Here is a 72,089-nt window from a genome sequence, read left to right as displayed (position 1 = left end):
AATTAAATAGTTGTTGATGAGGAGACTTGAACCTATGACCTAAGGATTTAATTAAATACTTAACCACTTGGCCATTTTATTCTTTGTGTTCAATTTAATAGAAAATATTTAAAACATGGGATTTGACCTTTTTTAAGGTTTTAAACAAATTTGCACTACATAGAAAATAATGAGTAGGAAAAAATTTGAACACTGGTAATCAAGGATAGCTTCACCATTACTCAATCACTAAAAATCAGGTGTGACCACTTTTAGTTCATTAACTCAATTTCTACTATCCCATTTTTTGGGATGTCACAACGCCCCCCTCAAAAAGAATTTTATCATTGAAAGTCTTATTGTCAAGCCAATTCACTTATCCAAAAAATTCATAACTCATCTTTCTAAATATCCATCACACTTTCGTTGCACAATCTCTGATTCCAATGTAGTTTTAATACTTCACCTTAAATCTCAAATAGATTTCCTATTTACTTATACAAATTATCTTAAGGGACTATTTATAAAAAATATTACTAATGGTTTCCTTATTCCTAGATTCTCAATTTCACATATACACTATTAACATTAAACATTTTGGTAATATCAATTCTCAATCAATGCAAGGCACAATTAGAATGGATCTTAAAGGTACATTTGATGACATCAGCTGTATCACTATCCTCTTTACACCTTGCTGCATAAACTAATGAGGTTTGTCTAGCATTAGTGCGATTTGCACCCTTACCGACTGCTCTCTACCTAGTATTACTAGCTTTGTTATTACCATGTCCCTTTTGATTCTGATTTTATTAGGGTTGTGGTGCTCTTATCTGATCCCTCATATGCGGAAAATTCTTAATTTGATACTCCATGGATTCACATTTTAGACATGCTCTCATTTTCCTCCAACAATCTCCTTTATGGGATTTCCTACAGTCAGCACAATCAAGAATCTGGTATCTATTACCCGCAGTTGTTGGATATTGTCGAGTTCTATCATCATGGGCCATCTTTGCTGGACGCGGATTAAAATTACCAGACCCAAAGTCCCTCTTCACTGGAATCTTGGTCTTGTCCCTTTTGTCTCGTTTAGCCACATTCACCTCTTTTAGAATCTTCACCTTCATAACTAAGGTCTGAAAGACTCTCTCTTGTAGCATAACAACTTGTTCCTTGAGATCATACCATAGCCCATTCTTGAATCTCACGCACTTATCCTATTCTAGAGCTACCATCCTTTGTGCAAATCGGCTCAACCTCAGGAACTCAGCCTCATAGTCGGATACAGTTCAGTCTTCTTGCTTTAATTTGATAAACTTTAGTCTTCAGGCTTCAACATAACTCGAGCCCACATACTTCTTTCGAAAGGTATTTTGGAAATAGTCCCAAGTTCTCCTATCGATCTGAGTACCCTTCATAATGGATTGCCACTAGCAATAGGCCTCATCGCTCAGAAGAGACATTGTACCTTTAAGTTTTTATTATGAGGGAAAACCATAGGGGTTGTCCCAACAACTCCTCTAAACACTTCGACTCCATTAGATCGAAGTGATCTGGTGTAATTTAGTGTATTAGATTAAACTAGTTTTTGCACTTTAAGAGCTTGAACATAAGCATTTTAGTTATGTTTTAATTACTTTTTAGCAAGTCTACTAAGTGTAATAACACGTGTTATTCGAGTCTTTTATTAACCTTAGGGGTTGGAAGAGGCCTAAGAGTGGGCCGAGTGTGCAGAAGACCATTAGAAGGCATAATAACTCAATATTGGTTACTAGGTTGCAACATGAAGTATTAGATGTCGCAACATAGGGAGAAAAACTTAAGAATTCCAAGACTAAATTCGATGTCATGATGCAACTTGAGAATGTTGGGACATACCCTTAAAGATACCCTGAAGTTGAACATACTGCCCTTGATGTGGAGACACAGGACTTGGTGTGTTGCGACATTGCCTTTATACAGGAAATTAATACAAGCCAGAGGCTTTTTGGTCTGCACAATCTAAATTTAAAGCTTGGGAACGTCAGGTGAGTTAGGGTTAAGAATGACGACAATCCTAAGTCTATAAATAGGCTCAGCTAAGACATGTTTTAGGGACCTTTTCTTTTTTATAATTTTCTCTGTAGTTTTAGAATTTAGTTTTTCTGTTCTTTTAGGGTTTAGACTTTATTTCCATTCGTGTTATTTACTTTTGGGAAGAAATCAGATTTTGAAACTTTTCTCAAACTCTATGAGGATTCTTCGCTTTAATTCAATACAATCAGGCTTATTATAAACTATATTCTTAAAATCATTCTTTATGTTCACTTTTTTATTCAAGTTCATATTGTTTATTAGATCCATGAGGAACTAATCCTCTTGTAGGGGATTAGCGAGTAGAGATATGAATAATTAATTGTTCTGTAGGGATTTCTTAACAGATCAGCTATTCAGGACAAGAAGAATCTATGCCCTAGGCCTGACACCCTAGGAAGTCATCAAGGTGGGAATTAACCCAAATTGGCATGGCCTATCCGGGAACACCTTAACCCTGAACCAGCTGGATTGTAGGGTCAGAAGATAAGTAGTCCTTGCCAACTCAGTATTTCATTGGACGTATAGAAAGATCCTGTTGGGGTACTAACTAGTTGATTGAATAAGAAAACTCGAAACAATAGCTGATTAAGATTACTGAAGCGAGCTAATGACCCATACCCATATTTGATATATATATATTTCTTTATTTGATTTCTTGCCTTTAGTTTGTTTAATTTCCTTTTAGGTTTTTAGGATAGTTTATTAAACTTTCCTTTTTTGATCTTTCATACTATAATCTGATTAGAATATTAATTAGATCTATTTATGTTTAAGTGAAGATTAAATTAGTGCTCTCCTCTATTGGGTACGATCCTCAGAGTACTCACCTACTTCATTGTAAACTATATAACAACCTGACCTGTACACTTGTAGATACCATTTTCTTTTATCTTTTGTGCAGGATTTCAACTTTGGACGTTAGTCCTTTCGGAGGTGGTCCCAAAGCCTCTCAGCAATAGATTTGTGACCTCCAGTATTAGATTGGCCTCCAGCAACTTGCTGTAAAACCCTCAACAGTGCTTGAGATATTGCACCTTCAATGGGTTCAGGATTTGCCTCCTTATTAATAAATTTCTCGGGTGCATCACTTACATTATCCATAACAGGATCATTATCATTGAAACTAAGGTCCAATGTAGGCGCTTGGACAGTAGAGGACTTTTTTAGAGCCTCACGACGACGTACACTATGAGTTTGTACTCCTCAATTATCCATAATATTTGTTGATAAATTTTTATGAATTTTATTTAACAATTTTAGAAATAAGTTTTATATTATCACTTGAGTGTTTTAAATTAGAGTCTCACCATCTAAAAGTATATTATCTTAAATCTAAGTTTTCATAATCTAAAGTTTCAAGTTTAAAGAGTACTTATCTTGGATCAACTTTGGGAGTCTCGAATTTTCAGAGGTTTAATTTTAAATTTAATAACAAAAAGACCTTTCTAAAACTCTTTAAAATATGCATGTAGACCCATTTAAAACACACAGTCTGAGTTTTGAATCGGACTCTGATACCATTAATTGTAACTTCCCAAACCCAGTCTAGACATTATGGCGGAATAGTTGGTTCAAATGTTGGTTCGAGTCTTCAACCATGTTCCCTTTAAATTGCAGTGTGTTTTTTTATCATTTGTATTGTGGTTGCTTTTAGCTAAAAATTATTTGCATTGATTGTTACCCGTTCTATGCTTCTTCGCACCGCGTCTAATGTAGGTAGGGTGTACTCGCATAATGTCCGCTAAGCTATTGGGACCTTTTCTGAATTATGTCCTTGTTGTTCTTAGGGTTGTTCGAACAACGAATTTTTCTGGGGCAAATTTATTACCGTAGGTGAATCGTTGTCCATTACTTGACAGTTGCACCTGAGTATTTACTCTGGATCTAGGTAAGGTTTAACCGGAGTGTTGGCGCTTCAGGTCATAAACGACCTGAAAGGAAAATAAAAATAAAAATAAACAAACAAAATTTAAAATCGTATCTATAGGTTCTAAAGTTATTACTTATATTATTAATTGTAAAAAAAACTATTGCCGAAACCTCTTTGGCAACGATGCCAACAACTTACTACCTATAAACGAGTTATTGCTTATAGAATAAATATAACACCAAAACATCAAAATTAAGAACGACATTGTCTGCAAGTGCACAGGTCAAATTGTGATATAGTTGTATAATGAAATACTGGGAATGTTCTGAGGATCGTACCCAATGGAGGATGGAATAAATAACGAAAATATTTTTTTTACAACAATAAGTCTAAGTAGTAATAATTAATTCCTATAGTACGGTAGATCATAAAATAAATTTAGAAGAATAAAATAAATAAATAAATAATGGAAAATAAACAAATGAATTAAACCGATAAACCAATATGAAAGATTAACTCGCATCAGGGTTTGCAACTAACTTCGAATTGGGGGTCTAGAGTGGATTAGTCACTGACCAAACAATTATTACCTCCTAGTTTCTAATTAATTTAATCGATTGGTTGATTCTCGCTTATCTCTCGACTTCACTTTCTCAACTAGGAAAAATTACGATTTACTATGTTTGACTTATCTTCTGATCTCGTCTTTCCTATGATAACTTATTAGGGTTGTCAAGCCTAATAGTTTAAGAAAAAATAATTTATACCAACTAATCCATCTCGAAAAATCCCAAATCCTTTATTAATCACATTCCCATCCACTCGTTAATCTCCCCTATGAGATTTAGCCACTCATGTTATTCATAATCTAAACTTGTATTGAATAAATCATGTAAGAAACAAAATCAATTCATAGAACAAAACATATGTCAATAATTGTGGATTGAGTATCGAATGGGAAATAGAGTAGCAAATCTCTCGATGGGAGTAATGAAATAAAACAAATGCAAAGGAAAATATAAACTGAATACTTTATTTAAATAAGAAAATACTTGAAATCAACACTAATTCAAGAAAAAAATAAGAAAGTATTTAAAAAGTCAGAAAATAAAGAAAATAAACTAAAACTAATTCTAAACTATGAGAGTTTTTGAAGGTGTCTAGGATAACTTGACTACATTCAAACCCTAATGTCTTATTTATAGAGGTGTTGACAGCCCAAATTAGGTCTTCGGCACGTCCTAAGTCCTCGTATAAGTTTGATTACACAGAAAAAAAACCCTTGAAATACTTGGGTATCACAGTGTCATACTACACCCCGTGCATGGCTCGACACAGTACTCAAATACTGCCTTGTGTCATTTCTTTGATGTTTTGACGTCCCGGGAAACTAGTGCACCACTCGACCTTTGCTTCCACGTCAATCGGGCCTTTATATTTCTATCCTACACACTTAATTAAACAAATTTGCACAATCTAAGGCCTGTGTCGGCCTATTGAGCCACAACACCTACAAAATGTGTTATTTTTATTTACTTTCTATCCTAAGGCCTAAATACTAAAAACATAAATTAAAATCCTACATTGCTTAGGAAACAAGCTCCTTAATTGTGAAATTGACTCAAATTAACTACTATATTGGATGACAGGTCATTTAGACCTATTACTGTAGAAATAATTTTAAATTTAATCCATCCTCCATTGGGTACAATCCTTAGAATGGTTACTGGTGTTCCATTGTAACACAAAACTATATTACAATTTGACCTTTTCGCTTGCAGATAGCGCACCTTAAATGATTTTTACTCTAAATGTTCGCACGTTTGGAGGCGGTCAAGTTGTTGGTACCGTTGCCGGGAAGGTTTTGGCATTAAATTCAATTTATTTTCAGCAACTAGTAGGATAAATAGGAAAATTAAAAATTATAGATACGATTTTTACTTTCTTTTAATTTTTTTTTGTTATTAATTTTAAAATTTTTGGCTAATTTTCATTCTCTATTTCTAATTCCAGTTTATGAACCGAAGTGGAAGCACTTCAATCAAGCCACATCCTGATTCAGAGTAATTCATAAGACGATGACAACAATCCTTGGTAAAACTTGGTTCGATACCAGTTGGTTAAAACCTAACATTGTTAAACCAGTTATTACCAAACCTCAGTTTGAAATTAATCTCGATTGCTAACTTGGGTGACCACGAACTTGCAATTTGGTGATGATACCAACATAGACCTGGTGGCATTTCTGAGACGATTTGAACAGATTTGCAGCACAGTTGGGTTTGTTGGAATTTTAGATGAGGCAATCAAATTACTTTTGATTCCTTTTTCACTTGGAGGACAAATTAGAGATGGTTAGAGGCATTACCACTAGAGACTCACACTCTTAGAAATTTTTGTACAATTATTCTTGGATAGGTTCATACCAAAGCCTTCTACATTAAAGACTCGATTCAAACTACTCGAATTCAAGCAAGAACCAATCGAAACATTGGGGAAAACTTGGGATAGATTCAACTTAATCCTTTGGAAAATACATAGAGGTGGCATCGATCTGGCCGTTCAATTACAACAATTTTATGGAGGCCTGGATTAATATAGCAAATGATAATTTGATGTTATAGCTGGGAGAAGTATTTGGATAGAGACAACCCATGAGATAGTTGTTCTCCTACAAAAAGCAAGCAACAACGATCACGCCTGAGGATTGATTAGAGAACCAAAAATGATGGCTGAGCTAATGAATGTCACTGAACAAGAATTAATGGCTGATGAGGATAATTCCAAAAAAAGAGTGAGGAATTTTCAAGCGATGGTGATTCTTACAATTTTTATTTGGATGAAATAAAAAAGGAAGAAGTTCCAAAAGACTCAATGGGAGATCAATTGGAATTTATTTATCAATTAGACTGGAAAAAGTAGGGTGATAAATCCTTAAGTCAACCAAGTACCTTACTCTCGAAGAAAATTAGTGAATGAACCAAGTGCTTGTCCAATTCTAGTGTATCTACCATAGTATTCTCCACCTCTATTTGATCTTACAGTTTTAATTTATTTCTTACATTTTCTTTCTACCTCAACTTTAAATATTTTAACAGCATTCAACACTTCATCTTTGTTGTGAAGCAAGTAGAGATACATGCATCGCACTAATCATTTATAAAGGTGATAAAATATTTATGACCATGTAGACTCATATCAGGACAACAAATATCAGTGTGTATGATTTCTAATAATTCAGATTAATATTTTCAAGAACAAAAGCTCTTAAAACGATAGTGTATATAATAAAAAAGTTCCAACCAATGTAGTTTCTAAAATACCACCTGAAAGGTTGAAAATCGAGTTTTCGACATACGCGTGTTTGGGGATGCCTTTCTAATGTAAGAGTTTATAATCCATAAGAAAAGAAACTCGACCCAAGGATTATAAATGGGTACTTAATTGGATATGTTGAAAGATCCCAAGAGTATAGATTGTTCTATCCATCTCATAGCACTAGAATTACGGAATCAAAAAATGAAAGTTTTTTTAAAATAACTTGATTAGTGGGAAAGATCCATCTCATAATTTAATTTCTAAGTTGAATCATTTTGATAATCAAACTCTTACTATAAGTGAAAGATTGGTCATTACTCACACCACTCTTCAAATAAAAATAAGTGTTAGACAACAATTGTTGAGCTTCCACAAGTTGTTGATGGCAATCCAATAAATTAAGTTATTCAACCATTATCGAAAACTATTGAAAAACCAATTGTAGAACATGCTCCTTAAGAGAATATTGATACAACATTACAAAGATTGACTAGGACTAAGAAAGCAACAATACTTGTGGACTATATTGTGTATCTACAAGAAGCTGGCCATGAAATTGGAGTAGAAATTGATCTTGAAACATTTCCACAAGCCATGAGTTGTAGAAAATCTAAGTTGTGGTGTAATGACATGAAAGAATAGATGAATTATATGGCATTTAATAACATATGAGATCTTGTTGAATTGCTTAAAGGAGCAAAGAAAATTGGATGTCAATAACTTTTTAAAACTAAAAAAGACTTGTCAGGCAATATTGAAAGATATAAAGCAAGACTCGTTGCTTAAGGGTTCACTCAAAAGGAGAGAATAGACTACACAAAAACCTTTTTCTCCCATGTCTAAGAAAGATTCTTTTCATATTGTTTTGGTATTAGTTAGCCATTTTGACTTTTAATTGCATCAAATAAATGTGAAAATGACATTTCTTAATGGAGACCTTAAGGAGGAGGTTTATATAAAACAACCAGAAAGACTCTCGATGATGAGTAATTGGTATGCAAGCTTAAGAAATCCATACATAGATTGAAACAAGCCTCTCACTAGTGGTATTTAAAATTTCAAGATGTTATTTCTTTATTTGTTTTGTGGAAAACATCATGGACCAATGCATATATCAAAAGGTCAATGGGAGTAAAATTTATTTCCTTGTTTTGTATGTGGATGATATTTTACTTGCTACCAATAATAAGGGTTTGCTATATGAAGTGAAATAATTTCTCTCAAAGAATTTTGATAAAGATCTGGGCATCTTATGTTATTAGCATTATGATCTATAAAGACAAAATTCAAAATGTTTTGGGTTTATCTCAAGAAACCTATATCAATAAGGTTTTATAGAGATTTGAAATGAAGGACTATTCACCTAGTGTAGCACCCATTGTAAAGGGTGACAAGTTCAACTTGAACCATTGTTTGAAAAATTAGCTTGAAAGGGAACAAATGAAAAATATTTCATATGATTCTTTAGTTGGAAGCCTAATGTATGCTCAAGTTTGTACTAGACCTGACATTGCATTTGTTGTTAGAATGTTGGCAAGATATTAGAGTAATCTAGGTTTAGACCACTAGAGAGTTGCATAGAAAGTGATGAGGTACCTTAAAGGGACCAAGGATTTCTTGTTTATGTATAGACGAACTAACAACTTGAAGGCAGTTGGTTATTCAAACTCGGATTTTGCTAGATGTGTTGATTTAATAAGTTTGAGTAAACCAATTTTTCATATTATTAAATTAATCAATTTAAATAAATTAATGGTCACTTGAATTCCCAAATAGTCATTGATGTAGTGAAAAATAAATACTTATTAATATTAAGTCCTCAGTTTAAATAGTAACAATTACTAAAACATGAAATGATGTCTCGAATCGAATTACGAGTAAAAAATTAAGAAAATTAATTAAAAATTTATACTATTATTTATGTTTCTGATTAAGTTGGTGATCACCAACTCATTAGGAAAATTATGGAAATATATTTTCGTAATTAAAATAAGTCATATTATTTGATGATATTTTAGTCTTGTTATTTAAGAAAAAATAAAAAATATACATACGATAAAATTTGAACTCGGATTAATTACATTAATAAAATTTTTAATTTACCATTCAACTAAAAATTACTTTAATATTTTTATACATTTTAATTTCATTTATTATATATTATTTTAAAGTAAACATATATATTTTGTATTTGTAATTTTTATACATTTACGCGTATAATAAAATTTTTTATTTTGAAAACTTTCTTAAAAAATTTGATTTATGGGAAAAGCGGGGTTTGGCAGTTGTTGATATGAAAATGGGGCCTTTGATAAAACATTTCACGTGCTAAAGCGCGTCCAAAGTCAACAGTCAGCAATACCATCCAACCACTTCAATACAAATCTATCTCTATATTTGCAATTATTTCTTTGGAAAATCCTGTCAAATGTTTCCTCACACTACAATGATAAAAAAAAAAAATCTTCCTCAAAAGTTATTGTTGCAATCGCAAGTGCGATAATAAATATCAGATGTAATACTACGATATATTATATTTTTAAAGAATAGAATTTAAACTCCAATTTTAAAAATTACATAGAGAGGAATAAATATAAAATTTGAAAAAAAAACATTTTTTATAAACAATAAAACATGCATAGAAAATAAAGAAAAAGGATAACATGATTTAGATGAAGAATAACTTTTTTTGTAGATTATGATTTTATTTGTTTTTATTGTATAGAAGGTAAAAGTTTATTAAGTATTACAAATGCTTTTTAATAAATATATAGTTTTTAATAAAAAAATCTTAATATATTAATTGGTATGTGTGTTGGGCTGTTTTTTCTCATACGGTATTTGTGTTATTTATTTATTCAACGTTGTATTTATATTTGATAGAAACTATATGTTTTGGTATCTATAAATAATTATACTAATTTTAAATTTTTAATTCGAGTTTTAAAATTAATTTGATGAAGAGTCATAATTTATTAATAATATTAACACAATAATCAAATTAAATACCAAATTATATATAAAGGTAAAAATCAATATGATGTAAATGTTTTATACGATATTTATTTATAGAATATAAGAGTGGAAACTGTTTTATTTTAAGAATAGTTGAAAATTATGGGTAGGCAGGGTCTGATTTTTTCTTTGTGGGAAGGAAAATTTTTTTCAAACAAACGTCAAAATCATCATCCTCCATTAATGAATAGGCTGAACACCGGTCATTTTGATTACATTCATTTTGAAATTTTAGTTGAATCAAATATCTTACACATTTTCAAATTTCAAATTATGAGTATAAATAAATCTGTTATTACTAATATTGAATGTTATCTTCCTACTTTCTCTCAAAACTTCATCCACGGTGAGTAAAATATATTTTTCAATAATTTTGTTTTGAGTTATCTTTTATCTTTATAATTTTTAGGATAAATTACAATTAATATTGTTGAATTATTAGTAAGTTTATATTTTGGTCACTTAACTTCAAAAAATTACAAAATGATCACTAAAATATTCAAAAGTTTTCAAGAAAGTTGTTTGGATTTTGGTTTGGAGATTTGTGATTTTCAAAATTATTTCTAAAAAAAAAATTGAATTGTAGAAGAAAAAGAGAATGTGAGCTTTTGATTAGTTCAAGCGATACGAACAAACAAGACGTCATATAACAACGATTTTAACAACCAAGTGACATGAAAACTTTTGAATAGTTTAGTGACTATTTTGTAACTTTTTGAAGTTGAGTGACCAAAACATAAATTTACTAATAGTTTAATAACATTAGGTGTAGTTTATAAGGAGATGGAGTCAAAGGGCCAAGCCAAGAATGTTAGATTGGAGGGATTAAAATTAAAAAAAATATGTTCAAAGGTTTTACATTGAATTATTAACTTCTTGGAGGAGTCAAAAATGAAAAAGAAATTATTTAATAAAAAAGCTAAAAGAACTTAAATTGAATTATTAATTTTGGGAGGGGTTAAAATTAAAATTTTGCCATCTACCAAGGTGGAGGCAAAACTTTTGCCTATCTCTTATGACTATGCCTTTGAGATAAAGTTCCTTTAAATATTGAATTCGAGATTAATGTTAAAGGAAGATTTGATTCTTTGCAAGTTAGAGATTCCAACAAACTTAGAAAAATGCGAAAATCCATACTCCAAATTTGATAATTCAATATAGTAATAGGGATAAATCTCAAAACTACACATCAACTTTGGTCCAATGTGCAATACTATTGTTATACCCCTCAATTACTTGGACAAGTGTTAGTAAGGCATGAGGCATTGACATCCCTTTTGACTCTACTTGATACAGTACCCTACTTGACCACCCATCCAGAACAGAGACGATGCCCTTTTGTTATCAAGCCTATACGCTAGGTAAGAACACTCATCGAGTAATCAAGTGTGAACACTTCGCCGATATGATAAGGAGTTTGTTCAGGAATAACTACCTTGTAATAATTGGAGGCATAACAAATTACATCCCAAGATATACATTCGTGAATATCCTTTACGTAATTGGTGGGATTAAATATTTATCCTGCCATGTCATGTTAGTGGATAAAATGACCTCTCCTATAAATGCCCTTCTAACGATGAGGAATGACCAATTTTTGATACCTTAAAGTTACTTTGAGCAATTACTCTCTCAAACAGTTGACATGTCCTATTGTTCTTGTTCTAGCTCCCCCTCTCTTTAGGTGAATCAACCTTTGTTGCACCACCACTACCTCCCCCTATCTCCTCCCCTATTGAACTTGACATTAATAATTGGTGAGGTAAATGTGGATTGAAAAATGTCTCAGATTCTCAACCCCTCTAACCTCACTAACTCCTATAATCCTGCCAATTCTTCTCAAAGGAATGGCAATGATCTTGCAAATATTGAGCTTCCTTCAAACTAAAAAATTTCTCCCCAACAATCAAACAATGAACAACCTAATTGTTAGCTTTCCTGAGGCCTTCACACAACTCATAGCCTCCTTCAACATCCATTTATCCACTCCTTTGCTTGATCCTACTATTGTTACAGTTGTTCCACCAACTACCCAGACTAGGGGTGTACAAAATTCTAGTAAAACCTAAAAAATTCGGTTAACTGATCGAATTCGGTTAATCGGTCAGTTAATCGAATTAATTTGGTCGAAGGTCGGTTAATAATTTTTTGGGTTTTTAGTTAACGGTTAATTTGGTTCGAAACCGGTCGGTTAACCAAAAAATTAATAAATAAAATTATAATATATAAATAGCCCACTATCCATCAAGACTCAATTCAATATAAACCCAATATAAACTCAATCCAATATATATAAACCCAAGTACCCAACCCAACCCAATCTAAAAACTTCAAATAATTTAATAAATAAAATTAAAATCCTAAAACTAAAAGTCACAATAGAAATAAGAAATCCCTAAGTAAGACCCTAACACTCAAAATTCAAAATCCCTAATTTGAAATCTCACAAAATCTCTTTATTGTCACTGCCAATCATCTTCGTGAACCATCCAGCATCTACCATGTCACCATCACCAGCAAGTTGAGGCAGGCTTTTCCTCTCATGCTTGTAGTTGTTGTCAAGTTTGTAGGTCTTTGCTTCTTAGTAGTGTCCATCTTTCTCATCCATATCTACTTAGTGGCCATTGTCGAGAGATGAAGTTTGGCAAGGAATTTGCTTCTTAAGTGGTGCCTAAATGTAGGGGATGAGAAAGATGGAATATATAGTAATTTGGGGTAAAAATGGGTGACATTAGAACACGATAGAAAAATTGATTCAAACACGATTTCCAAGTCCAATTAAGTGGCATGAATGATAAGAGGTGAAATTAGAACACATTCACATAGGCTAAATATGGATATCATTAATGAGCCTGCTTAAGAAGAATAAATCTCCTAGGTTACTCTGTTATTTTGACCCAATAAAAAGATTTGCTTTACATATGCTTTTTGTTATGTTATATCAAATTGGTGTTACAGTTTCAATTTAATTATCAAATTATAAAATGTAAAATCTTTTTATAATATCTAGTTCAAACACATACCTAGATCTATTAATATCTTAGCACTTAATTGAGCCACTGATTGCCTAAAAAATGAAAGGGAGAGTTACTTGAGTGGAAGTGTGCCGATGGTTGTTGATGATGGATTATGGGGACGGAAAAGGAGGGAATTGACAATAGAAAATGAAATAGGGTTTGGGGAGAAGAAAAAAAGTAAATGGAATGGTTTATGGAAGGTTGCTGGTTTTAGGAACTGATATCGGCAAGTTTCGTGTAATATCCCTAAACTGGGTCTAGTAGTTTCGGGTATATTTTTTGGGTTTCGAGTGAGAAACTAGGAATTTATAGGGTTTCTAGTAATTTTTAATTTGATTTAGGAGGTTAATTTCATCTAAAATCGATTAAACAATAATCCAAAAAAATAAAAATATTTTTGGGAATTAATTTTAAAGTAATTAGAAGGTGGAACTTAAATTTTGAGATGAAAGCCACAAATCAATGGATGTTCCAACTTAAAATGGATATATTAGAAGGTTTTTGGTATTATTTATTAAGATTAAACATGATTTGTGAGGTAATTTGAAGAAATTCTAATTTCATCATCTTCTTGAATTAATTTTCTAGATTTTTGTGAAATTGATTTAAATGTGAAATTGATGATTAGTATATGTGTATTTGGTCTAGTATTGAAGTTTGGAAGTGATTAGGAGGGCTAGAGAGGTTGATTTTGTAAGGAATTGAGTTTTCGACTTGATGTTAAAAATCCAGCAAGGTATCTTTGTGAAATAATTTCGGTTAGAGTAGTTAATTGAAATTTGTGTTTAAAATAGCTTTTGAAAGGTGGTAAATAAGACCAAGAATTTAAAAATTCCAGCTTTTACCTCTGTTGAAGGTCAGAATCTTGAAGAGGACCGAGATAACCGGAATCGAAGCTCGAAATTGCCTAGTTGTTCACTTGTTGTGATGGAATAAAATTGTGTGGTGAGTATTTCTAAGGGTAATTTGGTAATTTAAACCTCAATTATGTTTAATTAGTAGTTTAATTAATAATTTCAATTAATTAATTATGGTTGAATGACTAATTTTACAAGATTGGTATTATATACGCAAAAATTAAATTTGTGTTGGAAAAAAAATGGTAAGTAAGCTTTTGGGTGGTGTTGTGCTTTTTAATTAGATTAATCTTATGAATAATTCAAAGCATTTGGACTGAAATTTTTTATCATGTTATGTTGAAGTTACAATTGGTAATTGATTATGGGAAATTGGAAAATAAATTGCTTGATTTAATTGGATTTTAAATGCCATATTACATGTTACACATAAGCATCTTGTCACATTAAATTGAGCACACAATGATTTATTTATATGCTATTTTTTATTGAATATATTGGCAACATGCATGGTGGATCCATTGGATATAGTTGGCATGCCATAGGATTTGTGGGTACTCACCATTATTTGTGACATTGTGAGCATATGGCTTTAGGTGGATTGATTTGTTGGAGTAGATAAGGGAGTGTTGAGCATGAGTCTCCATTCAATGGGTTATTTGAGGTGTTATAAAAGAGCGTGTGCCTTGACCCGCTCAACTCTGTGGATTGTATTTGATATTTGTGGGAGTTCAGAGATTCATTTATTCGATGTATGATCACCTAATTAAGTCGTGAGAAGTGCATGCCAGTATATTTTTGTGTGATTATTGCTATATCAGTTGATGATTGAAAGTCATGAATAATTGATTTTTGTATTAAAAATGTTTATGAAAATTAAATTGACATGTTTAATTATTTTGGCTGACAATTGGTGAATGATTGGTTGTGAATTAAGTATGAATTGGATGTTAATTTACTTATTTTTTTATTAACATTCACTGAGCTTTTTAAAGTTCACACCCTCACATTCGTGCAGATAATCATCGGGATTGAGGAGATGAAGAGTCGAGCAAGAGAGTTCCAAGAGATCTAGGCTTGGTAGAATTTATTATGCATTTTAGAGACTGTAGTCGGGCATTGTGGAACTCCCAGGAATTAGATTGATTTTGGTTGTAAATGGACTTTGGACATTGGACATTTATTGTAACAGTCGTTTTCAGTGAAATTGAAACAGTGGTTTTGGGACCGCAAAATCGAAGTCAAAAAATTATTTTATTATTATTTTATTGCCTACGGCATGATAGTATTACCGTAGAAAAATTTCATTAAGAAATTTTACCGTTTACATGCTCAATTTGATAAAAAGGACTAAATCGCGTAAAGTGTAAAAGTTGAGTTCTAGTAGATAAAAGTATTAAATAGCTATAGAACCTTAAAGTATGAGTCCTTATATGGCAATTAGACCATTAATGTTGATAATGGATGTACATGGCTTGACATTTGTGTAATTTTTAAAGTTTTTAAAGGTTAATTAAGTAATTAAGTAATTAATGATAAAAACAAATGAAATAAAACAAACTATCATCTTCCATTATCATCATCAACAAAATTTAGAAGAAAAAAAAGAAGCCATTGGAGACTTAGGTTCGGCCAACCTTAATTTGCCAATAGGTAAGTGATTTTTGTCTCATTTTTAATGATTTCTATGTTTTCAGGATTGTTGTAGCTTAATCTAGCTACCTGGGGACTAAACTGTTAAACTGTTAGGGTGTTGCCATTTTTGAATATACATGAGTTTTGATGTTTGATGATAGAAAATGGATGATTGCTGTTAGATAAACAATTTTTGTAAAGAGATTTTTGATGAAATTATCAATTAGGGATTAAACTGAAAAATAGAAAATTATACATGGTGAATTTGTGAAACAAATGAAATTTAGGGCATGTTAGGGACCTAATTGATATACTTCCATAGTGGATTGTGATGGAATTTCATGAATTTCCATTTTTATGAGGTAGGGACTAAATTGCAAAGAAATTAAAAGTTTATGGGCAAGCTAGTAATTTTTCCAAAATATAATTTTGGGCTACATTGAATGAATTTATATTAAATTTAAATTTATCCATATAGATCAAGATATACCTCGTACGGCTTTAGGTCGGGGCAAAGAGAAAGTCTCGGATTAGTCGCCTTAGTATCTACGTATACTTGTCGAGGTAAGTTCGTGTAATTAAATCAAGTTTATGTGTTTTTAATTGAATTATGCATGTGTTTTCAAATGTCATACATATATATCGATTGCATATCCAATGACATACAACAATTATCGAGTCCCGTTTGAACCTTAGGAATTCGTAAGATACAAATGACATGTCATTAGGGTTTACATGATTCGGGTACTGGACCTGAAAGTCCTACCGATGGCTGAGGTCCAGTATGTGGCGCGGATACTCCATAGCTCGTTTGAGCAGTATCGTGTAGCTACATTCTGACCCATGGCTAGTGAAAGCATACCGATTTACAGCTCGAGTGAGCATACCAATTCACAGCTCGTATGAGCATACATATACAGGTTTTGACGAATTACAGTTATATGATTTAGCCCACTATGTGTGAGCTATCCAACGATATTCTAAATGGTTCACCGGGCAATGTTCTGATACGAAATGGTAAGCGTTCGATACAAACTATACATGGATTTATATGAATTACATGGAAATATTGTTACATGGTATATGGAAATGGATGATACATGTATATGAAACATAATTATATGTTGTGCTCATTCATGTTTACTTTGTTTATGTATATGTTTACATGGCTAACTTGTTTGATGTACATGCATAGGCTTTGACCAAATTTTGGTTGGAATATGCTATGTTACTTACTTAGTATATGATTAAATGGTAAGTTATGTTCTATGTTATACGAACTTACTAAGCTTAAATGCTTACTCTGTGTTATTTTTGGTGTCTTAAAGTGAACCGGAAACTCGTTCGGGTTGGAAGCTTGTCGTAGTTATATTACATTATCCATCGACTCTTTTGGTATATTAGGTTGTTTAATTTTGGTTATAAATGTATAGGTATTTTGACTAATGTTGGCCATGTATTTGGTTGTTGGAAATGACCATTTAGTTTGGCTTGTTATTTAGCACTTTGATTATGATATGAGCTTAGTTCATGGCATGTAAATATTAGCCTTATAATGGTTGATGAATAACTTAATATGGTTGAATGATGGAAGATGAAATGATGATTGAATATGTATATTATATATGGCTTTTAACTTGTTAGAAAGGTTGAGAATTAGTATTTTGTTTGAATGGCTTAAATGATTATAGATGCTAGTGTTTGAATAGCATGATTAGTACCATTTGGTATATTTTTGGTAAGTAAATTACATGATATGTATTGATGCAAATATGCATATAAGTTAACTAATCATTTTGGCCAAATTGAATACATGATTATACATGTTTAAGTGTTGTCATTTGAGGTGCCATTGTGCATATTGGTTGTATGTTATTATACCATATGTTTATAGCTTGATTATGAATCATTTGGATGCCTTTTTGATGGCTTGAATATTAGTACAAAGTTGGTTGTAGGTACTTGTGGACATGGGTGAGAAAATGGCTTGTAAAATAACCTAATTTTGTCCACATGGGCAGAGACACGAGCGTGTGTGTATGACACACGACTAGGCAACATGGCCCTGTGTCCCCTATAGTTTTCAAAGGGTTATAAGTCAGGTTGTTACAAGACCTAGCACACAGCTTGACACTCGGGTGTGTGAGGTTACTTCGAAGGGTACACGGCCTAGCACACGGGTGTGTGGCTTGACCGTATGGCACAAGTCAGTGAGTTACACGAGCATAGACATGGGCTGGGTTGTAACAGCCCGATTTTGGGCTTAGTTAGAATAGTAGTTTCGAGACCACAAATTCAAGGCTGATAAATTATTTTGTTATTATTTTGGTGTCATGGTATGATTATATGAGTGCATGAAAAATTTGGTGAGTTAATTTTAGCGATTTCATGCTTATTTGTGAAAAAAAAGACTAAATCGCATAAAGTACAAAAGTCCAGTTTTATTATCTAAAGGTGTAAATTGACTATGAAGCATATTGTGGAGGTCTTTAAAGGACAAATAGACCCTTTTTAGAGAGGTGGCCGACCATGGGAGACAAAGAAATAGAAAGTCAACATTTGGTGAAGTTAAGTGATAAAATTTAATAAAATAAAACAAATAGGAAAAGTTGTCATCTTTCTCATCTCTCTTCTTCTTTCTCCACCGGTTTCTTTTCCAAGAAAACAACCATGGAAGCTTAAAATTTTCAGCAACCTTAAACTCTTTCCAGTAAGTCTTCTTGGTGGTCTTTCTTGATAATTTTTGTGTTTTTGGAACCCCTAAAGCTTAATCTAGCTATTAAGGGGACTATTTTGCAAAATGGTTGAGAGTATAGGGTTTTTCCATGAAAGTATATGTGTTGTTAATTAAAATTTTATGGAAGAATATGAGTTATGGTTGTGAGATGAACAACATTTGTAATCAGGGAAAACACCTAAAAAGACTATTTTGTAAAAGTTATAAAATAGGTTCTAATTGTGTGAAATAGTGAAAATTTGGGGTTGTCATAAGAGTAATAAATGGTCGGTTAAGCTTGACTAATAAGGAAATTCGATAAAAATCAATTTCCGGGCCTAGAGGTAAAATAGTCATTTTGTGAAAGTCTAGGGGCAAAATGGTCATTTTGCCCAAATTATAAATTATTGAGCGTTTAGATTAATTGATACTTAAATGACTAAATGTTGCCATTTTAGATCAAGAAATACGAAAATCGGACTTAGACCGGAGAAAGGCCAAGCTGGTGGATTAGGCCGATTAGTTGCTCACATTTTGTAAGCCAAGGTAAGTTGTAAGTTAATAATGCAACTATATTGTTATTATTTGTGATTGAATTGATATTGCATAAATTGCTTTAATTGTGAATATGAGTATGCATATTGAGAAATTAATGTAATAAAGACTTCCGGTTAAACATTAGGAATAGAATTGGATATTCAAGCCACGACATTGGGTGATATGTGTGCTAGTGTAAGACATGTCTGGGACATGCATCCGCCACATTATGAGAGCCAGTGTAAGACATGTCTGAAACATGCATCAACCACATTATGAGAGCCACTGTAAGACATGTCTGGAACATGCATCGGCCTCGAGATATACAAGCTAGTGTAAGACATGTCTGGGACATGCATCGACATTGAGACGAGAGGTAGTGTAAGACGAGAGGTAGTGTAAGACATGTCTAGGACATGCATCAGCCTCGAGATATACAAGCTAGTGTAAGACCTGTCTAGGACATGGTGTCAGCTTGTTGTGTGTCAGTGTAAGATCTGTCTGGGACATGGCATCGAACTGATATATGAGAGCCAGTGTAAGACCTGTTTGCGACACCGCATCGGCCTCGGTATATGAAAGTTAGTGTAAGACCTGTCTGGGACATGGCATCGACTTTGATATGCTCGTCAGTGTAAGACCATGTTTGGGACATGGCGTCGGCATCTTATCCCATGTTTGGGGCTATTGAATATCCTGTAGTATTCCAAATGGTTCAACGGGAGATTTATGATATATATATATCAAAATGAGAGAACTTATTACCATGCGGTGAGTGGTACAGGTACCTAAATGAGAATTTCGAAATACAAACTTCATTTACGTTGTATTTTTAGTAAGAAAGAAAAGTAAGTTATGCTTATGACCATCTGTGTATTTTTCATGAAGTATGAATGTGAATTCAATCAACGTTGTATGCTTGGTAAGAGATGAATATGAACAATTAATATTTATGAATCCTCACTTTCATGTGCAAATTGAGTTATATTGGGAGTATGATCCCTTATGGTAACTTGTAGTTATTTCATTATTTACATGCGACTTACTAAGCTTTATGATTACCTCTTTCCCTTTCCATTTTCTTTTAGTGCCACCAAAGTAGCTTATAGATCATCGCCTTTCGTCGGAGAAGCCAGTCACACTATCCCTGAAGTATTTGGTATAGCTAGTTTTATCAGTTTGATTATGGCATATATAGGAACTAGTCTTTTCGTAATGGTCACATTGTTTTGGGCCAAACGAGTGGCTTGTTATAGCTATTGAGTCATTTTGTATAATGCCATGGATGGTAGCTAATATTGGTTATTGATAAATACAGATGATGATCTTCTTTTGGGAATGAGTAAATTGAATGTTTTTGCATATTGTTGAGTTTGTTTGTGAATAAGTTTACTGGCCTTAATGTGTGAAATGTTAGGTTGGGGGCTCATTTAGCCATATGGTTATGTATGAAATTGGTTTGTCTTGGTGTAGTATAGCTTGATGCAAGTAAAGGTGGCAAAAAGACTTGGTAAATAGCTTATTTTTGTCCAGGCGGCTGGACACACGGGCGTATGCCTAGGCCGTGTGTCACACACGGTCAGCCCTATGGGCGTGTTGTTCGCCCGTGTGTCCCCTGCTTCTCAAATTTGAAAGTCAGTATGCATGATAGTAAACACATGAGTAGAGACACGGCTATGTGTCTCAGCAGTGTAGAGGACACGGGCTTGTGCCTTGGCCGTGTGCACCTAATTGGTTGCTAATGTCAGAAATATAATGTCAAGGTTTTTACACACAGGCTACGACATTGGTGTGTCATGGTCGTGTGAAGGACACGAGCTATAGACATGGGCGTGTGCCTGGCTGTGTGAAAACCCCTGTAGGTTCAAATTTGGAATTAAATTCACATAGGTTTGGAACACGGGAATGTCCCCTTGTGCTTAGGCCGTGTCAAATACACGGGCCTTCAACACGGCCATATCAAAATGGCCACACGGGCGTGTCGCCTTTCCATACGGGCGTGTGCCCCTATTTCAAGTGACATATTTCAAAGTTTTCAACGGTGTTTAGATTAATCCCGGATTGTTTCCTAAGAGTCATTTGGGCCTTGTAGGCGCATATTAAGAATTTCTAGATTAAAAGTGGAAAGTTTTAAATTTGATCTAGTTTTCATAACTCGAAAATGATTGTATGCATGCATTTAAGACAGGTAATGCCTCGTGCCCGGTCCCGACCTCGGACTTGGGTAAGGGGTGTTACATTTAGTGGTATTAAAGCTATGATTTAGTCGATTCTAGGACTTACCTAGCTTGAGTATGAATCTAGCTATACATGCCATAGTTGTATATTGATAGTGTGACGAATCCTGATGAGATAAATTGTGTTTTTATAAATATATATAGTAAATGGATCCTGACGTGGCTACGGCGGATGATGTGGAAAGTAATGCGTCGGCTCCCGCTAAAGGGACCGCGCCAATAGATAGTGGGCCCGTGATAATGAGTCAGGGCAGAAGGGCTAGAGAAGCTTGCCTACACATGATAGATGCATAGTACTCAGAGTTCGTTTGTGCAAATTTGAACACTCCACCTCCCCTACCTCTTTCGATTCCTCAGCTTGCCCCTATGGCTCCCCATAGAGCAGACATGATTATGAGGGAGAAACCTTTAGTAGACAGAACCCGTAAGCATGTGGTCGAGGAATTCTGGGCGAACATTGATGATGACCCGAAGAGAGCAAAGTTTTGGTTGGAAAATACCATTAGTGTATTTGATGAGCTATCATGCACAACCGAGGAGTGCTTGAAGTGTGTCGTGTCATTCCTACGAGATTCAGCCTATCAGTGGTGGAATACTCTCGTGTCTATTGTGCTGAGAGAGAGGGTAACTTGGGGATTCTTCTAGAAAGAATTTCGAAAGAAGTACATTAGCCAACGGTTTATCGATCGAAAGAGGAGGGAATTTCTCGAGCTAAAGCAAGGTCGTATACAGTGACGGAGTATGAGCGCAAATTTGTGAGGCTCAGCCAATATGCGCTGGAGTGCGTATCCACTGAAGCCATGATGTGTAAGAGGTTCGAAGATGGATTGAACGAAGACATCCGACTATTGGTTGGCATCTTAGAGTTAAGAGAATTCATGGTACTTGTTGAGAGAGCTTGCAAGGCCAAATAATTGGCCAAGGAAAAGACAAGAGCAGACATTGAATCCCGTGACTTAAAGAAGAGGTAGATGGGGAAGTCATATCAGAACTCATCCAAGAGATTAAGAGAGTTTCCTACTCGATCAAATGCGTCAATAGGGTTCTTGAGCAAAAGTAAGATAAGCAATATGCGGTGACAAAAGCGCGAACCACTTCAATCCCGAGTGTTGGTAGTGCTCGCCTGGATCGACCAGAGTGTCCTCACTGCAGTAGACGTCATGTTGGTGAATGCCGAGGAAGTGAAAGGGACTGTCTCAAATGTGGGTCGCTTGACCATTTTATCCCTAGTTGTCCCGATATGGGTGAGAAAAATAGAGATCAAGCTGTGAGATCGGCTAACGCTCCTTCGAGTGGTAGACCACAGAAGAACCTGAGAAGTGGGGCTGGCAGTTGAGGTACACCTAAAGATTCCACTGTAAGGTCTGAAGGCAGAGCGCCTGCAAGGAATTATGCTATACGTGCCCATGAAGAGGCAGAGTCTCCTGATGTGATTACGGGTACATTTTCTATCCATGATATATCTGTTGTTGCTTTAATTGACCCGGTTTCTACCCATTCTTATATTTGTATGAAATTGATACCCCATATGAATATGCTAGTCAAGTCCACTGAGTTTGTGGTAAAAGTATCCAACCCTTTAGGCAAACATGTGTTAGTTGACCAAGTGTGTAGAAATTGTCCTTTGACAATTAGAGGTCATTGTTTTCTAGCTAACTTGATTTTATTACCGTTTAATGAATTTGATGTAATCCTTGGGATGGATTGGTTAACTTCTCATGGTGTTGTAGTGGACTGTGGACAAAAAGTTATCGAGTTGAAATGTGGGAGCGGGGATGTTCTTCGGGTTGAAATGGGTGAATTAGATAATTCGCCTGTAGTGATATCATCCATGTTGGCAGTGAGATATTTAAGAAAAGGGTATGAAGTTTACCTTGCTTTTGTATTGAATACTCAAGCATCTAAATTGAAGATCAAGCAAGTACCAGTGGTATGTGAGTTCACAGATGTGTTTCCAGAGGAATTACCCAGATTATCTCCAGTGAGGGAAGTTGAATTTGGAATTGAGTTAGTCCCTGGTACGACACCCATCTCGATTGTTCCGTATAGGATAGGTCCAACGGAGTTAAAGGATTTGAAAGTTTAGCTACAAGAGTTAATGGATAAAGGTTTTGTGAGACCGAGCTATTCTTCCTGGGGTGCTCCGGTACTTTTTGTGAAAAAGAAAGACGGGTTGATGAGGCTATGTATAGACTACAGACAGCTTAACAAGGTGACTGTAAAGAACAACTATCCCTTGCCAAGGGTAGACAATTTTTTTGACCAATTGAAAGGAGCCACCGTGTTTTCCAAGATAGACTTAAGGTTCGGTTAATACCAGTTCAGAGTAAATGAGCAAGATGTACCGAAAATTACGTTTAGGACAAGGTATGGGCACTACGAGTTCCTTGTTATGCCCTTTGGTTTAACGAATGCCCCTGTGGTGTTTATGGACTTGATGAACTGTATTTTCCATCGATCGTATTTGGATAAATTCGTTGTGGTCTTTATCGATGATATATTGATTTATTCTCGAGATGCGAGTGAACATACGTAGCAATTCAGAACTGTTTTGCAGACCTTGAGAGATAAGCAACTGTATGCCAAGTTTAGTAAAAGTGAGTTTTGGCTTTGAGAGGTCAGATTCTTAGGACACATCATGTTGGGTGATGGAATTAGAGTTGACCCAAGTAAGATCTCGGCTATTGTAGAGTGGAAACCATTGAGGAATGTGTCAGAGATTAGAAGCTTTCTGGGCTTAGCTGGGTACTACAGACGGTTTGTTAAAGGGTTCTCGATGATAGCTACTTCGATGACTAGACTGCTACAAAAAGAGGTCAAGTTCGAGTGGAATGATAAGTGCCAACAGAGTTTTGAAACATTAAAGGCTTTATTGACTGAAGCCCCAATTTTTGTGCAACCAGAATCGAGAAAGGAATTTGTGGTATATAGCGACGCCTCCTTGAATGAATTGGGGTGCGTACTCATGCAAGAAGGTAAGGTCATAGCTTACGCTTCGAGACAGCTGAAGCGACATGAGAAAAACTACCCGACACACGATTTAGAGTTGGCCGCCATTGTATTTGCATTGAAAATTTGGAGACACTTTGTATGGTGAGAAATGTCGAGTGTTCACCGACCATAAAAGCCTCAAGTACTTGATGACTCAGAAGGAGTTGAACCTACGACAACGGAGACTGTTAGAGTTGATAAAAGACTACGAGTTGATAATCGACTACCACTTAGGAAAAGCAAATGTAGTCGCTGATGCTCTGAGTAGAAAGTCATTATTTACCTTGAGGGTCATGAACACTCAGTTGTCTGTGGCCAATGATGGTTCGGTTCTACCAAAAGTGAGAGCTAGACCGATGTTCCTTCAAGAGATCCGTGAAGCTCAGATGGGTGATAAGGAATTACAAGCCAAAATGACTCAGAACAAGACAGCTGGCGAATTAGACTTTCAGATTGGTGCCGATAGGTGTATAATGTTCAAAGGTAGGGTTTGTGTACCCAAGGACAATGAACTTATTCAGATAGTGGTTGCTTGTCTATCCATCCGGGTAGTGTGAAAATGTATAACGACTTGTAGAAGATGTACTTGTGGTCGAGAATGAAAAGAGACATTTCGGAGTTTGTTTCTAAGTGTCTAATTTGTCAGCAAGTGAAAGCCAAACACCAAGTACCTTCGGGTTTACTTCAACCTATGATGGTTCCCGAGTAGAAATGGGACCGTGTAACCATGGATTTTGTGTCAGGGTTGCCTTTGACACTAAGGAAAAAGGATTCCATTTGGGTTGTTATTGATAGGCTTACCAAGTCGGCACACTTTATACTAGTGCGTACCGACTATTCCCTTGAGAAATTGGTTGAATTGTATGTTTCCAAGATTGTGAGACTTCATGGAGTACCCTTGTCAATTATTTCAGATAGAGATTCGAGATTTACCTTGCAATTTTGGAAGAAGTTACAAGAGGCGTTGGGAACAAAACTGAACTTTAGAATGGCTTTTCACCCTCAAACTGACGGCTAGTCAGAAAGAGTGATTCAGATTTTAGAAGACATGTTAAGGTGTTGTGTTCTCGAGTTTCAAGGCAGCTAGGAAAGATATTTAATGCTAGTAGAGTTTGCCTACAACAATAGTTATCAGTCAAGTTTGAAAATGGCACCTTATGAGGCTTTGTATGGACGCAAGTGTCGAACGCCCTTATATTGGACCGAACTTAAAGAAAATCATATTCACAGGGTTAACTTGGTCAAAGAAACCGAAGAGAAAGTTAAGGTGATTCACGACTGTTTGAAGGCCGCTTCGGATAGAAAGAAATCCTACACGAATTTGAAACGAAAGGAAATTGAGTTTCAAGTCGGTGATAGGGTGTTTCTGAAAGTATCCCTGTGGAGGAAAGTCCTCAAATTCGGTAGAAAAGGCAAGCTAAGTCCTTGTTTCATAGGACCTTATGAGATTACCGAGAGAGTAGGGCATGTTGCCTATCGATTGGATTTGCCATCAAAATTTGAAAAGATTCACTACGTGTTTCATGTGTCCATGTTACGTTGATATAGATCAGACCCTTCGCATGTGATTGCGCCAACTGAAGTTGAGATTCAGCCGGTTATGACTTATGGCGAAGAGCCAGTTAAGATTTTGGCTCAGGAGGTTAAACAATTGAGGAATAAAAGTATAACACTCGTGAAAGTTTTGTGGCATAGGCATGGAGTCGAGGAAGCCACATGGGAACCCGAGAAGACCATGAGAGATTAATACCCCAACTTATTCATTGGTAAGATTTTCGAAGACGAAAATCCCTAAGGGGGAGAATTGCAACAGCTCGATTTCGGGCTTAGTCAGAACAATGGTTTCAGGACCACAAATCCAAGGCCAATAAATTATTTTATTATTATTTTGGTGTCATGGTATGATTATATGAGTGCATGAAAAATTTGGTGAGTTAATTTTAGCGATTTCATGCTTATTTGTGAGAAAGGACTAAATCGCATAAAGTGCAAAAGTCCTCTTTTATTAGCTAAAGGTGTAAATTGACTATGAATCATATTGTGGAGGTCTTTAAAGGACAAATAGACCCTTTTCAGAGAGGTGGCCGGCCATGAGAGACAAAGAAATAGAAAAGTCAACATTTGGTGAAGTTAGGTGATAAAATTTAATAAAATAAAACAAATAGGAAAAGTTGTCATCTTTCTCATCTCTCTTCTTCTTTCTCCACCAGTTTTTCTTCAAGAAAACAGCCATGGAAGCTTAAAATTTTCAGCAACCTTAAACTCTTGCGAGTAAGTCTTCTTGGTGGTCTTTCTTGATAATTTTTGTGTTTTTGGAACCCCTAAAGCTTAATCTAGCTATTGAGGGGACTATTTTGCAAAATGGTTGAGAGTCTAGGGTTTTTCCATGAAAGCATATGTGTTGTTAACTGAAATTTTATAGAAGAATATGAGTTATGGTTGTGAGATGAACAACATTTGTAAAGTGATTTTCAGGAAAACACCTAAAAAGACTATTTTGTAAAAGTTATAAAATAGGTTGTAATTGTGCGAAATAGTGGAAATTTGGGGTTTTCATAAGAGTAATAAATGGTCAGTTAGGCTTGGCTAATAAGGAAATTTGATAAAAATTGATTTTCGGGCCTAAGGGTAAAATAGTCATTTTTCCCAAATTATAAATTTTTGAGTGTTTAGATTTAATTGATACTTAAATAATTAAATGTTTCCATTTTAGATCAAGAAATACGAAAATCAAACTTAGACCGGGGAAAGGCCAAGCTTGTGGATTAGGCCGATTAGTTGCTCACATTTTGTAAGTCAAAGTAAGTTGTATGTTAATAATGCAACCATATTGTTATGATTTGTGATTGAATTGATATTGCATAAATTGCTTTGGTTGTGAATATGAGTATGCATGTTGAGAAATTAATGTAATAAAGACTCTCGGTTGAACATTAGGAATAGAATTGGATATTCATGCCATGACATGGGTGATATGTGTGCTAGTGTAAGACATGTCTGGGACATGCATCAGTGACATTATGAGAGCTAGTGTAAGACATGTCTGGGACATGCATCGGACACATTATGAGAGCCAATGTAAGACATGTCTGGAACATGCATCGGTCTCAAGATATACAAGTGAGTGTAAGACATGTCTGGGATATGGCATCGACACCGATAGATGAGAGCCAGTGTAAGACCTGTCTGGGACACGGCATCGACCTCGATATATGAAAGTCAGTGTAAGACATGTCTGGGGCATGACATAGAATTTGATATGCTAGCCAGTGTAAGACCATGTCTGGGACATGGCGTCGGCATCTTATCCCATGTTTAGGGCTATTAAATATCCTGTAGTATTCCAAATGGTTCAACGAGAGATTTATGATATATATATATCAAAATGAGAGAACTTATGAACATAGGGTGAGAATTTTGAAATACGAGCTTCATTTACGTTGTATGTTTAGTAAAGAAGGAAAGTGAGTAAGTTATGCTTATGACCATCTATGTATTTTTCATGAAGTATGAATGTGAATTCAATCAAGATTTTATGCTTGGTGAGGGATGAATATGAACAATTAATATTTATGAATCCTCACTTTCATGTGCAAATTGAGTTATATTGGGAGTATGATCCCTTATGGTAACTTGTAGTTATTTCATTATTTACATGCGACTTACTAAGCTTTATGCTTACCCCTTTTCCTTTCCATTTTCTTTTAGTGCTGCCAAAGTAGCTCGTGGATCATCGCCTTACGTCGGAGAAGCCAGTCACACTATCCCTGAACCATTTGGTATAGCTAGTTTTATCAGTTTGATTATGGCATGTATAGGAACTAGTCTTTTCATAATGGTCACATTGTTTTGGGCAAAACGAGTGGCTTGTCATAGCTATTGAGTCATTTTGTATAATGCCATGGATGGTGGCTAATATTGGTTATTGATAAATACATATGATGATATTCTTTTGGGAATGAGTAAATTGAATGATTTTGCATGTTGTTGAGTTTGTTTGTAAGTAAGTAGAGTGGCCCTAATGTGTGAAATGTTCGGTCGAGGGCTGAATTAGCCATGTGGTTGTGTATGAAATTGGTTTGACTTGGCGTAGTATAGCTTGGTGCAAGTAAAGGTGGAAAAAAGGCTAGGTAAGTATCCTATTTTTGTCCACATGGCTAGACACACGGGCGTGTATGACACACAGTCAGCCCCATGGGCGTGTTGTTCGGCCATGTGTCCCTTGCACCTTGAATTTGCATGTCAGTATGCATGGTAGTAAACACATGAGCAAAGACATGGCTGTGTGTCTCAATCGTGTGGATGACACGGCCTCTGGCCACAGGTGTGTGCGTTGGCCGTGTGCACCTAATTGGTTGCTGACGTCAGAAACAGAATGTCATGGTTTTTACACACGGGCTGCGACACGGACGTGTCGTGGCCGTATGAGAGGCATGGGCTATAGACACGGGTGCGTGTCCGGCCGTGTGAAAACCCATGTAGGTTTGTATTTAGAATTAAATTCACATGAGTTTGGGACACAGGCATGTCTCCTTGTGCTTAGGCCGTGTGAACCACAAGGGCCTTCAGCATGGCCATGTCAAAATGGCCACATGGGCGTGTGCCCCTGTTTCAAGTGACATATTTCAATGTTCTCAAAGGTGTACAGATTAATCCCAGATCGTTTCCTAAGTGTGATTTGGGCCATGTAGGCCCATATTAAGAATTTCTAGATTAAGAGTGGAAAGTTTTAAATTTGATCTAATTTTCATAACTCGAAAATGATTGTGTGCATGCATTTAAGTCAGGTAATTCCTCGTGCACGGTCCTAGCCTCGAACTTGGGTAAGGGGTGTTACATGGGACACAGCCGTGTGTCCCTACTTCAAATGCCCACACGGCCTAGCCACACAGCCGTATCACCCTTGCAGTGTTAAAATTTTTCAATGTTTTCTGAAAAATTCTTTGAGTTTCTGATTTAGTCCCGACTTGTTTCTAACATGTTTTTAGGGCCTTAAAGGCTCTTACAAGTGACAATGTGTATGTTTTGGATTAGTTTTAATATGATTATCGATATAATTTGAAATGTTTGAAATTTTTTGTTCGTTTGATTTGAAACTCCAGTAATGCTCTGTAACCCTATTTCAGTGACAGATACGGGTTAGGGGTGTTACATTTATTTTGAATGGTTTTATAATAATTTTGAGGCATATTTGAGTTTAATTATTGATTGATTTACAGTGTATTGTTGCTTGATAACATAGTGTGCGAAGCATGAAGTTTATACTAACAATTGTTTAAATAAAGCTTCTAAGGGGTGGTTTACTAGCGACTAAGGTACGCCACTTATTTTATTTATTCGGTGTTTTTTTATGCATGAAATTGATTGCCTAATTCTATTTAATTAAGGCTTAATTGATGTCCATAAATTCAATTGAACGTGCATGTACATATATGTTAATTAATCGTAGTTAAATCGAGTTTAATTGGTCATTAAAATATGCAAAATCAGGATTTAAAATGAGTTTTTCATAACAATAGGTGCAGTGGTTTTCACACAGGCGTGTGCTTGTCCACACAGGCGTGTGAGTGGTTGCACACGGGCGTGTGGGTAAGTGACACAGGTGTGTGGAAACTAGAGCTATCACACACGGGCGTGTGCGATCTACCAAAAAGTTTTTCTTGACACGAACACGGTCATCTAATGACACATGGTCTAAGGGACACAGCCGTGTGGGTTGTTGGGGGTTTGAATTTTTTCTTTTTAAATTGGTATTCTAATTTGTTTATGTTACTATTTAGTCCTGAAAATTGATTAGTCTAATTAGAGCCCTAGATGATAAGGAAACTTGGTAAAACTTTACAATTAGTCTAGTAATAGGTAAAAATTGATAGAAACACACTTAATTTGTAACTCGGAATAGGTCCTGATAGTTTGTGTTTGTTACAATTTAGTCCATAATAGTAAAACTTGAATTAGACATAGCAAACGAACTCAAGTTAAGCTGGAATTTTTAGGCTTGCATAAATTTGAATAAAAAAAGGTTGGTAAATTTTTAGAACTAAAATCAGGTTAGTTTTACCATAGGTGGTAAAATGATGAAAATTCCCTTAGGTTAAATTACGTAGGAAAAGTTTAAAATTTTCTCATAATTTGCTTCTGCGATAATAGATAACTAATATTCAAATAAGATTGAGGTGTTACAAGGTTGAGGTGTGTCTTGGGTGGTCGTTTGCCGGAGATTCACTTAGGTGGCTAATGTAACGCTTCGAATTCGAGCCAGTCCGCCCCAGTCGGGTTGGGGTGTTACATTTCGAGGTTAGGATACTTTCTAAGGAGTGTTTGCCAATTAATTTGCTGACTGGAGGAGTGTTTTTGGTGTTTCATGTTTTTTGTTCTTAGTTTATTTGTTTATACTTTATGAATTTTGTTTTGTTTTTGGGTTGGTTTATTTTTTTGGTTTATTTTGGATTGGGCTTTGTGCTCTTGTCTATTATGTGGGTTAACAACTTAACATTTACTCCTCAATTTTACTATTTCAATGAAAATCATAATAAATTTATTATATAATTATTTTACTCACAAGTCTATTATAATCTATACTTTCATATCCTATAATCATATTATCCTATAATCATATTAAATTTGAAATTTCTCTTTTTTTTATTTTATTTTACTGTTATATTCTTTTTCTTTTTTATATATAATAGATGCTTGTTAGTCCAGTGTGTAACAGCTCATTTTTGGGTCAAATCGAAACAGTAATTCCGGGACCACAAATTCGAAGTAAAAATATTTATTTTATTATTTCTTTTAAGGTCTACAACATGATAGAATGATTGTGTGAAAATTTTGTTAAGAAATTTTATCGATTGAGTACTCAATTTGACTAGAATGACTAAATTGCAATAGGTGCAAAATTTGAGTTCTATTGGCTAAAAGTAGTAACTTGTTATGAAATTCTAAATTAGAGGTCCTTAAATGGTCATTAGACCATTATACTTTAGTATGGACAAAAATGAATATGGTTAGGGAAAATTTTCAAAGTTTAAGTGAAGGGCATTTTGGTAATCTAGTAAATAAAGACAAAAATAACTAAATAAAAGTGTCCATCTTCTCAATTTAGTCTCCCCTTAGCCGAATTTGAAGAGAAATCAATAGCTAGGGTTGTGGCCAAGCTTCCAAGCTCGATTGTAAGTCCGTCTTTGTCCTATTTTTAATGATTTTTACGTTTTTGTGAATGTTGTAACTTGATCTAGCTATTCTAAGGACTAATTTGAAAGAAAATCAAAGTCTAAAATTTTACCCATGTTGAATAAGCTTGTATTTTTATGTTTAATGGTAGGAAATGCATGTTTGTTGTTAGTTAAACAACATTTACAAAGTGATTTTTGATGAAAATATAAAAAAGGGACCTATTTGTAAAAGGTTGTAAAATGTGTGGTAAAATGTGAATAAATGGAAATTATGGGCTGTCATGAGCATGAAAAAGGTTCGGCTGGGCTTGGGTAATGAAGAAATCGAATGAAAATCATTTTACGAGCCTAAAGACTAAAATGTAAAATGTTAAAAGTTTAGGGGCAAAAATGTATTTTTTGTCATAGTGTGTTTTTGGGCTGAATTGAATAATGTGAGGATTAAATAAGTTAAATTTGATATTATAGATCAAGAAAAACAAAGTTCGAGTTTAGACCGGGGAAAGAACAAGGTCGTGGACTAAATTGAACTAATAGTTGTTTTTGGAACCGAGGTAAGTTCGTATGTTAAATAAGCTTTAATATAATTGTATCTAAATGCTTTAATATTGCATGAAATGCATGATTGGCTATGTGGAAGAGTTTAATTTTACAAATGAGTTCGATGAAGATTCAATAGGTAAGAAATCCCGTTTGAACCTTAGGAATAGATTAGGATACAAGTGACATGTCCCTAGGATTACCATGTATTATGTGATCTGGGTGCTGGTCCTGTACATCCTAACGGTGGCTAAGTATACCAGCATATGTTGTGATTACTCAATAGCTTATGTGAGTAGCATCGTATAGCTGCATCTGGACTGACTACTTGTGAGAGTAGGCCCGTCGATAACTCGAGAGCAAGTAATTATGAGATGTGATACTTAGGTAGCATTGGCTACATATGTGGCACTTAGTGTGCAAAATTCTCGAGTATCTGACATTATTATTCCGAGTGGTTCACGGGTATGTCAAATACGAGAATACGTGTAAGTTCATTTCGAGATGGTACATGTTGTACATAAACCTTATGTTTATTGAATCTCGAGAAGTGATGAATTCAAGGTAAGTTCGTGAAGGAATGAATTATGATTGTGAAACTTATGGTAAATTATATCATCTTATATTTTATCCCTTGAATGTTGATTGTATGGTATGGCTTGCTTATTTCTTGCATACGGACTTACAAAGCTATATAGCTTACTCCATTTATTTTTCCATGTTTTATAGTGTCGCCAAGCTAGCTCGGATTGGGGATCGTTGGAGATTCGCCTCACACTATCAAAACTATCATTTTGGGTATTTATGAAATTTAGCATTTTGAGTATGTGACATATATAGTGACTTGGTTATTTTGTTATATGTGTCATTATGAATTTGGCCAAATGTATTGGCTTGTAATTGTCAAAGGTTTGATATGGCCTTTGGCCATGTAACTTGGCTCACTTTGGTTGAATTGGTTGTAAGCTTATATGTTATATATATGCATGTATGTGATAATGCCTTGTTGGTGATATGGTTTTTCAATGCTTAGTAAATGGTTGAATGTGGCTCTTTGGTTTTATTGTTGAATGGTTAAGTTGGTATTTTGATATGTTAGAAGACTCAAACTAAACTTTGCTTGAAGAAGGTATTGGTATTGATACTTGTGGTTGTGAGGTTGGTATGATTTGGTTGGGTAGAATATGATGTTGTAAGTATGTTAAGTGTTGACAATGAAATGATATGCTCTAGCCAAGATTGTGGATGTTTTGGTTGCCTAAGTATGCCATTGAATTGATGTAAGTGTAGATGTAAATGAGAGTGGCAAATGGCTTGGTAAATAGCCTTTATTTTGTCCACATGGGTAGACACATGGGCGTGTGTTTAAGCTGTGTGTGACACACGGTCTGCCCCATAGGCATGTGTTCCAGCCGTGTGTCCCCTATACCTAAATTTTTAGAAACAGAATGCTCATAATTGAGCACATGGGCAGAAGCACGGGCGTGTATCTCAGCCGTGTGAGGGACATGGCCTCAGGCACAGGCATGTGTCTCGACCCTGTGAAGTCTACACCTATTTTATGAAAATTAAATTAACCACACGGCCTAGCACACGGGCATGTGACTTGGCCGTATGACTTCAATTTTTTCATGTATTGCAAGTTAGAGAGTTACACGGGTTAAGGACACGGGTGTGTGTAGTCACATGGCCTGCCCACACGAGCGTGTCCCAAAACCACATGGGCGTGTGCCCCCTGTTTCTAGCAAAAAATTTCTAAGTTTTATAAAAATTCCTTCAGTTCTCGGTTTAGTCTCGAACCACTTCTAAAGCATGTTTTGGGCCTCGTAGGCTCGTATTAGGGACTTTATGATTGAATGCAAATGATTTTAATTTGGATGCAAATTTACGACTCGAAATTGTATGTTCACTTGTGATGTGAGTCTTGTAATACCTCGTATCTTGTTCCGACATTGAATACGGATAAGGGGTGTTACACAGTGGCAAGGAAAGAACTTACTTTCTTAACACTCGTCTATAATTTGAATGTGATTTCAAGGGATTTTTTTATATATATAATAGATTCTTTTTTATATATGATTTAAATGTGATTTCAAGGGATTTTTTTCCTCGCCCACATAAATTTAAAACTTGTCTATAAATGGTGTTAATCTAATTAAAATTGATTTATGTATGATTTTATGCATAGCCAAATTAAATAAAGGAAAATAAGCCAAACAAAATATGTAATAGTATATGTTGAACTCAACATTAAAAGACAAACAGTATTTTATTTCTCTAAAACTCAACATCAAAATATGTTTAATATTATAAATTTATTTTAATTTATTATATAATTTTTTTTCTTGTAGAATGTCCACTGAACCAACATCTATTGAAGGTAGTGTTACACCTCCTACTTCGATAGATTCTAAACATTCGGGAGTTGAAGCTTCGAGCCAAACAAAGGGGACTACTGGGAAAAGATAAGCCAATCCTCAAAGGTCAGAAGTTTGGTCTCACTTCATTAAAATTATTAATAGTGAAGGTACAAGTAAGGCTAAATGTTATTATTATGAAAATGAATTTTGTTGTGATATGACAAAAAATGGTACGGGGTCATTGAAATATCATACTAGTTCATGTAAGAAAAATCCTAGTAATGTTGTTGACACTAGCCAATGACAACTAGTTTTACCTAGAAAGGGAGTTGAAAGGGGGGAAGGGCAGAAACATGTAGGAAAGGATTAGCAGAAATGATTGTGGTTGATGAATTACCTTTCAAGTTTATTGAAAGTGAAGGCTTTAAGAAATTTATGTTCGTGGCATGTCCTAGGTTTCGTATTCCTTCACGAACTCTTATGACTAGGGATGTTTATCAATTGTATTTAGATGAAAGGGTCAAGATAAAACAACTTTTGAGAAGCTCTTATTCTAGAGTTTGCTTAACTACTGACACATGGACTTATTTGCAAAGAGTTAATTATTTGTGTATCACTGCTCATTTTATTGATAACGATTGAAAATTGAATAAAAAGATTTTAAACTTTCGTCCAATTTCTAGTCATAAGGGTGAGTCCATTAGGATGGTGATTGAGAAATGCTTGTTGAATTGGGGGATTGATAAGTTGTTTACTGTTACTGTTGATAATGTAAGTTCAAATGATGTTCCTATTGGTTATTTGAGAAAGAAATTTAACCCTCGAGGAGATTTAGTTTAAAATGGTAAATATCTTCATATGAGATGCATGACACACATTGTGAATTTGATTGTTGTTGAAGGCTTAAAGGAAATGAATAAATATGTTGAACATGTTAGGGAGCTATTAGATATGTGAGACAATCTCCAGCTAGATACAAAAGTTTAAAGAGTGTGTAGTGGTGGAAAAGATAAAGTGCAAGAAGATGTTGTGTCTTGATGTTCGTACTAGGTGGAACTCAACCTACTTAATGTTAGACACTACTCAGAACTTGAGAGAGCTTTTGAGATATTTTAGGAGGAAGATACAAACTCTAGGGTTGAACTTGAAAGGCAGAGGGTTGGCCTAGTATGGATGATTGGGCTAGTGTTAGAAATTTGAGAGATTTCTTGGAACACTTTTATGAAGTCACTTTGTTTATATCTGGCACTTCATATGTCACGTCCAATAATTTTTTTTGACGAACTTTCTAAAATTTATATTCTTTTACGAGATGCTCAGTTAAATATTAATGTTGATTTCAATATTATGGCCATCAAGATGAAAGAGAAGTATGATAAGTATTGGGGTGATATTGATAAGATGAATTTGCTTATGTTTGTTGCTTGTGTTTTAGATCCTAGACAAAAACTAAAGTATATTAAATTTGCACTTAGTGAAATGTCTAGTTCTGAAAAAGGTTATGAAATGATGCAAAATTGAAGGAATCTTTGTATGAATTGTTTGATGAGTATAAGCCTCCACTTCACAATGCTTGTAGCCAATCGAGTATGCCAACACATGTTTCTCTAGGTAAACCACAACAAAAAATGAAAAGGCGAATGCAAGCTTTGTATAAAAAGCATAAGTTGGAAAATGGTGGTAAGGATAAAACATCTAAATTGGGTAAATATCTAGCTAAGGCTAATAAGGATTTTTTGAAGAATTTTTATATTTTATTGTGGTGGAAAATGAATAGTCCTAGATTTCCCACTCTTCCAAAAATGGCAAGAGATGTTTTAGCTATACCAATTTCTACGGTTACTTCAGAGTTTTCATTTAGCACCGGGGGCGTGTGCTTGATCAATATAGGAGTTATTTAACTCCTAAAATTGTATACGCTCTTGTGTGTACTCAAGATTGGATTCGAAAATCGTCATTACAAGAAGACATAAAAAAGATTGTAGAACAAATCCAAGAGCTTGACAAGATTGAAAATGGTATATTTATTGTTTTATTTTAATAGTTTCAAATTTTTGACCATATCACTCATTTAATCAATTCAATGTTTAGACTTTTCTTGGAATGCATTAGAGCCTACCTTAAATTCATGAGCTTTTGTGAGTTGAAGGGTATGCTTACTATCTTATTCTTGTTAACTTATAATCTATTCATTTGTTTATATTATTTGACTTTTTTTAAATGCATATATTTCTATTATATGCTCATTTTTTGCACATATTTTTTGTAGGTATAATGCAAATGGAGATCTCTTGGAGAGACGAAATGGATAAAAATGAAGAATATTAAAGACTTACATTTCAACTATGTGTTAATTTTAAGACTTATGTATTGTTTTTAATTATGTAGTGATTCAATACTTTAATTCGATTAATTTGGTTAATTTTTTATACTTGTTTTAACCAAAAATAAAAAAACATATAGTTTTCAGTTAATTCGATTAATCGACTGAATTAACTGAAAAATTTCATGTTCGATTAACAATTATGGGTTTTAAAGAGTCGGCTAATTCAGTTAATGGTATTTCGAGTCGGTTAACCAATTGAACACCCCTACCCAGACACTGAGATATCACTTAACACTTCTATTCCAGATTTCAGGGACCAAACCTTACGCTAAATTTTTCTAGCCTTGCAACTCTTCAATCTTAGGCCACTATGGCTGTTGTGGCCCTAGATCGAACTTACCACCAACAACAAGGATTTGGCCCTCAATAGCAAGTTAATGAGATGCAAGGGCAAATTCATTTTAGGCAAAAATAACTCTTGGCTCATTAACACCAGTTTCAGGAGAAGTAGGAGTGTCGACGCCTATTGGATTTACAAAATGATCACAATGAATAGTAAACTTCATGCAGTCAAGGGTGCTGCCAAAGAAAACAAGTCAAGGGTGCTACCAAAGAAAACAACTTGCTTGATCCCTTCCACCTAAAACATTTTGCTCAGTCAACTATCTATAAAAATTGGAACGATGGTAATGTTGAGGATATTATGGAAGAAGCTCGACACAACAACCACCAAGGCCAAGAAGCCCATAAAAAATCACCCTTCATAGTGGAGAAAATAATAACTTATAGGTTACAGTTATTGCAAACAACCAATGTTGCAAAGTTTGACAAAGCCTCGTGGAGTTAAGCCAATGAACCTTTAACCTTGTCCATTTTAGCAGATAACCTCGCGGCCACCTTTAAGTTCCTCCAATTTGTCTTACAATGGAGTGGGTTACCCTTAAGATCATCTTGCCCACTATAATAATCACATCAACATCCTTGGGGCTTCAAATGAGGTCAAGTGTAGAGCCTTCTTCATGACTTTATCCAGCACTGGTTGGCAAGGGTACCTATCATTTCTTCAGGGGTCCATCTACAACTTTGATCAGTTAGCTAGCTTATTCATAAGTAGGTTTTTGGCTAATAAAACCCTTTAGTAATCCCCAACATATCATATGTCCATCCAAAACTGGGAAAATAAGCATCTCCGTGACTTTTTAAAGAGATTGAATGCAACAACAATGATCACGAAAGGTTTGTCATATGATTTAGCCATTCAAGCCTTCATGACTAAGACCACATATAAATTTCTATGGTTTTACATCATCAGCAACCCACCGAGTAAGTTATCTCAGTTTAGTGAGATGGCTCCTCATTTCACTAAAGGAGATCAGATGAATATTGATCGAGCTAAGTCTGCAACCCTAGTAACTCTACTTACCAACCTCGCAAATACTTGTCTTCTCGCCACCCTTCCCACATCATTATCAACCCTCACGGAAGACGCATCCACTAGTAGGTAATGGGAGGTTTCGCTAGTATAACCCTCTACAATAGGGAGATTATAATAACCCTAACCCGTCACCACTGCCAGATTAGGGTTACGAAGTATTATCATACAAATCAAAACATTTGACTTCAAAATAGAAACAATTATGCAACTTAATATCAACATCTAATAACTCAATATAATCATAGTAAAGATACACTTTTGGGCCTTAAACCTAGCCTTTGGGGACTTAAAATTAACTTGAGAGCAATCAGGGATGAATTTGAAACAAAACAAAAAATTTTGGAAAAATACGAAAATTTTGGAAACAGGGGTCACACGGTCGTGTGACATAGCCCAGACCGTGTGAACATTCGAAATGTGGACACACGACCGTGTCCCAACTTGTGTGTCGACCCGTGTGGGTATTTGAAATAGGGCCACACAGTTGTGTCGTAGGCCGTGTGCCAAATCATGTATACATTCGATGCACAGAACCGTGTATATACCGTGTGCCAAATCATGTGTACATTCGATGTTGGGTCACACAACTGTGTATAGGCCGTGTGCCAAACTGTGTTACATATTGACTTGAGACACATGACCATGTCGCAAGCCTTGTCTTAGATTGTGTGAAACCTATGCCTAAAATATAATGACACATGACCATGTGAAACCTACATCTAAAATAATAATGACACATGACCGTGTGATAGCCTGTATCCAAGGCAGTGTTCTCTATTTTTAACCCCTAAAATAAGCCAATTCAAACACCATTTGTTGAACAATAAGACATACAGTAACTAGCCTATTTCATATGGTTAAAAGCACATTAAAAATATTAAATACATGCTAAATATTCATCCATCCTCTGTGTAACCAATTGCCATCAAAAGACACCTTAGTTCACAAACCAATTCAATTCAAGAACAAAATTACAATTCCACACCTTAAACACAAAACATTTAAACCAAAAATACCATTGCAATCTCATACTACACCACCATAACTTACCATTTTAATAGCATAACCAAAATGACCATAACTATATAAGTTTAAACATTTACAAGCAAAACCAAACCATATATATACAAGTAGATATAAGAAAGACCAAAACACGCCATATTAACAAGCTAGTTTAAAGCACCTATTACATGCCATTTATAACCTCATATCAAGGTAACCAAAACTACAAAAATGATGAGGGATAGAATGATTGTGCACCGATGACATTCCAATTGTTCAAGCTTTTCGATGACCTACAGAATAATAAACAACGAACATAAGTGATTAACTTAATAAGCTCGTATAATGTGAACTTAAATTTACTGAATATGTTATAAACATTCAAGTATGGATTCAATCATTTAATCAAGTGCATACATTTTAATCCTATACACATAACTCCACAAGGTTAGTAAGTATATAATGAGCATATAAATTTAACCAATTCATGGAACTTTTCATAAAGGAAATATCAATATACAAACCATCCATCATATAATCAATTAGTTCCTTTTTCAATCTAATTACACATATCATACTTTTCATTCTATATGCTTAATAACATAGCTCATTCATATAAGTACTTTCCCATCTAACCTTAATTACTCGTTGAACCACATAGAACAACATCGGATACTTGGGAAATGCTCACACAAAGTGTGCCTTTTCATGTAATTGTAAATGTCTCTATAATGCTTATATGAGCTGTGAAATCGACCTGTTCACACGAGCTGTGGGTTGGGATGTTAGTTACACGATGCTACTTACACGAGTTATGGAGAATTCGTAACAAACAGGACCTTAACAATCAATAGGACATCCAGGACTAGCAGCCGCAACCATATAACCCCTAATGACATGTCATTTGTATCGTACATATTCGCAAAGTTCAAACGAGACTGTTAAACCAAACAACATCCAAAACAACTTAAATTAATTTAAATTATTCTTAACATTAGTTAACACACAATCAAAATAATAATTAAAAAGTTTAGTAGTCATACAAACTTACTTCAATTACAATGGTTGTTACAACAAAGTCGAGAATTGATTCAAGACTTTCGCTTTCCCTCGGTTCAAATCTTACAATTTAGCCATAGTTAATAAAATTTTATGCTAGTCGATTTTTATAGGGTTCCTTAATAGCCTATATTTATCAAAATTTCACATTAACTCCAATAAATTTTACTATTTAAAAATTTTAATCCCTAATATTCAAAACCAGTTAACAAAATAAGTTTCTTCCTCAATCAAGCTTAATATTCTATCAACCAAATTCACAATCACATGTAACTCATTCATGAAAAGTCGCTAAACATTTAACAGTTTTACAAATTGACCCCTAGGCTAGCTAGATTAAGTTAATACAAGCTCAAAACATAAAAATCATTAAAAAACAGAACTTAAAACATACCATGCATGAAAAATATGCCTTGACTGAAGCTTTCCTCTCCTATTTCAATGGTGTTTTGGTCTTCAATTCACTAAAATGAAGAAGATGATGATTTTAGCTTTCTAAATTTTTGTTTATTTACTAATTTACCATTTTACCCTTGTTAATAATTAAAAATTTCAACTAAACATTGTCTATAACTATCCACTAACATATTATATGGTATAATTACCATCTACGTCCATTAGCTTAAAATTCCACACCCATTTGATCATTTTAACTAATAGAAATAAACTTTTGCAATGATTTGTCATAATTCGATGTAGCAAATTAAACTAATTTTCGTACTTTAGGAGCTTGAAATCAAACATTTTCATTAAGTTTTAATTACATTTTTTTAAGTTTTCTTAAAGTTAATAAAATGTGAAAATTGAGTCTTTTATTGACCTTAGGGGCCGAATGAGGCCTAAGGGAGAGCTAATGAACTTTGTAAGTGTGCAAGAGATAATTAGAAGGTGTACTAAATTGATACTGGTCACTATGTAGCAACATGAAATGATCAATGTCATAACATAAGGAGAAAAATAGAGAAATCACAAGATCACCTTCAATAACGCGACATAGCCTAAGGGTGTCGTGACATACCCATGAAGATATCCAAGAGGATTATACTGACTGCTTTATTACGGCACAGGTTCTGGTGCGTCGCGACATCAATTTTGGACAGAAACTAACACGAGCCAAGTTCATTGTGGTCAACACAACCAAAATTAAAGCTCGGGAATGTCAGCTAACCTAGGGTTAAGAATGACGACCACCTAAAATCTATAAATAGGCTCATTTGTCTCATGTTATAGACACCAGTTTTTTAGTTTGGAATTATACTTTTAATTTTAGTTCAGGTTTTCTTTCTTCTTAGGTTTTAGATTTATTTTCGAGTTGTTCTTTGTTTAACTCGAGAGATCTGATTTGTGGAAGACAATCAAACTTGTGAATTGGTTTTCATTCTTAATACAAATTAGAATTTTTCTTAAACTCTATGTTGTCGATTCATTTAACATGTTTATCGATTCTATATTGCTTATGAAAACTAAGAGGAACTAATCATTCTATAGGGGATTAGCGAGTGACGGTATGATTTGTTAATTTTTTGTAGGGTTACTCAATGGATCAATTGTTTGGGAAAGGAAAAACCGAAAAACCTAGGCCTGACAATCATAGGAAGTCATCAAGGTGGGAATTAACCCAAAATTATTTGGAAGATAAGAAGTCCTTACTGACTCATTATTTGGGTGGAAGATCAAAAGATCTTGCTGAGATAACGACTATGTGATTGATGAGTAACCCAAAGCAAAAGTTGATGAGGATTAACGAAGTGAGCTATTCACCCATAATCATATTTGATTTATTCTATTTTTTGATCTCTTGGTTTTTATTTATTTCCTTATTATATTTCATTATTTCTCAAAAACTCATTTTATTATGTTTTCGTATTATAACTGATTTAGAGTCCTAATTAGATCTTTCAGTGTTTAGGTTAATATTGATTTAGCACTAGCCTCTATTGGGTACTATCCTTGGAGTACTCACCTACTTCATTGTAACTATATTACAACTGGATCCGTATATTTTTGGATACCGCCTGATTAATATATATTTTATTGCAATATTCACACTCTGGACATCAGTACGTCCAGACGTAGTCAAGTTGTTGGCGCCGTTGTCGGGGAGGCAAATGTCACCAGTGTGATTTTAATTTTTGCACTACAAAATACAAAATAATTAGGAAATTTTTTGGTTATAGATGCGATTTATTTAGCCGTAAGTAAAACTACTAATATTATTCAAGTCTTAAGGACATTTTTTATTAAGATTGTCTACGGTCTAGCATTTCTCGTCCTATCATTCATAACTCACATTTTGAATTAAAGCCTTCTTTACTAACATGGACTTCTGATAATGTCAGATTTATCGATCATAAAACTGAGAATCCTATAGCATTCTTGTAAAGATTTGATCATATATGTAGCACTATTACTTACGTAGGCATTCCACCAAATATTATCAAATTGTTATTAACTCCATTTGCACTAGATTGAAAGGAAAAAATATGGTTAGAAGCACTTCCCCTAGACACTATTACTACTTTGACTGAGTTTGTACAACTATTTCTTTGTCGAGAAGTACCCATGACCAAGGTACTAAGTACTTATACACAATTATTTTATTTTAAGCAAAGTACTACTGAAACATTGAGTCGGACATGGGAAAGGTTTAAAACAATCCTCAGATCCATATTAGGCAGGGGTATACACTTCATAGTTTAGATACAACATTTCTATTACAGGTTGGACAGTCAGAATAGACGAAAATTTAAAATTATGACTGGTGGAATTATTTGGACTAAAACTCAAAAGAAAGTAATGAAAATATTGGAGAAATTTAATGTTAATGAATCTACCTGGGAATAATGTTATGAAGTGAAAATTGAGGGATTAGAATATTTAAAAAAGAACAAGAACAAGAATGTAAATAGTTTGAGTTAATTATAGAAGAATCAAACAGTTACGAAATAGAAGAAGAAGGGGATGGTGCTGAGCAAGAGAATGATCACATGGTATCTCAACTTGATTGGTAGAGGCAAAGTAAGGGGAAGCTAGAACAAATTATCCTAAATTAAAAAAACTTGGTGCCATTTGTTATTAAACCTCTTGAATTAGAATTGAAGCTGTTAACCACACATTTAAAATATGGATATCTAGTAGAACAAAATACTCTGTTGATAATTGTTATTGTAGGCTTAGAAGCAAACCAAGAAGAGGCTTTATTAAATGTCTTAAAAATGCATAAAAAATAATGGGATGGATGATTGTTGATATCAAAGGAATTAATCCTGCACTCTGTCAACATAAGATCAGATTAGAATAAGGGAGAAAATTTGTAGTTGATAGCGTAAAGTTAATCCAACTATAAAAGAAATGGTAAAAAAAATTGCTTAAGTGGTTGGATGAGAGTATTGTTTACGCCATTTTTCATAGTGAAGAGGTTAGCTTTACATAGTGTGTACCAAGGAAAGGAGGTCTAACTTTACTTGAGAATAATAAAAAAGTTAATTCCAACAAGAATGATTACTGGTTGGAGAGTATATATTGACTACCTAAAATTAAATGATACAACAAAGAAAAACCATTTTTCATTGCCTTTTATTGATCAAATGTTTGATCGATTAGTAGATAAAGATTATTATTTTTTTCTTTATGGATACTTAGGCTACCATCAAATTCCAATCCATCTAGATGATCAGGAGAAAACAAGTTTCACATGTCCTTTCAGTACATATGCTTTTAAAAGAATGACATTTGGCTTATGTAATGCTTCAACAACCTTTATAAGATGCATGATCGCTATCTTTGCTGATATGTTAGAAGAGGAGTTGGACGTATTCATGGATGATTTCTCAGTTTAGGTGGACTCTTTTCAAGAATGTCTGGGTAACCTCGAAAAAGTTCTAAAAAGGTGTAAAGAGGCTAATCTTGTGCTTAACTGGGAAAAATGTCATTTCATGGTAAAAGAAGGATTGGTGCTAGGACATTTGATCTCAGGAAAAGGAATGGAAGTAGATAAAGATAAAATTGAGGTTATAAAAAGCCTTCCTAATCCAAAAAATGTCCGGGCTATTCAAAATTTCTTAGGCTATACAGGATTTCATTGAAGATTTATAAAAAAACTTTGCTCACATCTCTAAACTATTGAATCAACTTCTTCAGAAGTAGACACCTTTCATATTTGATCAAAACTTTTTCAAAGCCTTCGAGGTAATAAAAGAGAAACTTATATATACACCAATAATCATTACCCTGAATTGGCCAGAACATTTGATTATTATGTGTGATGCAAGTGACTATGTGGTAGATGCAATTTTGGGCCACAAAAGGAATAATACATTTGGGGTTATTCATTACGCAAACAAAATGCTAAATCCGGTGCAATGCAGTTACACTACAATTGAAAAAGAAATGCTGGAGGTGGTTTTCGCTTGTGAAAAATTCCAACCCTATTTACTGGTGAACAGAGTGTATGTTTATACTGATCAGTTTGCACTAAAATATGTCATGAAGAAGAAAGAGACAAAGGCCAGGTTAATGAGATGGGTTTTATTGCTTCAGGAATTTGATCCATAGATAATGGATAGAAAAGGGACTGAGAACCAAATTGCAGATCATTTATCCAGAATAAAGAATAAGTTAGAAGTGGGAACTACTGAAGAAATTAAAGAAACTTTCACAGATGAACAAGTATTTAAAGTAAACATCCATTAGACAAGGCCTAGTAAAAACATAATAACGTAGTATGCAGATTATGCTAATTACATTACAAAAGGTGTATTTCCTTCGCATGCATCTTGGTAACAGAAGAAAAAGATAATTCACGAGTCAAAATGTAACAGCCCATTTTTTAGTGGTGTCGAAAAATAGTGGTTTTGGGACTACAAATTTGACGTGTCAAACCTTAAATATGAATTGTTTAATATTTTTGAGGATATTAATGTCATATTAAAATTTGGTTAAAAAATTTATCGTTTAGATAGTTAATCAAGTAAAAAAGACTAAATTGTAAAATCTGAGAAAGTTGTTTCTAAAAATTAAGGTGGTCAAATAGCTATAAAGAGGTGAGTTAAAGGTCTAGAGTGGTAATTAAACCATTATTCTTCATATTAGATGGTAAATGGCATATAATTGTTGATATTTGAATGGAAATAATAAGGGTACAATAGTAATTAATTTATAAATGAAATTAAAATAAAATAAGATATAAATTACTTGTCATCTTTTTCCATTCACACTTTCTAAATCGAAAACCATTGTTGAAGAAAATGAAGCTTCGGCTGATTAGGGTTCTTCTATTCAGTAGGTATTTTATACTCGTTTTTATTAATTTTTATGTTTTTAAGCTTGTATTAGCTTAATTTAGCTAACCTGATGACTAATTTGTAAAACCGTCAAATGCTTTGAATTGTGCCATTAATGAGTTTAAGTTGTCCCAATACTTTGGTTGTTACTGCAAATTAGTCCAGTAAATTCATTCGGTTTAATTTTAGTACAATTTAACTTTTTTTATAGGAACTTTGATATTGAATGTTGGGTTGTTAAACTACTGTTTATATATGGAACATAAGATAGTGAGTGTTTCAAGAATTATTCTATGATGAAATACTCTACTCTGAACTGATGAACGTATGATAGAGTACAATTGGCATGCCAACAGGTTATTTGGCGCGTGGTATGTGATTGATCTAAGCAATGGAGATGATTTCTGTATATTCTCTGTTCGCTAGATATGCCAAAGTCCTGTATTTGTTGCAGACTATCATGTTATATTATAGTGTACTCTGGTGTGTTGGTTGGTCTGGCTCATTCGAGCATCTGGTGTGCTGGATGATTAACCGTGTACTCACAACCACTTATCGTTCATTGAGCTATGTTTTATTGATCTCTAGATGGCATTGAAATGTAAAAATTTATTATTATTGTGTTGAACAATATTCACCTGTTGAGAGCTGCGATTGACAAGAACTCTATTCTTTTATCTTGTTATTTGAATTGCTATGTTTAATTTGGTAAGCCTTATCGTTTAATTAATAAACTTAATCAATGAACTTACTAAGCTTTAGTAAGCTTACTTGTGTTTTTGGCCTTTTCTTTGTAGATTATGTTTTGTGGAATCTGGACATTGGATCAACTCAAAGAATCACACTATATGAGAATCTCTTTGGTAAATTTTAAATTTAAATTGGCTCATTTGGCATGTAAAAGGATAATTTGGTCATGCTTTGCAATGGTTCATAAGCTTCTTGTAGCGTATATGTGCTATGCTTTCTATATGATAACTTAAAACAATTATATAAAGCATGCATGCTTGATTCATGGTTGGTGTTAAGTAGTCTAACATGAAATGATAGTTGTCATGTTTGAGGTATGACATGGTGAGATTGAAATAGGTTATTTTGTGTGTATGATATGTTTTGTGGATGATAGCTAAGGTAGGGAGTGTATAAGTGTTTATAGTGTGATTTCATGTATGATACATTGGTTAGGCCATAGGTTGTTGAATTTGGTAAGTTTTGGTTGTTCTTAAGTGTGTTTATGGCCTTGTGATTATGTATTATAAGTTGGTTTAGGTACCTATGCAAATTGATGAAAAATGGGCATGATTTAGGCCATTTTTTAGCACACACGGCCTGAAACATGGGCCCATACTACCACGTGTTTCACATGGTTAACCCATACGGGTGTGTGCCTTAGCATGTTAGGTACATGGTACACACGGTCTGGCACATGACCTGCGACACGGTTGTGTGACCCAAGTCAGATAGTTACACAACCCAGGCACACTAGCGTGTAGGATGGCCATATGACCATGTCTGGAGCCACACGATCTAGGCTCTGTCACACAACCTGGACACACAACGTGTGACCCCTGAATTTAAAATTTTTAGTTTTTCCTAAACTTTATGATTTGTTTCGAATTTGGTTCCTGGTTGTTTCAAAACTATTTTTAGGGCCACGAAGGCTCGATTTAAGGCCCATAAATGTATGTTCTACCATAATTTGAATTATTTTTATGAAATTGTTAATTAAATTTGGTAAATTTGAGGCTATTTGATATTGATTGTTCTGAGTTGAATGGTAATATTTCGTAACCCAATTTAGATACGGGTTATAGGTGTTACATTTAGTGGTATCAGAGTTACAATTTAGTCGATTCTTGGACTGAACGTAGTGTGTTTAAATTCTAGAATAACATGCTACATAAGCCTATGATATTGATTGATCTGATCTAACCCTTGTTTTCTTGTAGATTCTAAAGATGTCGTCTAATTCTGAACATGATGAAACTAATGAGGTTAACAGTAATATTCCGACTAATGATTCTGGTGCAAGTCACAGTATGCCGATTCCACAAACGTCTAAAAATGAAGTTAAAAGTATGTTTTTCGGTTTAATGGGACAATGGTTTTTTGAATTTATGAGTAATAATCCAGTGGCTTAGCAACCTTCATCCCCTACTGTACCTCATGTTGTACCATATGTAGTACCTCTACCCTCTCCTATAGTCGAACCAAGTCACCGAATTCCTGTTGATAAAGTTAAGACGTTTGGGGCTAAAAAGTTTCAAGGTAAAAATGGTGATGATCCGTCTAAAGTTGAATATTGGTTAGAAAAAATTTAACGAGTTTTCGATGAAATAGCTTGTCCCCCTGATGATTACCTCAGATGTGTTGCATCACTGTTAAAAGATGAGGCTTACAACTGGTGGTTAACGTTAACACCAGTAGTAGCAAGAGAAAATATCAACTAAGAATTCTTCAAAGCGGAATTAAAAAAGAAATACAACAGTAAAAGATATCCAGATAAAAAATAAAGAAAGAATTTTTGGATTTGAAGTAGGGAAATAAACTAGTAGCTGAGTCTGAGAGAGAGTTTGTATACCTCAGCAAGTATGCTCGTGAAATTATACCGATGGAGGAAGAAATGTGTATCCATTTTGAAGATGGGTTTAATGATAAAATTAAGATGATGATTGGAGGAACTGAAATATAACGGTTTGTTGTTTTTCTATTCGGGCACAAAAGATGGAAGAAATTTGTAATCATAAGAGGATGAGAGAAAAGAAGGCCTGAGAATTCAACAAAAGAAATTTTCCCAGATCATTTTCTGCACCACCACCGAAGAAAAAAAAAGAAGATGATACCCATGTCACTACATCATCCAAATTTTCAAGCAGAAGTAGGCCGAGGCAGATTGATTTAGAATTTTAGAATAGACCTACTGACAGTATAGCCAGTGTCCATAATGCTCCAAGTCCGGAGTGTGAACACTATGGCAGACATCATACTGATAAGTATAGGGCCAAAATGGGTGCATGTTTCATATGCAAGTCAACTGATAACTTTATATGCGACTATCAAAAAATAGTCAGGGAAAAGAAGATCGGAGTGAAAACCTCCCGACTACACCATAGAAGAGCAAATGTCCTGGTTTAGCAATAAGAGTGTGAACCGCGGTAGCACTAGAGACACAGCTACCAAATCTGATGTCAAAGCGCCTGCACAGACTTATGCTATTTAAGCCAGAGAGGAGGTTGTCGCGCCTGATGTCGTTACTGGTATATTTTATCTCTTTGATATTACTATATATGCTTTGATTAACCTTACGTAGATTCATTCGTATATTTGTATTGTATTAGCAACTGAAAAAAGTTTGCTTGTTGAGTCAACTGAATTTGATGTTCAAGTTACAAATCTACTAGGTTAGAGTGTAATAGTTAACTTAATATGTTGTAAGCGTCCATTGAGAGTTTAGAGTTATGAGTTTCCCGCCACTCTGATGTTACTACCTTTCTACGAATTTGATATAATTTTGGGGATGGACTGGTTATCGTTACATGATGCTGTGGTAAACTGTAGATAGAAACAGATTGATTGAGATGCTCATAAGTGAGTTGATTATAGTTGAGTCTAACAGGTTAAACAATGTTACCAGAGTTGTTTCAGTTATTTCTGCATGGAAGATGATTCATTAGGGCTGTGAGGCATTTTTGGCTTACATATTGGACACTCGAAATTCTGGGTCGAAGTTGGATTAGGTACCAGTTGTTAAAGAATTTACAGATGTGTTTCATGAAGAATTTCCAGGATTACCGCCAGAACGTGAAGTTGAATTTCTTATTGATTTGATACCTAAGACTACACCAATAGCAATTCCACCGTATAGAATAGCATCGATTGAGTTGAAAGAACTTAAAACTCAGTTGCAAGAATTACTGGAAAGAGGTTTCATCCAACCAAATGTATCTCCTTGGGGGGCACCGTGTTGTTCGTGAAAAAAAAAGACGGTTCGTTGAAACTGTGTATAGATTACAGACAACTAAATAATGTGATGATAAAGAACAAATATCATTTACCTCATATTGATGAGTTGTTCGATCAGTTGAATGCTACAATCATGTTTTCTAAGATAGATATCAGATCGGCATATTACTAGGTGCGAGTAAAAGACCGTGATGTGTCGAAAACAGCTTTTTGAACCCGATATGGTCACTATGAATTTTTTGTGATGACTTTCGAATAAACTAATGCTCCTGCTACTTTCATAGATCTGATGAATTAGGTTTTTCAGCCTCAGTTGGATAGATTTGTGGTTGTATTCATTGATGATATATTGATCTATTCAAAAATAGAATCTGAGTATGCTCAGCATTTGAAAACTGTATTACAAATTCTTCATGAGAAATAATTGTATGCAAAATTCAGCAAATGTGAGTTTTGGTTTCAGGAGGTTGGATTTCTTGGACACGTAGTTTCTGCTAATAGGATATGTGTTGATCTATAATAGCTTTCAGAGTAAGATCTCTGCCATTATTAATTGGAAAGCTCCGAAAAATGATTTAGAAATATAAAGTTTTCTGTGATTAGCAGATTATTATTGTCACTTTGTTAAAAAATTCTTCATAATAGCCTCACCGATGACTAAGTTGCTACATAAGAATGTTCGATGTGTCTAGTCAGATGAGTATTAGCAAAGTTTTGATTAGTTAAAAAGAATGTTAACAGAAGCTCCAGTACTGACACAGCCTAAATATGGGAAAATTTTGTTGTTTATAGTGATGCGTCACTTAATGGACTGGGTTTTGTGTTAATGCAAGCCAGGAAAGTAATAGCATATGCTTCTCATCAGTTAAAGTCATATAAGAGGAATTATCCAACTCATTACTTAAAGTTAGTTGCTATTGTTTTTACTTTGAATATTTGATGTCACTATCTCTAAGGTGAAAAATGTCATATAGTTATAGATCATAAAAGTCGGATGTACTTGATTACTCAAAATGAGCTAAATTTGAGACAGCGACAGTGGCTAGAGCTACTAAAAGATTATAATCTTGTGATTGATTATCATCCCGAGAAAGCTAATGTTGTTGCAGATGGATTCAGTTTAAATTTGTTATTCACCTTAAAAACATTAAATGTTCATTTGTCACTGAAAGGTGATGCTTCTATGTTAGTGGAATTGAGGGCTAAATTGATATTTCTTCAGCGAATTCAGAAGTTGCAAGATGATGACCCAGAGTTGTTAGCTAAACGTGAGCAAATCCAGAATGATACGTTTACAGGATTTACTGCAAATGCTGATGATATGATGTTTTTCCATAACAGATTGTGCGTTCCAAATAATCCAGAGCTAAAGTAAGATATTTTATCAGATGCTCACAATAATACATACTCCATTCATCCGAATAGTACTAAGATGTTTAATAACCTGAAGGGGATGTATTCGTCGCCAGGTATGAAACATTAGATTTCCGTGTTTGTAACTAAATGTCTAGTTTGCTAGCAGGTAAAAGCTAAACATCAGGTACCATCAGGATTACTACAGCCTGTCACTATCCCTAAGTGAAAATAGGAATGAGTTATGATGGATTTTGTATCAGGATTGCCTGTGATATCGAGGAAGAAAGACTCAATTTGAGTTATTGTTGATAGATTAACAAAGTCAACTAATTTCTTTCTAGTACGAACTGATTATTCGCTTGAGAAGTTAGCAGAGTTATATGTATCAAAGATTGTCAGACTACACAAAGTGCCACTATCTATTATCTCTGACAAAGATCTGAGATTCACCTTGAGATTTTAGGGTAAACTTCACGAAGCTCTATGACTAAATTTAATTTTAGCATAGCATATCATCCGTACGAGACAAGCAACTGAAACAAGTAATACTAATTTGGAAAATATGTTACAATGCTGTATACTTGAGTTTGAAGGTAGCTGAGAAAGGTATTTACCGCTGGTAGAATTTACTTTTTATAACAGTTATCAATCCAACATTAATATGGCACTGTTTGAGGCTTTATATGGAGAAAATGTAAAACACCCCTTTACTGGTCAGAGTTGAGTGAATTTATGTTAATTGATACTGATTTGATTCGTGAAACTGTATACAAGGTTAGGGTAATTCAGGATTGTTTGAAAGTAGCGTTAGATCATCAGGTCATGGGTGTTACACAAAAAATTACACTTGGGAAGATCCGTATGTGTTCTGGCAATGTGCTGATCAATTGGTCAGAAGGTGTGTAGTGGAGGAAGAGATTTACAACATTCTACAAGGATGCCATGCATCTCCATATAGAGGGCATTTCGGTGGAAAGAGGACAACCCAGAAGGTGCTACAATCAGGTTTTTATTGGCTAACTATGAATAAAGACGCTTATGAATTCGTAAAAAAGTGTGATAAATGCTAGCGAACTGGGAGTACATCAAAAAGGGACGAGATGCTACAAACAGAGATAATTGAGGTGGAAGTATTTGATGTATGGGAGATTGATTCCATGGGACATTTTCCAAGTTCTTTCAGGAGTCAGTACATCTTTCTAGCTATCGACTACATTTCAAAATGAGTCGAAGTTGCTTTACCTACCAATGATACAAAATTAGTGGTGAGATTTCTAAGAAAAAACATATTCGCTAGGTTTGGTACACCGCGTGCATTGGTCAGTGATGAAGGATCTCATTTCCATAATAAGCAGTTTGAAGTTGTCTTGGCTAAATACAATGTACGACTCCGAATAACAACGGCCTATCACCCACAAGCTAATGGGCAAGCAAAAGTCAGATTGCATTTTTGCTCCTATACTTAAAAATGTGTAAATTAATCCCTATACATTAGATCATTAGATCAAATAGCAAACTAGTCATTTTATTACAAATTCCATCCATTTTTACTATTAAAAACTGGTTCATGTACATCAACAAGAGGTACACATGGCATGCCATATGTCACTGTCCAATTATTCTATCAATCACGTTAATTTTTAACAATATAAAATGATGAAATTTTTAAAAGAAATTACCAATTTACTCTCTAATCTAACGTATAGAGACCAATTTTCTCATTTTTTTAGTAGAGGGGTAAAATGCAATTTAACTCTTACAAAGACTTTCATAATAATTTTACTTTTACTGTCATTAAATGGTAAGAGTAATTTCCACTTTACTACTTTTTCATCGGTTGATTTCATGGCGTTGCTGTTTTGATCCTTCATTTAACATTTGAGATAAATGGAGAGCAAAATAACAAAAAACATTGACATATCTGCCATGTCAATACCGTCAATATAAGCTTCCCCCATCGTCCAATTTTTTTTTTTAATTTGTCTAAAATCTTGACCACCCATTTGTTGTGGAAGGCAGTTTGAAGATGACTGTAAGATAATGACAGTGCAAAGAATCAAAGGAAAAATCAAATATTTGGAAATTCTCCTTAAATCAAGTATCCTTCATACGGTTTGATTTTTAATGTCTAGGACATATAAAACGAAAAAATATGCATATATATGCATATATCAAGGAGATAAAACAAAAGATTTCAAATCATGATCCTTAACCCTTTTAAAAATGATGAATTAATCATTGTTAAATCATGTTCATTTCAATTGTTTCATTCGACTGTTCAATGGTTGCCACAAATTGGGACCTCATAACTTTGACCATAAGATCTCAGTTGGGCCGATCAGGTTTGCGCAGCTGCTGGTTTCTGGTTGAGGTTTGGGGTCAATAGGCTTGCTTTGTGGTCTGCAGGCATGGAGCCCATCCGCTGCTTCACCTATTAATTCTACCCATTCTTGTTTGTCTCCATCTCGATCCCAAAGATCCTTCACGATGGACCGAACCATTAAAACTTTGGGGGAGGGGGTGGGGGAAGGGTTAACATGATATTGTCAGGCTTTGAGCAGATAATTGTTTGATGAAGCTTGTTGCTTACTATCATACAATTTCATCGTTCCGTGTGTTGTTTTGGACCCGATGATTGCTTCTCATCCCAAAATCTTTAAAATACTCCTCTTGACCTGCTATGGTTTTAAGTGAGCAGACCCAAGAACTATAAGGCTCGAACTCCTTTTGAGGTCCACAATAGTCTAATTGCCTTAAAATATATACCTTTTTGTGAGAACCAATTCCTTAGTAGTACTAGTACATACATATTATATGTATGAGTGTGTACCTTTTATGAGAGTCAGTTTCCTCGCTAGTTGGGAATATCAATGAGGATCACAACCAAAATTATTTTTTAAACATTAGAATAGGCTAAAAGAGTGGCGACCCCTATGTATGATTCACAAATCCATGGGAAAATTTTAAAATTTTGAAATGCGTGTATCGAGCACATTTGTATTAGAAAATGACACTCAACTCAAGGCCAACATAGAAAATGAATTGGGCAAAGGTTCACTCGTGAGCAATTACATGAATGGAAGCAGTCAAGTAAACTAGTAAGACTTATTATAGCTGAAATCAACTGTCAATCATCTTTATTCTTACAAAATGGAAATAAGATAGTATTCCACACAAGGTAATTCAGATACTACGAGCCTGCAGAGTACAAACGATCTAATGGAAAAAGTAATGCCACCCGAAGAATACATACCAGTTCAATCATTTGACTCATCAAAGCTTGGTTTCACACCACTCCTCAAGTGTTGGTGTTGCAACTCCAATATTTCTCATGTCATAGATATTGGCTGGTTACACATAAAGTTAAGCCTTTGTATCAGTAAACTATGATGCCATTTTTGCAAAAAGAAATAATGTCTATTCCGTTCTCTCAAAGTTGCAAGTACAAATAATCAAGGTAAGAAAATTCTTTTCATATGTCAATCATGGTAGACAAATAAGAAACAGAAATGTCTGTTAACAGCAAACCTCCTTCCACAGACCACTGTCATAAAAACCAATCCCCGAATTTGATTATGCCTTCGACTCTGAACACTCAAAGCATGGAAAGAACTTGTCTTTTTATCACCAGCTTGAAGCCACTGAACCCGAGATTGACATCTCCAGAATTCCTCTTCTCTCTTAAGGTCCTGCTTCAATGATTTCGCCTTTACATGGTCATACACGGGCTGTCTAGCTAGCTTCTCCATTTCAGCAGCTCAACCCGGCAATTTGTCACTTTTTGCTGCACTTTAAACAAGTCTGAACCACGCACATTAAGCTGCCAAGCTTGTTTGACAACCTCAGCACACTCTTCATCTTTATCCCATCATGAATCATAAGGGAAAAATGGACATTTCATACTATCCAAAACTTCAGTGTTCAACAAGATGGGGCTATGATCACTGCCTATAGCAGGAAGGTTAAAGCTTGCTCATAGCAATGACTCCAACAAACATTAACTAAGACTCGATCTAACCTCTCCTTCACATTGAAAGAACCCTGTCATTTCTGAAACCAAGTGAAAGGATGAACAACAAAACCTACATCTACATGCAGCAGTCCACATTTATCTAAAAAATTTCTGAAGTCTGAAAAAGAAGCAGCTGACCGGTGACATCCACCCTCCTTTATCATCTGGTAAAAGAAGATCCTTCAAGTCCCCAAGAACTACCTACCCATCTGCTCAACGACCTACCACTTGCTGCGAGAGACTCCACTGCTCACGACGTCGCTGGTCATCAAAATCTGCATGGATACAGTCAAGCATCCAACGCTTGTTTTTATCATCATCCTTGACCTCAACTTCCATAATGAAACTGTAAACAGTCCGAACTTGAAAATCAACAATCTTCTTCCATGGCAAACAAAGACCACCTGCTAATCCCCGAGGAGGAACAGGACATATATAATAAAAATGCAACTCCCTCTTCAATTTCTCCAACCTGTCTGTCCTATTCTTAGTATCCATTAATAAGACTGCATCCGGGGAGTGGAGGTGGAGACTAACTCCTCCACCTTTCAATGAGGAACTTTATTTAAGGGCTCCCCCCAAGCCCTTTAAGTTACAAAGGATTCTCATATCTCCTCAGGAAAGAAGGCCTCTACTATGGCACACCCGCCAGAAAAACTGACACCGACATTCACCGAAGAAGGGAAGCGGGTGGCTAGCTGCATTCTTGAGTTTGCACCCAAACTGACACCTATATTTGATGTGCCGATGAGAGGTCTCAGCGGGAATGAAAAAGGAAGTCTTGAAGGAGCTCTATCTTATAAAGAAAATTTCTTGATTTGTTGAGAAAAAAAAATGAAAAAAGAATGAGAAGGGGCTTAGACTAGACTTAAAAAAAAGCACTAAAGGCCTGGTGAAGCTCCACCCTTCTCTCCAATTCCCCCTTTCCCCATGATCCTATAAGCTAGAATTTTTTATCGACAGGATTTGACCTGAACTCTCCTCTCTGTACCGTATCTATCTCTTCTAGCAAGCTAGAAAGAAAGTGAAAAGCTTTTCCTTCTCCCTTGTTGTTCCTAGATCACTAACAAGAACTAGAAAAAGTCGTGTATAAAGGAGTGTATCCTAGCTAAAAAGAAAGATGTAAAATTAAGCTACTAACGCTTTCATTAAGATTGACTAGCTTCCATAAATGGGACTAGAGATGGGGGCGATAAATATGGAGGAATTTTAGACCTTTCCAATGGTTGAGGGAATCGAAAATAAGAATTTCACAAGCGAACTACATGGTTCATTTGCTCGCTTGGAAAAATACAGCTTCTTTTGGGAACGGTTATCGCATTTTCTTCTTTTGACTTCAATCCCTTTGCTTATATTGGATGGAGGTAACTGGCCACCACACCATTCTGATTAGCCTTGCATTAGTTATTGGTCTCATTTGGTTCTGCAACCTCACTCAACCCTCTCCTCACACTCACCGCCCTAACCGGAAGTTGAGTACAATTTGAGATAGGAATTGATGACCAATTGAAAGATTGATTAGCTCGAGTGAGAAGTCCGAATAGAAAGGCATTCCGCCTTTCTTGATTCAATTCCTTAGCGCATCACCTTTACTGGTCGCAGAAGAAAGGACGGTATTCGTATGCTGATTGCACCTACCAGGCAGGAGGGATTGGCTTAAGACAGGAATGTTTGACTTAACCATTCCTTGACTTTCTTTGTCAGATGAGAAATGCGAAACGAAAGAAGGCTGGGAAATTAGATCCAACTCTTTCTCTCCTGGGAGAGATGAATTAATATATCTTTCTTGAATCATAGGTCGGGACTGACGGAACTTGAACCCGCAACTTCCGCCTTGACAGGGCGGTTCTCTGACAAATTGAACAAGAATCCCTAGTTTACAACCTTCAAATTCTTTTCTCCTCACCTACTTCATTTGAAGCCGTTGGAAAAGAATAAAGATGAGCTAGAACAAGGAGCAGCATGGAAAGGAAAGAATTACTAGTTTCGGAAGGAGGTAAGCGCCTTCTCCTAATTGAAACTGCTTAGGACAATACTGACATCCTTTATTGTTCGAGCTTACTTATGCGCCTAACACTTCTAGTTAAAGAGCCTTTTTCTAATGAACTTTTAATAGAAGTAGGGATTTATAGCTAATTCTTAGGCTATCCCTTCGGAGATGTAGCATAGTTTCCCTAGTCCAAAATCAAATCTATACTCTTGTCTTTAACCTTCGTTCGAGCGATGGAAAGAGTCTTTACACAGGACTGGTATTATAAGTTTTCTTCCTTATCTAATATCTTACTATAGAAGGCTCGAAGAGCTATGGTTGATAAGAAGAGTTAGCAGGCGAGACATCATCTCTTGTTACCAATAACTCGTAAAGACTAGTTTCATAAGGTAACTTTGAATAAGAGAAATCGTAGCGTAAAAAGTATTGTCAACAGAAAAAGTTCCACAAGAACAGCGGACTCAATAGCCGCTCTAGACACCCTAAAGGGAAGTTGGACCTAGCTTCCTAAAGAGGATTTTTGTTCTATGAGGTACAGGCCCGCTCGCACAAATCAAAGAGGAAATAGGTATAGGCTGGATCAATAAAAGAAAGATAACGAAAGTGTACAAGATACCAATGGGGCTGACTTAGAAGGAAGGTGGCGGCGAGAAAGGGTATTTCGAATCTCAATCAAATAGCATAGCACAGGACCGTGCCAAGTTGTAAGCATAGCTAGCTAGGTATGGGCTTTCTTTTCACTATCAGAATTAGTAGTTGGCCTATTGTTGATCAAAGTCTAGGTTGGCGGTCCCTAGTTATAGATAGGCTTTCACCTTCCTTTTTCCATACAACGAGGATTTTAGTGTTTGGATAATTATTCATATTTGACCCGATGCCATACCCTTCATGTGTTCATGATACATGGCTGGGGTACATATTCCACAAAAACAAGGTTCAACTACGAGGATTGATAAGTTGTTCATTTTGTAACTTTCACCTCTATCTACACAGTTTCATTACCATGTCTTCGACGAGCAAGACTTCACTGTAGACATAGGTTGAGGTTTCAACAGGGCAAGCGAATATTGTCCAACCTGCGGTCAGCTATGATATACTTAACTTCTTTTCACCTCCCTCTTCGATCGATCTGGAAGATGTTCCCTTAGCAGTTGACATCTCAATAGAGTCCTCCAGTTGAGTTGGAAAACAACCCTTGAGACCTACAAGCTCCTAAAGCAAAGAAAGAAAAAGACAAACTTAGACAAAGGCATCTTGAACCCCTCTCCCTACGGTCGAGTTAGCCCATGATCTCAAGATCAAGAAGACCCAGCCATACATAGAAGACAAGGGAAGACCTTGCTCGACCAAATGAACGTAGCAGCAGCATCATGAGATAGAACCTGGTTCTGTCCCAACTGTCCATCTGTGGAACATGGGGCTGAAGACCTCTAGAGCACCTACTAGAAGAACTAGAAGAAAGACAAAACCACTTGGCTAGGGCTAGAGGGACCAAACCATTAGGAGGAAGAAGCAGATGGAAGACAAGGTCACTTGTGAAAGAACTAGCCAAAGGGGACCATCACAGCTGGGGTGGTGGATAACAGGCTAGCTCACCAAGAACATCAGGAGAGGTCTGGGAAGACTTGGCAGCGGCAAGTCAATGAGAGGTTAGGTCAAAGGATTTAGACAGAAGTCCCATCAATCAAAATCAAAGGATGTTCCAGGAAAGAAGGAAACAAGGATATCCAAAAGAATAGGCCTTGAAGGAAGGCATGAATGAGGGAGACCGGTCTAAGGGCTACAAGATATGCTACAAGGTTGAATCAGTCCACTAAGGGATGACCTCTTATACATGATTTCAGTGAAGTGTTCAAGTCAAGGACTTAGGCGATCAAAGAAAAGAAGACTTGAAAGAAAAGCCTTCTATCCTACAGCTAAGGCATCCATCCAATACAGATAGAGCGTCATATATAAAATAACTCTCTCCTTTGGAAACCACCTATTCCTCTCATCGATTACCTTCACTAGGGTCAAGATTCATGGTTTTATAAAGGCGGCCCATTAGCTTCCTTTGATGGAACAAGGGATTGCTTTCGTCTCTTTCCTTCTGGGCCAGGAATGGAAGTGGTCGTTAAGCTTCTTTGGATCAACCGATAGTGTGCTTATCGCTCTACTTCGCTTGATTCTCATGCCAGTGGACTCGTTGCTCAGCTTTAGGCTTTATTAGCTTCATTTCTGAAGTGAGCATGAAGTCCGAATTGAATAGATACTAAGAAAGAGTCTTTCGTGATGAAAGTTGCAAGTGAGGATTCAGGATTGAGAAAGAAATCAGCAAAGCGCAGCTAGAGCTGAATCTATTATAGGAGGCGTAGGGTAGGCTCTTTGGATAGATTGACTGGCTTAAGCCGATGAACCAGCTTCTACGACTAACGAGCTAATTCGGAATATGCCTAACTAGAGGAATAAAATCACCTGATCTTGGCTCGGCATCTTTTGAAAGGTAATCCAATATCTGGTAAGAAAGGTTGAGTCAGCTACTCGAAGCGGAGAAGCAAGAGCTCACTCGACCCATAGGAATAGGAAGGAAGTTTCATTCCAAACTGCTCTTAGTTTGAGCTAGGAGATGGGACAGTTAGAGTGCTCGCAGCATCTCTTCTCCTTGCTGCAGCAAGTCCCGTCCCACATCTGCAGTTGGTGAGATGCAATAGAAGTAGAAGCTCTTAATGTAGAGGAAGACTTTTGTTCGAAATCGGGATAGTGTTCAATAAACCACCATTGATGCAATAGAAGTAGAAGCTCTTAATGAAATATCTGGTGGTGAAGACATTCCCGCAGCTACGATTAAAGAATTAGATGTCGAAGTACAATTTAGCCCAACCTCCACTTCCCCTGGCCCTCTTGTTCTTCATTGCCCTGCCTTCTCTCAGAAGGAAACTGCTATGTGTTCCCTCACTAGGAAATCTTTTGATCCACTATGTTGATTCACTGAGATGGTTATACATCTTTACCATTTGACATGACAAAGAACTGTCATTTCTTCTGAAACTTTTATCTGGTCCCATGAATTATGTTCAGCTGTCTCCAAAGGTTCCATACATTACCCCTTCTTTATATGTTTCAAATTGCAATCTGCTTTCAACAACTCATGGATGGACCTTGGCTAACAGCCTCTAACAAGGCCAACAAGTCAAATCACTGACTCTTACACTGTTGATCCACTAACTACACATATAAGTACATCCATGTCCTCATTTAGTTATTTTCTAGCTTTCTTCATGCATGCATTTAAATAGTCACCTAGATAGTTTACCATGGTACGGTCTGCTTGTCTCTACTCTTTTACAGCACTAAAATCATAGACATTTGTATGTCTAAGATAGCATTTTCATTGGCCTATAATTCCCCCATTTGACCTAGCATAATCTCCACATAAATTGTTTTATAAAGTCTTTTAATGACTAAAAACTTAATAAAACGTTTTCCAAAAGTTTCTATTTGTGCTATATAAATGATTAGTTCATACAGCATTAACATGCTTACTTTCTCATGCATATGGTCTGGTATGCTAATGTCGTTCTGCTGGCAATTCGCAGGGGCCAGCATGCCAATTTTTTTTTTCTCGCATAATTTCAACTCATTATCATCATCCTAGTTGTAGATATATAGATTAAGACTGCAAAAATTCTTACCATCATGTATGTCGGCTGTTGCAGCAGCTGTGGCATCGACAATAACGGTAACTGGTTGGTAATTATGTGCTACGGCATCAAAGACGGTCTGCCGGATGCAATTTGGAGTTTGAACACCTACAATAGAGATACAAGAACATACCGAAATGTTAATGCCACATAGAATAAAGCGAGAAAAGCCTCTCAACAAATAGCTTACATTTTAAGTGTTCACAAGTTCTGAATTATCCTTACCAACAACAACTAAGTTATTGACCCCATTACTTTGAAGGAAAGAATGAAGATGGGTGGCGAAGAATGCACTAAAACGAGTCTTCACCAACTTGTAATCTCCTTCTTTTATCACAAGGCCATCCACCAATTGTGCACCTAAACATCCCTTGGTGGTTGGACCCTCTTTCTGTCGTGTGTACAAATGCCGGCGAAAGAGTTCAACATCTCTTCCTAAATAGTCATGCTCGCGAACAACCTAAACCCGAAATTAAGCTTCTCACAATCATCTCCCATTTACAAACAACTCAAGAAGCACTTTTTAACAATATTGTTGAAATTATTTCCCAAATTCTCTTCATTTCTCAGAAATGGTTCCAGGACTGGAAAAAAAGCAAAGTTACTCTGACTTGGGTGGAAATGTCAATTAGAGTATAATGGAAAACAATTTTACATCGAAGACCCTCTTTTTTTTTTCATTTTCTTGATAAACTGAACATCCTAGGAGATATTTTCCGACCAAACAAACAGAGAATTAATACAACTCTGAAAGATGAAGTGAATTAGAGGTTAATAAGCAAACAGAGGCTACAAATTTACCCAAACGATGAGAATCCCCCGCTGCCTGGCGGTTTCAACAGCCTTTATCACATTAGGAACGATGGCTTTGCCTCCATTTACCCTCATCAATCCGTCATCTAATATAAAATCATTCTGCAAAAAGAATCCCAATAACCCAAAGTCCCCGTTTTCCAATAACTAAAACAAAATCCAACCCAATGTTCATAATTCATATGCCATAGTATATATATACTATGCATTAAAAGAATTAAAAATAAAAATAAAAGAAGATGAAACCTGCATGTCAATTACAAGGAGAGCCGCATGCTTCCATTTTTCTGCCATGCTTTCACTCTGGACTACCAAAAAGCTTAGATTGTTGGACTAAGGGCAAAGGCCGAAGTCGAAGACATTGGATCAACACATGTCCAATTATCCGTTTCATTAAATAGAAACCAATCAGAGTCTGAGTTTGAACGGAGTATTTCTTAGGCTTTGTATTTTATTTTTGTAAAAAAAAATGGTAAAATTAACTATAAATGCCAAGATTATTCGGGGAATAGGCGGTTTTTGCTAACTAAATTGCTAAATGTGTAGTATTCAAATCTCCTGTCAAAAGTTTCTATTTTAAATTAATAGTGTTTTTTTTTCTTGTATAAATATGTTTTTAACATTATGTTAAATATATTTTATTTTTTAAAAATTATATAAGAAAAAATATATCAAAGTAAATAGTTAATGCTTTAAAAAATCAAATATATTTAACATAATGATATATTAAAAAATTATTAATTAAAAACATGAATTAAGGCGAATTATTTGACACATAAGTGAGGTTGAGATTTTGACACATGTATTTAAGTTGTATTTAAAAAAAATTAAAAACATAAAATTTGTAAGAGAGGATTTGAACCCCACTTGAGAAGTTAAAAGTTCATGTCACAACTCGATTTGTAGGGTTTTATGTAGCAAAAGGTTTTGATGTACTAAATTGAAAGGTTCTCTAATTTGGTGGGTTACTTTTGCAAATAAGAACAAGTAGCGGGTTGGTTGAGGAAAAGTTGGATTTCAATCATAGTTCACTTGGTTATGAACTAGAAATAAGTTAATAGGAGACAAAATGATTAGGAAGTGATACACTTGGTTGTTGAAACGGAGATCAGTGAAGAAAGCAAGTGTAACAGTCTGTTTTTCAGTCGTTTCTAGGCCACAAATCCGATGAATAAATCCGTAAATATTATTATTTAATATTTATGAATCAAATATAGAATTGTATTGAAATTTGATTTAATGATTTTTGTTAATTGAAAAAAGAATTAGGTTCAAGTGGAATATCCCTAAAGTCAAGTGGTTTAAGAAAATGAAGTTTCAAGACCTCGTTTCTATAAATCAAGCATTACATATTTACAGAGTGTTATTAAGGTCATATTAAAGTTTGGTTAAGAAATTTTATTGTTTAGATACTTAGTTATTAAAAAGGATTAAATCGCAAAAATTGCAAAAGTTAGCTTCTAGTAAATATATGCATTAAATGATTATGGAAAAGTAAATAGGTGGATTCAAATGGTAAATACACCATTTTGGATTTAAGTGAACAATTTTGATGATAGGAAGCATGAAATTTAATTAAGTTTCTAAAGGGTAAAAATATAAATTGATTAATTAATAAGAAATTAAACAAAACAAAGGTTAAAATAATCATCATCTTTCTCATTTGCACAACACAAAAACCGAAACACCATTGTAGGCATTAGGAAGCTTTCAGACATTGTAAAATTCACATGCATGGTATGTTTCTTTCACTGTTTTTCTTGATTTTTATGTTTTTAGGCTCATATTAGCTTAATCTAGTTAATCCATGGGTAAATTTGTTAAATTGTTAAATGTTTAGAATTTTTCCATAGATGAATTTGTGATGTTCTTGAAATTTTAGGATAGATTATTAAGCTTGGTTATTAAATATAAGTATTTTGTTAAGTGATTTTTGATAATTTTAATGTTTAGGGAATTATTTGTTGAAATAGTACAATTCAATGTAAATATTGTGAAATTATGATAAAAATGACCTGATTATGAACCCTATGAAAATTGGCTAGCATGAATTTTAATTAAAAGTGATTAAATTGCAACTTTCAGGTTTAGGGATTAAATGCATAAAAGGTAAAATATTGGGGGTAATTTTGTAAATTTCTCATTTATAAGGGTTATAAGTTGAATTTTTTATTTTAAGCTATTTGAATGGTTTAATTGAATAAAAGTTATTATTTAGATCAAGAAATAAATGAAATAGATCTAAACCGAGGAAAGTTAAAGTGTCGGATTAGTCGATGGCTTCGTTTTTGCAACTGAATTTGTTGAGGTAAGTTTGTATAAGGATTAAATTATTATGAAATATTTTTATGTAATATTAATAAATACTTATGTTACAAATAGATTAAATTAATCAATTTAGATGATATAATGCTGTGGATGAGATATTTAAAATGGTGTTATGATGAAGGAAATATAAGTTTGAAAAGGGTATAATGAATGCAAATTAAGGCTTTGGGTATGTAAAAATGCCCCATTTGAATCTCAAGAATTCTTAGGATACAAATGACATCTTGTTAGGGATTATATGGTTTCGGGTGCTGGTCCTGGATGACCTATTGATGGCTGAGGTCCTGCATTTGTTGTGGATTCTCCATTGCTTGTATGAGCACCACCATCTAGCTATCATCCTGACGTACAGCTCGTGTGAGCATTATTAAAAATGTTATATTTACATGAAAAGGCACATTATGTGAGAGTTCCTGAGTATCCGATGCTATTCTATTCGTTCAATGGGCAATTAAAGTTTAAAACGAAAAGGTATTTATATGAAATGAGTTATGTCATTGAGCTTATGAAATGGAAATTTTGACATGTATAAATGGATTGAAAAGGTAACTATTTGATTATGTTTTGGTTGGTTTACATAATGAAATCCATTTCATGTTATGTCCAATATCGTGTATAGATGTGTTCTTAATTATATCTATTAATCTTGTGAGCTGTTGTGGACAGGAAGGAAAAGTATTCTTATGATCTCATAAGCTATGAATGAATGAATTATTTATTTTATGTTTAGTAAGTTTAAGTTTCCTTTATACGAGCTTATTGAGCACTAGTTGCTTACGTAATTACTTTGTATGTTTTGCAGATCATCGGAAGCTCAACCAATTGGAATCGCGTCGGAGCATGATCACACTATCAAATCATCATTTCGGTAGACTTTGGTTATTATATTTATGGTTATAAATGGCATGTAATATGTGTATTGTGTTATTTGGACAATGTGATGTGATTTGAGAATTCTTGTTCATATGTTTTGATTTAAACTTGTTAATGTATATGGAAATATGTGATTTGGTCATTTGTGAATGTCTTTTGAAGTAGGTGACTTATGGTAGAATTGAGATGTGAAACAATGGTCAAATAGTATGTGAGATGTCTGTTTAAGATTAGTCTTATAGCATTAAGTTTGAATTGTTTTGGATGTTTATTTGTGGTACCGATGAGGGTATATTAGATAGGCATTTAGATAAATGATATGTATGTGTTTTGCCATGTATAGGGCTAAATGTGTAATCTTGGTTCTTTGGTTGTTTTGAGTTGTGTTTAGCTTAGTTATGGTATAATGCCTTAGAGTTGTTTTGCAAATGATTATGTAAATAGATGATGTTGAACTTGTGAATGTCCTTTTCTTAAAATAGCTAAATCATGGTTGAATGGTATGTTATGGGTAAGGTTGCTTGGTTTGTATGATCTAGGTTTAAGGAATGATCTTGAAATCTTAAATGGAATTAAGGTTCGTGTGTGAATTGAGGTGCCTTTTGATGGCATATTGGCTAGACAGAGGATGGATGAATATTGACATGTATTTGGTGTTTTGAGTGTGCTTTAGTAATGAATTAAGTCTGTTAACACCTCGTGTTCGAATTCGGCGACGGTCTCGGGTACGGGGTGTTACAGCTTTTAACCATGTAAAATAGGCTAGTTTTGGTGTATCTCATTATGCAATAAATGATGCTTGAATTGGCTAGTTTTAATGGCTAAAATTGGAGCACATAGCCTAGGATACGGGCTATCACACGGTCATGTGCCACACATGGCCACCCCATACGACTATGTGTCATTATTGTTTTAGGTGCAGGTTTCACACGGTGTGAGACATAGCTGTGTGTCTCAAGTCAGTATGTAACACGGTCTGGTACATAGCCTACGACATGGCTGTGTGACCTAACATCAAATGCACACAAGATCTGGCACACGGTTAGCACACGGTCGGCACACAGGCAGAAGCACAGGCTGAGACACGACCGTGTGTCCAGACTTCGAATATTACACGGTCTAAACTGTGTCACATGACCATGTGACCCCTGTTTTCCAAATTTTCATGTTTTTCCAAAAAATTCTGTTTTGTTTGAAATTGATCATTGATTGATTCCAAGTTGTTTTTGGGGCCCCGAAGGCTCGGTTTAAGGCCTGATAATGTATTTTTACTATGGCTATGTTGAGCATGTTTATATTAAATTGTGTAATTATTTTTGTTTTGAAGTTAAACGTTTTGATTTTTACAGTAATGCTCTGTAACACTAACCCGATGATGGATATAGGTTAGGGGTGTTACAATAATGGGGTACTACATAAAGGAGAGATGTTACCCTCCGAGATTGCCTTTTTCTTTCTCTATTCTTTCTTCACCATCTTCACTAGTTGGATTGCAAGGAAGAAAAATGAAAGAGCAGTCAACATAGAGGAAAAAAAGCTAAAGATTGTGCACAAAAAACTGATGATTTATCAAGCTGGTAAGTTTCTTAATCTTTCTGTTTGCATAGATTTAACGAAAGGAAAGAAAGTTAAAAATGTCAATTAGTTGTCAAATTGGTTTTGTTTTGGGTTCAAGTTATGAATAGTTGCTTAAATGGTTTCTGCATGCAAGTAAAATGTGATTCTTTTGATGATTAGAGAGTCTGAATTGGTTGTTGTGTAGTATTGATCAAGCTGCAGGAGGCTCGAGTAGCGAAAGAAAAAGCTAGTGGATGGATATGGCATCAACTTCTAAGTGAGTTCCAAAACTCAGCTAGTAAATGGATGTTTTGTCCAGTTTCATGAGTAGAATAGGCTTACTTTAGAATTGTGTGAATGATGAATTATTCTATAATTGAACAATGAAAATGTTATGGCGAAGTAATGATGTATGGAGTTTGCAAGCATATGGTATGTAAATATACAAATGGTTGTAAGCAAATTATGTTGAGCAAACGAAGTGTTTGACGTCATGCATTATTGCATATTAAAGTGATATGATTGGCTAGTAGTAAGTATTATCATGATATAACAATGAAATGTTTGGCGAGGTATATGTTGTATGATTCATAGTCTTTATTTGCAAAATATGTGTATGATATGCATTCAATTTATATGACTTTATGGAGGTTCGGATGGTCATGCATGGGTTGCATATGCATTTTATGGATGTAGCTTTGAGGGAAGTTCAGTTGGACTAAGCCTAGAAAGGAGATTTGAAATTATACGGAGAACAGTGCCCCTTGTGTGGGATGTACGATAGCCCTTATTAGGACGAATGAAAGATCATAGGGAATTAGGGCCCTACTAGAAGACTAACATTGACCAACTGTAGGTATGAGAGACTAGTGTCGAGGGCACATCTTGCATACTGAGTAGAAATAATTAATAGGTTATTCCTTCTTTCTTAAAAACACCAGAGTCAAATCATTACTAAATTCATAAGGCCACACATCATCGGTAGATCATGCATTCCTAGGGCTCACACCCAATTGCAGATTGGCTGCCTTATAACTATTAGGACTTTTTCCCTCTAAATAGAATCGGAAGACATTCCTAATAGTTAGAAGCTCTTCAAGAATCAAAGAGTGGCCCTTCTTCAATCTGTCATATTGCATTACGATGACTTTATTGTTAATTTCCTGCTTCTGAATGGTCCACTGGGTTGGGAAATCAAAACCACCTTCTAGTTTCCTCCTTATTTGAATGTACTTTTAACGGTTAAAGTGAAGATTGGATGCCCAATTTTCTATAATGGGCTTGCGGCCCATGCAAGTACTTAAGTGAACCATCCTAGCCTAGGTTCCTTGAGTAATTACCTTTAGCTGGTATATGTGTTGGAAAATTCCAAAGAAATGTGGTTCACCTCGTAGACAGCAATTTATGAAGTACGCCACAAAGTCCACCACGGTAAACAGTAAGTTGCCTCGGTGCAACCCTATACTCCTTTAGAACAACACAGAAGAATGGGTGTAAGAGGAGTTGGAAACCTACTTCAAGTAGATACAAGGGAAGGATGAAACCGTCTATAGTGTCACTTAGACGACACTCTCCCTCAACTACATCAAAATTGTTGGTGAAATTCAACAACCGAACTCCTCTGGCAGCCAAGTAAAACACCATTTCGTCTTTGGTAGCACGACACTTGTAAAAAGATGATTCCACTAGCATACTAATTTCTCGATTCCGAGGGCCTTGCCATCCCCAGTAGTTGACCTATTCCAACGACCCCTAGTATTCTTGTTGCTGCTGCCTCTTCCACTACTGCGGTGCCTCTCTCTTACCATTTTGGAATTTGATACTGTAAAAAAAATTAAGAAATGAAGATTAAATAATTACCTTTGGAATAGGTTGGAATTCTAAATGAGTAGGGAAGCTACAGTTTAGTGATGAAAGAAGAAGAGAAAGGGATGAATTTTAGTCGAAGGAATAAGAAATTAAGGATTCTAAAGGAACTCAAGTGTCATGAAATTTGGGGGAAAATAAATTGTTAAAGTAATGATTTTCATTTCTCTGAAGTTAGTTATATAAGGCAATCATCCAAAGGAAGTTTCAAATTTAAAACTGTAAAAATTGTTCACATCCTCCAATCTACGCTTGACAGTTGTTGGTGACTCACAGGGGTTTTTCTTAAACACTTGGTATTCTAAAAAATGGGAGTATCTCCCAATCAAATTCGTGTAAATAAGCATCTACCAATTAGGCCTCACCCATTAGGCATCCAAAAAGAATGGATGTTGAGGGCCCATTATCCGCTAAGGATATCGGTTCCTGTAATCCACAATATTCTAGCTCATGTCTCTTTAGTGATACTACTCACCAAAATGACTATTTACGTAAATATGATTGTAATGCAATTGCTCACGTGATTATTCAAAGGAATGTTTCGCGCAAGGATTATGGATCTCTAGTTGCATTGTAAAACAATAAATTTGTTAGGTATCGAGGTACAAATATTTTCATAAGTACCTTGTGTGAAGTTCATACGTGTTGCCTTACTGCATATTTTCTTTTTTCAATTATAAGAAATTTTGTGGACAAAATTTTCTTTAGGGTGAGAGAGTTGTCACACCCGAATTTGCAGGGTCTCATATAGAAAAAATGATTGGCGTACTAAATTGAATGGTTCTCTAATTTGGAGGGTTCTTTTTGAAAATAAAACATGTAGCGAGCTGGTTGAGGAAAAGTTAGATTTCAACCATAGTCCAGTTGGTTATGAACTAGAAATAAGTTAATGGGAGACATAATGATTAGGAAGTGGTACACTTGGCTATTGAAATGGAGATCGAGGATGTAACACCCCTAACCCGTATCCGTCGCCAGAACAGGGTTAGGAACATTGCCAAAATTTACAGAACAATTACAAACATTTCATGTCATTTACTATTCATATCTAAAAATAATCATACCGTCCCTTGAATGGACCATCGAGGCCTAATTTAAGCTTTAGAAACAAGTCAGGACTAAACCGGGATCTCAAAGAATTTTTTGTAAAATTTAAAAAATTTTCTCATATGCAGGGGTCACACGCCTGTGTGAGTAGGCCGTGTGAGCCACACGGCCAGATGACATGCCCATGTCTCAAGCCGTGTGGGCATTCGATGTGAGGTACACGGTCGTGTTCCAACCCGTGTCCTTACCCATGTAACTCTATGACTTGTGGCACACATCTTACCACACGCCCATGTGCTAGGCCGTGTGGTTAATTTAATTTTTACAAATTAGGTGCAGTTTCACACGGTCAAACACACAACCATGTTCTAGGCCATGTATCTCACACAGTTGAGACACACTCCCGTGTCTCTGCCCGTTTGCCCAATTCTGAGTATTCTGTTTCTCAATTTTAGGATGCAGGGGACACACGGCTAAACCACATACCCATGTGTCAGGCCGTGTGTCACACATGGTCAAGACACACGCTCGTGTGTCTACCCGTGCGGACAAAATAAGGCCATTTCCTAGCCTTATTTCTCACCCAAAGTTTTCCAATAACCTACAACAATACTTGTACATATATTCCAACCAATTTCAAGCATGAAACTAAGCAAACATCATTAATATGTATAGTATAACATTACATACATTCATATAGTCAAACTTACCTTTTTGCAAGAATATATATATTTTACCCTAATTCAATCTAAGTATACCTTATACATGTAGGTATTAAACATGATATAACTTTATATTTTCATACCAAAATATACCATTACTAGCCATTCTAATGGCTAGATTACAAACATCCATTTACATATCATCATTGGTAAAATTTAGCTTATACATGCCATTATGTCAAAATAAGCTTTCTACTTATACCAAAACAAGCTAGAGGATAGTATGATGATACTCCGACCGATCTCCAACCTTTACGAGCTTCCAAGCACTATAAAACAGAGAAAAAAAACCTAGTAAGCATTTAATGCTTAGTAAGTTTGTATAACAGGAATTTAACTTACCATATATTTACATTTAAGATAAGCATACAATAATGCATCCAAGCAATTTGGCTTATAGCCTAAAACACAACTTCACCAATCATGTTAGTCAAGTAATTCACATAATACCAAGAACATGGATGAGCTCATCATTTAATGTCTTTCATATACATATGCTTTCTATATCATTGTTTCATATTACATGTACACTTTAATGACAAATCATTTCAAGGTCAGTTTAGCCATGTCAGAACTTTACCCGTTGAATTTATTTGAAATATCGATGGATATGCTCATATAGTATAGTTTAGTGTACACTACTATAATTCGTCAATTTATTTCCAGGGGTACCCAATTAGGGCACATAATCGGGAAGCACACTCTCGAGCCTTGTAACGGGAAGCTCACATAGAGCCATTTCGGGCAGCTCATAAAGAGCCTATCGGGAAGTTTATCCGGGCTATATAACGAGAAGGTCATAAGAGCCATAGTCGGAAAGTTCACAATGAATCTTATCGGGAAGTTCACAAAAAACCATATCAGGAAGTTCACAAAGAGCCATATTGGGAAGCTTTAGATAGCTAATATCGGGAAGTTCAGTGAGCACTATCAGGAAGCTCACAAGAACTTTATACGGGAAGCTCGAGAGGGCTTATAACAGGACTATCATAAGAGTTGTGGTGTGTCCATAACATATGTTGGACTACAACTAATACGGGAAATCTTGTATCCATCGACTTTCATTTATTCAAACGGGATTTGACATTTATCAAGCATTATCAGATATTCAATCAATTTCATATACATGACAATTATACAATTCACAAATACAACATTTAATTCAAACATATAAATGTACACAATTTAGTTACACGAGCTTACCTCAATACTTGTTCGTATACGAAATCTATTAATCCGAAACTTTTTGTTTTCCTCAATCCAACTCAGTATTAGGTCTTTCAGGATCTATATAAATAAATTTAACATCAATTTAATCCATTTCATACTCAATTTAATTCAATTCACATCCTAGGAAAAATTACTATTTTGCCCCTATACTTTTCATAAATGACGATTGTCCCTAGGCTCGAAAAATAAAATTCATGCAATTTAATCCTTATTCCAAGCCTAACCGAAATTTTCATATAACTTTTACAGCACATCTATTTCACAAAATTCAAAAATTTTCCATAACTTTTACATCTTTACAATTTAGTCCCTAAATCATAATTTCATCAAAATTCACTTTGTAATCTATCAACAACCTTTCATTATCTACCATAAATTTCAAATTTTCAACATATTCATCCATGGAAAAACTGCTATACTTTGATAACTTTTCAAATTAATCCCCAAAATAGATAGATTAAGCTACTTCGATATCAAAAATATAAAAAATTACTAAAAACGGGACAAGAATACTTACCCAATTAAGCCAAGAAAGCTTTTTTTTTCTCTTTCCTAGGGTTTTCATAGAAATTTTAGGGAAGATGATGAAAATAAGATGATGTCTTCTATTTAATTTAACTATCATCTTTTATTTTTTCCACTTTCCAATTTAGTCCTTGCATTTTTCTAATTTTCCATGGATGATTCATAAAAAATATCTACTAACTTTTCTTTAATGGTCTAATTACCATATAAGGACCTCAAGTTTTGAATTCCATAGCTATTTAGTACTTATAGCTACTAGAAATCAACTTTTGTATTTTTATGCAATTTGGTCCTTCTATAATTAAACATATAATCGGTAAAAATTTTTTATTAGAATTTTCGTATAACATTCCTATCATAATGTAGACCATGCAATAATGTTAAAATAAAATTTCTTTTCGGCTCGAATTTGTGGTTCCAAAACCACTATTCTGATTTTACTGAAAATGGGCTGTTATAAAGGAATGAAGTAAGAGGGTACTGCATAAAAGAGAGATGTTACCCTCTAGGATTGTCCTTTTGCTTTCTCTAGTCTTTCTTCACCATCTTCACTGGTTGAAATTACAAGTAAGAAAAATGAAAGAGCAATCTGCATTGAGGAATCTTTAACTGATGATTTATCAAGCTGGTAAGTTTCTTAATCTTTCTGTATGCATAGATTTAAGGAAAGGAAAGAAAGTTAAAAATGTTAGTTAGC

At 34.9% G+C, this 72,089-nt stretch overlaps 1 protein-coding gene across 4 annotated transcripts; it reads right to left on the bottom strand.

Moving 5' to 3' along the window:
* Positions 1 to 39,103: 39,103 nt before the first annotated feature.
* Positions 39,104 to 61,675, bottom strand: LOC107952590 (probable inactive nicotinamidase At3g16190). Of its 4 annotated transcripts, XR_005907508.1 has the most exons (7): positions 61,491 to 61,675; positions 61,233 to 61,346; positions 60,657 to 60,891; positions 60,423 to 60,539; positions 54,003 to 54,096; positions 40,543 to 40,612; positions 39,135 to 39,382 (listed from the first exon to the last, which is right to left on the bottom strand). XR_005907508.1 is itself a non-coding variant. In XM_041084976.1 (6 exons), the coding sequence occupies exons 1-5, from the start codon at positions 61,536 to 61,538 to the stop codon at positions 54,023 to 54,025; spliced, it is 588 nt and encodes a 195-aa protein (XP_040940910.1). In that variant the 5' UTR covers positions 61,539 to 61,675; the 3' UTR covers positions 39,138 to 39,382; positions 54,003 to 54,022. The 4 variants fall into 4 exon arrangements, 3 of the variants coding, with proteins under 3 accessions (XP_040940913.1, XP_040940910.1, XP_016743288.1); XM_041084976.1 differs by lacking the exon at positions 40,543 to 40,612 and having other exon boundaries at positions 39,138 to 39,382; XM_041084979.1 differs by lacking the exons at positions 40,543 to 40,612; positions 54,003 to 54,096 and having other exon boundaries at positions 39,104 to 39,382.
* Between the last annotated feature and the right edge of the window lie 10,414 nt (positions 61,676 to 72,089).

This window comes from Gossypium hirsutum, chromosome A02 (assembly GCF_007990345.1).
Source record: "Gossypium hirsutum isolate 1008001.06 chromosome A02, Gossypium_hirsutum_v2.1, whole genome shotgun sequence".
Taxonomy (NCBI): Eukaryota; Viridiplantae; Streptophyta; class Magnoliopsida; order Malvales; family Malvaceae; genus Gossypium; species Gossypium hirsutum.
The sequence above is the reverse complement of the archived record's forward strand: the minus strand, read 5'-3'. Positions and strand labels throughout refer to the sequence as shown.

Coding starts and splice junctions, on each gene's coding strand:
- LOC107952590 (XM_041084976.1), bottom strand. CDS start 61,538: ATGGCAGAAAAATGGAAGCATGCGGCTCTCCTTGTAATTGACATGCAG. Junction 61,347..61,490: donor TCCTTGTAATTGACATGCAG/GTTTCATCTTCT, acceptor TTCTTTTTGCAG/AATGATTTTATATTAGATGA. Junction 54,097..60,422: donor AACAGCCGACATACATGATG/GTAAGAATTTTT, acceptor ATGTGTAACCAG/CCAATATCTATGACATGAGA.